This window comes from Neodiprion lecontei, chromosome 7 (assembly GCF_021901455.1).
Source record: "Neodiprion lecontei isolate iyNeoLeco1 chromosome 7, iyNeoLeco1.1, whole genome shotgun sequence".
Lineage (NCBI taxonomy): Eukaryota > Metazoa > Arthropoda > Insecta > Hymenoptera > Diprionidae > Neodiprion > Neodiprion lecontei.
This window is the reverse complement of record NC_060266.1, coordinates 17,058,127-17,113,629: the sequence shown is the minus strand read 5'-3', so window position 1 is coordinate 17,113,629 and position 55,503 is coordinate 17,058,127. Positions and strand designations below refer to the sequence as shown.

At 34.7% G+C, this 55,503-nt stretch overlaps 7 protein-coding genes across 15 annotated transcripts; 3 read left to right on the top strand and 4 right to left on the bottom strand.

Annotated features, from left to right (window-relative positions):
- Positions 1-3,978: 3,978 nt before the first annotated feature.
- LOC107222904 lies at positions 3,979-7,604 on the bottom strand. Of its 2 annotated transcripts, none has more exons than XM_046745123.1 (4): positions 7,094-7,604; positions 5,794-6,997; positions 5,548-5,712; positions 3,979-5,453 (listed from the first exon to the last, which is right to left on the bottom strand). In XM_046745123.1, exons 1-2 carry the CDS (start codon positions 7,325-7,327, stop codon positions 5,981-5,983), a joined length of 1,251 nt encoding a protein of 416 aa, XP_046601079.1. In that variant the 5' UTR covers positions 7,328-7,604; the 3' UTR covers positions 3,979-5,453; positions 5,548-5,712; positions 5,794-5,980. The 2 variants fall into 2 exon arrangements, with proteins under 2 accessions (XP_046601079.1, XP_046601080.1); XM_046745124.1 differs by having other exon boundaries at positions 3,979-5,445.
- Positions 7,605-10,025: 2,421 nt separating this feature from the next.
- Positions 10,026-21,015, top strand: LOC107222928 (WD repeat-containing protein CG11141). 4 transcript variants are annotated; one of them, XR_001525648.2, is made up of 11 exons: positions 10,026-10,282; positions 11,300-11,556; positions 12,340-12,495; positions 13,055-13,186; positions 13,301-13,461; positions 13,536-13,671; positions 15,182-15,485; positions 17,557-17,722; positions 19,237-20,084; positions 20,191-20,326; positions 20,433-21,015. XR_001525648.2 is itself a non-coding variant. In XM_015662471.2 (10 exons), exons 2-10 carry the CDS (start codon positions 11,332-11,334, stop codon positions 20,492-20,494), a joined length of 2,190 nt encoding a protein of 729 aa, XP_015517957.2. In that variant the 5' UTR covers positions 10,026-10,282; positions 11,300-11,331; the 3' UTR covers positions 20,495-21,015. The 4 variants fall into 4 exon arrangements, 3 of the variants coding, with proteins under 3 accessions (XP_015517957.2, XP_046600843.1, XP_046600844.1); XM_015662471.2 differs by lacking the exon at positions 20,191-20,326; XM_046744887.1 differs by lacking the exons at positions 10,026-10,282; positions 20,191-20,326 and adding an exon at positions 10,456-10,524.
- Positions 21,016-21,151: 136 nt separating this feature from the next.
- LOC124295312 (galactokinase-like) lies at positions 21,152-22,626 on the bottom strand. Of its 2 annotated transcripts, none has more exons than XR_006905212.1 (2): positions 21,698-22,626; positions 21,152-21,545 (listed from the first exon to the last, which is right to left on the bottom strand). XR_006905212.1 is itself a non-coding variant. In XM_046744890.1 (2 exons), the coding sequence occupies exons 1-2, from the start codon at positions 21,842-21,844 to the stop codon at positions 21,269-21,271; spliced, it is 432 nt and encodes a 143-aa protein (XP_046600846.1). In that variant the 5' UTR covers positions 21,845-22,626; the 3' UTR covers positions 21,152-21,268. The 2 variants fall into 2 exon arrangements, 1 of the variants encoding a protein (XP_046600846.1); XM_046744890.1 differs by having other exon boundaries at positions 21,152-21,553.
- A 4-nt stretch (positions 22,627-22,630) lies between these two features.
- On the bottom strand, positions 22,631-24,605 carry LOC107222896 (galactokinase-like). The gene is made up of 4 exons (XM_015662431.2): positions 24,531-24,605; positions 23,772-23,993; positions 23,462-23,660; positions 22,631-23,202 (listed from the first exon to the last, which is right to left on the bottom strand). The coding sequence occupies exons 1-4, from the start codon at positions 24,603-24,605 to the stop codon at positions 22,631-22,633; spliced, it is 1,068 nt and encodes a 355-aa protein (XP_015517917.2).
- Positions 23,708-28,273, bottom strand: LOC107222901 (protein IMPACT-A). Of its 3 annotated transcripts, XM_015662437.2 has the most exons (6): positions 28,158-28,273; positions 27,493-27,725; positions 26,515-26,775; positions 26,124-26,127; positions 25,968-26,024; positions 23,708-25,514 (listed from the first exon to the last, which is right to left on the bottom strand). In XM_015662437.2, exons 1-6 carry the CDS (start codon positions 28,176-28,178, stop codon positions 25,362-25,364), a joined length of 729 nt encoding a protein of 242 aa, XP_015517923.2. In that variant the 5' UTR covers positions 28,179-28,273; the 3' UTR covers positions 23,708-25,361. The 3 variants fall into 3 exon arrangements, with proteins under 3 accessions (XP_015517923.2, XP_015517922.2, XP_015517924.2); XM_015662436.2 differs by having other exon boundaries at positions 25,968-26,127; XM_015662438.2 differs by lacking the exon at positions 23,708-25,514 and adding an exon at positions 25,522-25,870 and having other exon boundaries at positions 25,968-26,127.
- A 983-nt stretch (positions 28,274-29,256) lies between these two features.
- On the top strand, positions 29,257-34,903 carry LOC107222936 (protein misato). Of its 2 annotated transcripts, XM_015662482.2 has the most exons (6): positions 29,257-29,496; positions 29,769-30,375; positions 30,603-30,683; positions 32,782-33,231; positions 33,591-34,395; positions 34,507-34,903. In XM_015662482.2, the coding sequence occupies exons 2-6, from the start codon at positions 30,298-30,300 to the stop codon at positions 34,713-34,715; spliced, it is 1,623 nt and encodes a 540-aa protein (XP_015517968.2). In that variant the 5' UTR covers positions 29,257-29,496; positions 29,769-30,297; the 3' UTR covers positions 34,716-34,903. The 2 variants fall into 2 exon arrangements, with proteins under 2 accessions (XP_015517968.2, XP_015517969.2); XM_015662483.2 differs by lacking the exons at positions 29,257-29,496; positions 29,769-30,375 and adding an exon at positions 30,972-31,061 and having other exon boundaries at positions 30,665-30,683; positions 32,771-33,231.
- A 110-nt stretch (positions 34,904-35,013) lies between these two features.
- On the top strand, positions 35,014-42,065 carry LOC107222910 (calcium and integrin-binding family member 3). The gene is made up of 4 exons (XM_015662447.2): positions 35,014-36,515; positions 38,185-38,305; positions 40,056-40,221; positions 40,442-42,065. Exons 1-4 carry the CDS (start codon positions 36,430-36,432, stop codon positions 40,657-40,659), a joined length of 591 nt encoding a protein of 196 aa, XP_015517933.1. The 5' UTR covers positions 35,014-36,429; the 3' UTR covers positions 40,660-42,065.
- The last annotated feature ends 13,438 nt before the right edge of the window (positions 42,066-55,503 follow it).

The following is a 55,503-nucleotide window of genomic DNA, read 5'->3' as shown; positions in this document are numbered from 1 at the left end:
GATCTAATTCTGTGCAAAAGTGCCGATTTGAAGCACCATTCATGCCTTGTAAATCTACAATGATTTTAATACCGATGGAAAAAACGAATCCACTTTACAAAGAACACTTGAAAAGATATAATGAAATTAGAATTAACTTAGAAAGTAATGACTATGACAGTATTGATGATTATTATGAAAGTAATAATATCAGATCAGATGAAGAATACAAAGATATACTAAGATCTGGTATTAGTAGACCAAGAATATTCTATAAACGACATCCGTCCGAAAAATGGCACAATACTTTCAATCCATTTGTTTTTAATGTCTTAAAGTTAAATAAGGATTCTCAGATAATTACTGAAAAATATTCTTGCGCGGCATATGTCGTCGAATATGTAAATAAGACCAACAGAGGCATTAGCAATTTACAACGTAAAATAATAGAAGTTATGAATGAGGATCGAGAATTCGATATTGTTGAAATAACTCGTAAAATGAGCGTTGCCATGCTAAATATTATTGAGATGAGTAGTCAAGAAGCTGCTTGGTATCTTTTAAGGTTACCAATGTCTAAATCATCAGTAGCGGTTCAGTATATTAACACTTGTTGGCCTATTGAACGACAGAGGATAAGAAAAACACAAAAACAAATTGATGAACTTGATAACGACTCTACTGATATTTAGAAGGAAGATTGGCATGACAAGTGTCAAAAACGGCCAGAAGAATTGGAAGCAATTTCTTTAGCACAATTTTTTTCAAAATATACTAAAAATAGAAAGGGAGAGTATGTCAGAAAGAAGCAGCCTCAAGTTATTCATTACAGAAATTATGATATGACTCAGGATTACAACGAGTACAGAAGAGAAATGGTGACCTTACATATACCATTTAGAAATGAAGACACAGAAATATTAACAGATATGAAATTCACAACTATATATGATGAACACGAAAATGAAGTTATAGAAAAAAGCAAAGAATTTGAGTCAAATATTGATATTCAAAAGACAATTGACATATGCCGACAATTATGTCATGAAGGTGAGCTAATAGATGACGGATCAGATATTCGAGACATTGCTACAAGATTTCCAGAGCCAAACCCCTTTGAGGAATTGTACAGAAATCCAAATGCTGCTGTTAATGAAGATTTAATGATAAGAGTTAATGATTAATTGAATAATCAAGCTCCTACCTAACGAGAATGAATAAAAATTAAATCTAAGAAAGACCTACCTTTCGATAAGCCGGTAATTTGTAGGATCGTGTTGCTATAGTCCTGTACAGGTCTGTAAGGTTTGTTTAAATTGTTGAGGCAATTTTATGATAATGAAAATAGGAAAAAGGTCGTTCAAAATAAATGGTTTAATATGGTTTAACTGGTAAAAGATAAAGTATATTCTGCACGATTTGGTGATTGAAATGTCTGATAACAATGAATAGTGATAATAACATAAAAGCCGAAAGTAACAATTTATAAAGTGTTTGAGTTTATATAACAATCCGCGCCGACCGACGAATTTATATTCAAATGCAGAGAAGCTGCAGAATCACTAAATTTGACTGTTTGCGTGTTTGAGCAAATCGTGTGTTATTTTATTCTAAATGATATTATTGTTTGATACCAAGAACATCTATCCTGAACGATGGTTATAACTAGCTGGTCGTGATTATTGTATTGTATCTCTCCTTTTAGATTATCTTAAATTAATTATATTTCCTGTTGTTAATTCTTGTTGGTTAAATCTTGGAAACAATACGTATGATTTAATTGGGGGTAGTGAAGCTAGCCACCAATTCTAGACTTGCTTTTAAACGGATATTACAGAAGTAAATTTTTATTATAAAGGTGAAAACAAGAATTCGTTCAATGTTGAAGATTAGCACTCGGATTGACTTATCTTTAGATGTGTAGTTCGAGCGAGATTGAGAGCCGTCGGATCGTATCAGTCTGCGTCAGTAGAATTCTGGACCAGGGCCTCACCTCGAGTTCGGAAGAGTTGATGAATCGAACGATGTTGAACGTCGGGCACTTAGTCTTTGTGGATTTAGAATGATACTTTACTATCGAAAGCTATGGTTGAAAGTGTCAATTTGTTGATTTTGATATATGTTAAAAATGATTCCAAAGATTATTTATTAAAAATGATAATGAAGTTATTATTATAAGCACTTAAAATTACCTGATTCGGTTGAATCAGGGCCGAACTCAATTTAATTACGAAAAACGGAATGGCATAAAAATGTCTATTCTCTAAATGATGAGATTTAGTAAAGCACAGAAAAGATGGAAACGTAGAAGATAGTGAGTCTTTTCAAATCACAGGATAATATGAATACTCGAATTTAACGGATTAGCAAGATGCTTTAGGCCGGTCATAACTAACATTTTCCGCACGCTACTATTACTCAAGAAGGGCTAATACGGGTTGACGTCCACGCACCTTGCGACTTAACAGACGAAAGACGCGGCTTCTTGGGCCTGAGGGTCCAAGGAGCTGCAGTTGTAATAGGTTACAATAGTAATTAGCGAATGAGGTGCGAGGGCAACCTCCCGGTGCCCGAATCCACATGGTGAGCGTTACTTCACGCTCTTCGACGGTGTTCCGACGATTCTCAATCTCGTCGGTGACATATTAAAAATATGAACAAGAGATATTTACATACAATGTTCATACATTCATCCATACATCTTAATAAGTAATCTATTTTAATTTAGTTCACAATGAATGAATAGAGTAATGATCGTTTTTGCGAACTCATGAGAAGCGCTAATGAACAACAAGAAGATTTGCTTTTACACGTCATTCATCACAATTTATCTGCAGAGAAGTCACCTTTACAATTATTTTACTGGGCCAGCTGGATGTGGAAAAACCTTTGTAATAAAATTGATAATGGAAATATATAACAGATTTTCTGATAATGATGGGTTCTGCAATTGATACATTACGTGTGGTTTGACTGGTACAGCTGCAAGTAGCTATTAACGGAACCACTGTTCATACTGCATTGAAAATATCATTGTCAAAACTAATTCCGTTGTCAATAGAAACAGCACAACAATATCGATGCTTATTTAAATATGTCAAAGTTCCAATAATTGACGAAATTAGTATGATTGGTGCCGAGCTCTTAAACCAAATAGACGCAAGACTAAAGCAAATAACCGGAAATTTTGATGAAAATTTTGGTGGGCTAGACATTATTTTTATTGGAGATTTGCGACAATTACCTCCAGTCCGTGCAACTCCAATCTATAAGCAGTCTAAACAACGGATGTTTGGACCCTTACTTTAGCGAGGATTAAAATTCTACGAATTAACTCAAATAATGCGTCAAAATAACGAAATGTTTGCTTCTATTCTCACAAAAAATGACAGTGGTATTATTTTAAATGATGATGAATTAGCCGTTATCGAGCCTCGATTTTTTACGAATGAGGAAGCCTTGCGCCGTTGTCCAAGTGGTGTACAATTATTTCATGATAATGCATCAGTTAACGCATATAACATACTAGCTTTACAAACTGAAAATAAAATAGATTCAATTGCAATGGACATTATTTGTGGTTGTACTAATCTTGAGCAGAAAGCAAATATGAGACAAAAATTACACAAGGTGTCAGTGATTGATACAGGAGGTTTGCCATACGAAATCATTTTTGTTATTGGAAAACCTTATATTATTACAACTAACATAGACGTGGTAGACGGTTTAGTTAACGGCGCCATTGGAAAGCTGGTTCATATAGAACAAAATTATGAAAATCAAGTAACTCGCATATGGCTCGTTTTTCCAAATAAAAACGAGCACGAGCAAGAAAAGCACGATAGACGTGCTGTACCTATTGTACGTCGAACTTCAAGTATATCACTCAATAATAATAAAACCATTGTGGTCAAAAGAAATCATTTTCCATTGATATCAGGATGTGCTATGACTATTCATAAGTCTCAAGGAGGTACATATGACAAGGTGGTCTATGAGTATAGTAAAAGTCGTTGTATTCCATTACTTTACGTAGCTTTAACACGAATAACAAGTATTGAAAGGTTGTTTATATGTAACAGTCAGGTTAATTTAAGATTTTATCATGGAAGAAGAGTAGATTCATCAGTTTCAAGTTTACAGCAAGAATTTAAAAGATTATCTTTAAATAAACTTACTACATTGCAAGGACTGATCACTGATTTTACGAACTCCAGAAATAAATTAAACAACTATACTTTAAACTGCCAAAGTCTCAGAAAACATACTACTGATTTACAAGATTCTATTTGTCAAAGTAGTAACTTTTTATTACTAACTGAAACATGGCTTCCTGCTGATGAATCAGTCGACTTACCTAATTTTCATTGTATAGCTAAATTTAAACGACAAAATGTTAGAGCCGCTGGAGTTGCCATTTATAAAAACAACAATACTTCACATATTACTACATTCAACATGGATCTAGTAGTTCAAAATGCTACAGAAGTTCATGTCTCCCAAACATCTATTGGCGATATGTGTGCTTCGCATGTTAAACTAGAAGATGGGAGTGAATTAATTATGATTGTTATGTACATTTCACCTAATAAAAAAATGAATGACATCATTTCATTTTTACACGAGAGATTATTTCCGTACAGTCACAGAGGTTCAATAATTTTCAAAACCAATAAAGATAAACTACCATTGATTTTAGCTGAGGATTTCAATGTAAATTTTGCAAAACATGAATCAACGCCATTAATTACGTTCCTCCAAGAAGAATTTCAATTGCAAATTAACAACAATTCAAGAGAACCTATTACCAGATATGGAACAACAATAGATGCTGTATTTATTAAATATCTTGATAATGTTATGTCCAATACTTTTGTAACATACTTCAGTTACCATCGACCAATTGTCACAGTAATACCGTCGTCAGAGGCAACATCGAATATAACTATTACCGAAGTCACTGATTAAACGAATTAAGTTGTCACGATTTGAAATAAAGTCTTAAATTTTTGTATTTAATGAAAATAAATGTTTATTAAATAAACAGTCATCATTTTCTGGAAAAAAATCGTAATATTTTATTTTATCATTATGCCATATTTTTTCCTATCGCAATCTGTTCTTTTCTGCATATTACTTTTTTACAAAATAATGCCGATGTTTCACATCTGCCAGGTATCCCGTGACGGCTCACATTTTTTGTCGTTTAATTGTTAATTGATACATTTGTTTATTTATTACAGTTGTTATTGTAATTATTGTTGAATCATTATATATTACTATTAAATTATTGGTTGGGTCACCTTCAAATCGACATTGCCTGGCTGAACTCCGTCGAAAGGGTTCTTCTAATTGAGAGCATCGAACATTCCATTCATCCACGCGCAAAACGATGTTGTGGCTTCGCAACCTTGCAATTCCGGTACATATTTCTCGAAAAATCGTAGCCCGGCTGAAACTGAATTGCTGAAGACCTGTTTAGTTAATGGTTTTTAAAATTATTAATCGTCTCATTATCAAAAAAAATTTTAAATTAAGACCTTCGAATTTGAAAATGAAATGACTTACTTGAATCGCTAATCACACGCGCATCTTGAGAGAATTATTTAAAAAGACGTGACTCGCTGTTAACTGTGGACAGATCAAAGTTTGTCCGGGACCCGCATGTTCTCGGTCCTTTTCGTACAGAAGTTTGATGTACTCCCATTTCATTTCTTGCTTCAAAGGATCCATCTGGAAAATAATTACCGGCTCTGAAGATAACGGAAATAGCAGCAACGATGTTGGCTTTTAACGCAATTTATATTTACGAACCTGTAAAACTCCGTTGTTGTACAGACGAACCCCATAATGCTATGAAAGAATATCATCATGAAAAACAAAATATCTTCGAACAGTTCTCACACACGGGAGAGGTAGAATATCGTTGGATCGCAGGAACTCATAGCCTGATGGAGATCTCATATGAAGGAGCATGCATAAAAGCATCCACTGTTTGGAGTTATTTCGTCCTTTCGAGTTTCTGTGCTTCGCGGCTTCGAGGTATATTTCCATCCTTCACATGACGCTTAAGATGTTGATTACTGCACCGTGCCAATTGTCGACGAATTTCGAAAACCTTCGATTTCAGCGTTTTAATTTTTTCTTGCGCGAGTCGTTTGGCTCGTAGCGCAGAGCGATATTTCTTCTGCAACACTGACAACTGCTTTTTTTTTTGTGGATTCACTTCGTCTCGAGCATGTCTTCGACAGCTTTTTTTAAAAGTATTCTTTGCTGACCTACAATGGGCACAAATTTTGTCATTGAAAAGTAGCAGAGCACACTGATTGTGACGCCAAGTATTGCCGATATCTTTTCGTAATGCGTTGGAGCTTGCTTCCAATCCAGATGTGACCGATGACTGTATGGCACCAGAACACACAGTGAGACGATGAATCTTCAACAACAAATCCTGTAATTGTTCGATGCTAGTAATGTAGCGAGGCATGTCAAACTTACTCGCATCGAGCAAAATACCGACAATCTTCAACTGAATGGACATATTCTCCTCCACCGCTACATTTTTAAATGGAAACATGTGATACGTCTTCTCGATCTCCAGGGTTTTATTGGTATAAAAGAAAACCAACTTTTTTCCTCCGCAGCCAGTGTTATATTTTATCCACCCTGAAGGAAGACTCACTTCTGCTGTCAGGAGTTCTGTAAATTCCAAGCTTACACTTGAAGCACTCTTAACACTGATACTTTGAATTGCTGGAGATACATGGCCTCGCTCCATTGGAATTTTACTGGCTAAATTGCTCGGTATACTTTTATCTTGAATAAGATCGGCTTTAGATGAAGAAATAATATTCTCTTCGATATTCGACGTTAAAGTCTCGGTCTGCTCTAGAGATCCCAGTGAAGAAAATTGAGAGGGAAACATATCAATAGACTTATCGATCACATTCTCTGATATCGTCCATGAAAACTGCGATGGCACACATCCTTTTCTCAATCGAGGTATTTTGTATTGTCCCTAAAATTGTGAATTGTAAACAGAATTTTAAAAAATTGAGTACAATTTTTTGGATAATGCTATAAATAATAAAATCAATCTCTAAATGAAACTCACTATTCCAACTACCTGTCCACTAGGACCGAGCAATTGACGCTGCCAAAGAATTTCGTCCTTCAAAAAGTGTTTTTCACACACCGCTCTTCCTGCTTTAACAGAACTATTGGGTCGATGCACTGCATCTTTCCACAACTTTTCACTCGTGGGATCTCTCGGTATTGTAAAAAAATGCACTTTTTCCGGATTCGAAGAATATCCCGAAGTACAGCCGGGCACAATGCACGTCGGCATGACAAAACGAACGAAACGCGTAAAAAAAACGAAACTCGTTAAAAAAAATAATTAGCTAAAAAAATATTTAAATAATGTCGATTTTCCAAAACTATCGGAACAATTGTAACAAATACAACACCAATCTCGCAATTTTCTTGTACACAGAATGAATAGAATTATAACCTTAACGGCATCAGTCAGTAGCGTCAGCAGCGTCAGCAGCGTTAGCAGCGAGCGTGTCAGAAGTCTACTAGCGCCACGTAGAACTAAAAAACGGGGACAAAACACGTACAATTCGGCGATCGGAACCGTACGATAATTATCGTACATATGCGATAATTTCATGCCTACATACGATGAACGATAGCACATTGGGAGCTTTCCAGCAACGACACAGAGCCACACAGAGCGACACTGTTGTGACGTCGGAACGGTACCTAGTGGAAATCTCCAGATGCTAGACACCGAAAACATTCACACGCAGCTACAGCTAGACTCACATCAGTAGTTTGGGTCACCAATTACCGATTAAGTATTGAAATACACCGGACAACGGGCATTCAGTCGAATCGTACCATTTACACTTTTTACACTTTCTACACTTGGTCTAGACCGAGTGTAAAAAGTGTACACTAAGGCCGTGTTCGAAAATTGACTGGTAGTACTGTCAGCAATTTTTTATCTCTTTTGCGCTGCCGAGTTCATGGACAGCTCTGTCTCTGACCTAGGGAATTTTTAGTACTGACAGTCAATTTACGAACACGGCCAAAGTGTAACGAAAGTCTAGTGACATTTGTAAAACGCACATCGCCATCCGACGTGACGTCCGCTAAAACGAACGCGCAAGTGTACACTTCCCACGAAAGTGTAGAAAGTGTAGCTAGCACGAACAAACCTCGTGGTACTGACCAAATGGAAGAGTGTGGACCCTAACCCGTAAATATCGTGACAAAAATTTAATTTTATAGTAAAACGGTTTCATTAACTGTACAACTAGTATCCAAAGAATGTAACAACGTGATTCACGTAATAGCATCTGTAATACATGCAAGGATGTTGAGGACTGCTGTTGTCGCTTTAAAACACGTCGATTAGCTGGTGACTCCAAAACCACATACACCGATACATTGATTAATCGCTCCAGAATGAGAACAATTATTATTCTTCTTATGTCGTGCAAGGAGCATGCTTTGACGTTACAGCCTTAAGCAGCACTTATACTCTGGTCCCGTTTTTATTCCTACAGTCTCCTACTCCATGCTATTGTGTCTTGTATCTCGATACATATACATCTATAACCAGGATTATTATTTCCCTCGTAATACCAATACCCAAAATATTGTCCATCCATGTATTAATACTTTAAACACTCATAATTAGAATATTGTTATAATACGCTCATAACTATATATTCAATATATTCATACTACTAACCAGAATATCATTCACATCATAATACTTGAATTTCTATGTATTCCGAACATTGTTTATTCACATTATTATCCACATTATAATATCCAAATACCTGTAAACTAGAATATTGTCGCATATATTTCAATACAAAATACATAAACCTAAACTTTGTTTAAACGATCAGAATTACATTAAAACGAATGTAATCATGATCCTTACAATGGGTGAATCTAGTTCTCTATCGATGTTCTGCCACTGTCAATACCATGGTATAATATGCCTCTGGAGGCCGAAGTTTGAAAAATGGTGCGCAGCAGCGAACAGCGTTGCGAAGCTTTGAGGTATACATTCGATCATAGACGAATATTCAAAATAGTCAACATTATTTTTTTTCAATGTCAAATTTTAAACCCATAACCCCTGAATTTTCCGAAAGTGTCGGAAGTCTTACGATTTCAACATCGTCCCTGCACTGTGCCGGAGTGTGTTTGGCCCTGTCGCTCTATATCAACTCGTAGGAAAGCGCCCATTTTGAGCGACTTGTGAGCGCTAAGGCCAGTCGGTAAATGTAGTGCACTACCATACCTCCCTGCCTACGGTTCCCTTCAGCCACGGTCTTTTACATACAGGTCTGGAAACTCCATTGGAGGGGGTAGGTCGCTTATTGAAGCCATTTTTGTGTTCACTAGTCGCCACTAGGTTCGTTGCGATCTTATCAACGGCGACGGCGGGGCTGGGGGGGTCCAAACAAGCCGTGGTATTCGCATATACCACGGTCTTACATACAGGTCTTGCGACTCAATAGAATTCCAATGGTAGAGAGTGGCTCCTCTGTTGAAGAAAAATCCAGATGGAGCTGCGATCGAGGGATGCATCAACATAACCTACAATCTTTGAATAAGCCTTTGACGTTAGGATTCCACGCCCATGTGACGCGCGAGCGCGACTATCGTCATCCTTGTCGCACCGGGCATCCCTCGATCGCAGCGACGCTAGCGGCTTGACACGTTAAGAGGCCCACGTCGAAACTCAGAGTCGCAAGACCTGTATGTAAGACCGTGGCATATACATATATGGGTATTCGCTCACTCACGCTCACTCATCGTATTTATTGAGGTTATGTATTGTTATCCTGGTAACTAAACCGCAGCGACAACTGGTGGTGCCGCTAGAATCGAAATTTGCCCTCGCTGAGCGACGCGAATAATCGTGGTTCCCAGCATACGAGTTTCCAGACCTGTATGTAAGACCGTGCCTTTAGCTTGCTTCCTTTCAAAAGAATACCCATGACTGGCTGTCTTTACTATTTAGTAATTTTCAGACAACGCTTGTGAGTAGGCAACCTCAAAATTGGTTGTAAGAAAAGGGGGAAGGCTTGGAAACCGGAATGCTGAAATTTCCGACCCTATTGTAACGCATCAGAAAATTATTATCCAAACTTGCAGAATTACATTTATGGATTTTATGATCCAAAAATGATGCTCTAAACCCTAACAGTGTAGAACAGCTCATGGACCTGCGATTAAAAATGTTCTCGGCAAATTGAAGTATTTGCAGTAGGTACGTCAACTTATGAGTAATCTACCTGTCAACTACTTGTAACGAGCAAACGAAGGAAAACAAACGGATGTTTCAATCAGTTTTTACTTAACTACCCGTATATATCTAAATAATTCAACTTCTTAAATCACACTTCTTGTTTAGCGAAATTTTTTAACTGGTCAACAGTTTTCTTCTCTACTAGTACAAGCTATTGGAATTTGTAATTTAAATTGTGCAACGCAGTCTAATAAAGTAATGTGGTATAACAATTCAACTTTTTCATTCATATTTACAGTATTTCCGCAAACAGCCGATGTATTGGAAAATTCAGGGAATTATATGCAATCTCTAGAATTTCACTGTTTGTTGCCTCATTTTTTTGCCACGATTGTTGACTATTATTGGGTCGTAATGATGTATTGGAAATATTTTATCAGACGTGTGTTATTTTACAAGTGACTTTAATGCTTAGATGTACTGTTTGAAATCGATCACATTACAGAGCACAGCAGATTTCCTGCGTCTTGTGCGAGTTTGGCTCACTATTTTATGATATACACATTCCACTTGTTCCTGGGAACAGCTACCCTAATTATATATTCCAGTGACTATTTCAGTAGTTTTTGGGCATTTTATTGAATAAGACACTACTTCGTGATTGGAGAATTGTACACGTCTCTATGTTCGTCTGTGTACCAGCAGAATAATTATTGTTTCAACTCAATTTTGTTGTAAATGCTTTCATAAAGGTTTTCTATTATAGTAAAACTAATGCTGTGGCACACTTAGCCTTCTGGGTCATAATGAGGCCATAGAGCTAGATGCTAGATTCTGTATTGATTCACTTATAATTGATTGCCAATTTTTTGTTAAAATTAAGATTTTTACCGGCCAAAAATGGTACGGATGGAGAATTAAGTTAATAGGTTCTCAGGTTCATTCCTACTACTCCAACAACCATGAAATTTTATTTAGATTTATTTATTTTGTTATAAAAACTGATGTTGACCGCAAACTTTTCTCACGTTCAAACAGCTCTAGTTGACTTGGTATATATACAACGCATCATGACAACACCCATGTGCGAAGATGGCGGGTTGCTCAGGGAATGGGTACCGCTAACCAAACTTCTCCAACAAATACCACTGAAGTCTCAAAACGGTCTGTTTACACAGGATGTTAATTTCACATGCATTGATGCTGTAACAGAATTCATTGCTATTGGCACTAACCATGGCTTGGTTTATTGGTACGACAGGGAGAAAGGAGACCTTCAAAGGCTACGTTGCGAAGTATGAAAATTTTTTCTATTATAATAATTCTAGTATATAACGCTGCGATGGTGAAATTGAAGTAATTGTTCCGATCTGATTAGAAGTTTTTTTTCAATATGATTCACTGTATTATAAGTAAAGCAAAAAACCGAAACCAGAAATAATAATATTTAAGCAAAATAATTAAGTTAAATTTTGTTATGTTAATGTAACTACGCATTTCTAAAAGAATTCGTGGTTTCGCGACTGCAGGATTGTCTGAAATTTAATAAACCACAATACAATCTACATGATACTCATATATGTTGCAAATTCAACTGTTTAACTGCAAGATATTCTGAAGTTGACGAACAGTTATTTTTCTCTCAATGTTTTACTACGCTAATGTTACCAACTCCGGTGCCGTGTAAAATATTGTTATACTCATGATGTCTAGCAATCCTGAATTTTTTTATTTTCTTTCTCACATTTATATTTACATGAGTTGTGCAGCTCACATAAATAAATATCTTATCCAAATTTTATGTGTTGCTGTGTAATGACCAGAACAGTTTTTACTAATTTAATTCAGCTATCAAATTGGAGAAAAATCATATGCTTATGTTAAGCATCTCATTATTTCAATCTAAAAATTGGGGGCTGGGTAGAAACTAGAAAATACGATGGTCGCGATATCTGATTTCAAAAGATTTAGAAATTTTCTGCCCTTTATTCATTTTTGCTTCCACATGTTTCATTTTTTAAATCAGAGTCTCTGCTGACGTTGCACATTAATAATTTTAAAAAATAATATATTTTCAGAATACAAATACATCAATTACGTGTGTAAGGGTGATATCGACAGTGGACTACATGGTAGCGGCAGGAAATGATCAAGGCATAGTAACAGTTTTTCAAATTCCAAAAAACCCTCCAGACTCATTACCGGATAGTCTTAAACCAAAACAGAAAAAGCAAGTGAGCATAATCTTCTTTTACTTTTTTACAAATTTAAATTTATGATTCGTCACTTACAAAACAAAAAAAAACTAGTTCATCCCGATTCACTTTCAAAAACGTTATGCTGTATTTGGTGGTTCCTTCATCAGCTAAGCTACTTTGCCACATTGCCCTTTGACTTTAAGATGGAAAAAATCTTTGTATTCAGTCTAATCAAGTAGCCTCGATTTTTACTGGAATTCTCTATTAATGCAGTACAGTACACTACCGTGAACTTGCAATCCATCAAGCTTGGTTGAAAGCTCACGTTGTCCCCATTACTGTGTTTTGAAAAAAATGTCTTCCAAGGTAAATGAATAAACCTTAGTAATTCTACTTGAGCCCTAATATTGCACTGATCTAAATTTTTTTTTTATTAAAGCTTACTATTAGCATCATCTTGAGTTTCTGATCAAGCTTAATCGATCAGAAATTCAGGTACATTACAGTCTAAGAAAAGTATAAACATGCGAGAGGTCATTGTATAATTTGGCCCATTTGCTAGAGAAAGCCCTATTCACTTTTACCTCTGATGCAGGTTGAACGCTACAACATCGGTGGTCTCCATAAAAAAGCTGTAACCACTGTTGAATGGTCAAAAAATGGAATGAAACTGTTCAGTGGAGATCAAGATGGTCTTGTAGTGATAACAGAAATTGATTTCTACATGGTAAACAATTTTGTACATTTCGATTTCTTTTTTCAATCATTCATTCGAAAGCCTTTTAGCGGTCGATAACAGATAGTCTGCGTAATAACTTGTTTATTTTATTTTTCTTTAAAGCACTTGTCCAAGTCATCGGAATTACTCAATGAAAAATACCCAGTAGTCCAGTTGAGTTATCAACAAGGCCTTTTACTAGTTTCGACAGTCTTTCGCACAATTCTTGTGAACCGAAACCAAAATGACAAGGTGTCTCAGGTTGGCCAGAAAGAACGTAAAATGTTAGTAAAACGGTAAATTTTACATACATTTTTCAAAGATGCTAATTGTGATAAATTTATTTACAACATTTCAGGTTGGGAAAATTAGGGGCATGCTTTGGTCCTCGTCAAAGCCCATTTCAAGAACCTGTCATTTACTGTAGCAGGCCTGGTGTCAGACTGTGGCAAGCCGATAAACACGGAACTGTTCTGAAAACACTGATCTTCAAGGTAAATCACGTAATATTATAATATTTTATGAGTTACAACGAATCCAGTTACTTATACAACAACACAATATTTGTTTCCATATTTTCCAAGAATTGTGGATCCATGATTAAATCTCATAATTATAAATTTTCATTATTTTGTCAAAGTCTGTATAACCGAATTTTTGTGCAGTTAACAATTAATGGAAAATTTTTTAGTCGACTCCGTCTTTATTTTATTTATAGCATAAAAGAAATTTGCGAATAATCGCAAAGAATTTGTTCTGGTCGTAAAACTATATTGTACAAATTATAGCTTTGCCACAATGATTTTGGCTTTTAAAAAACTCACTGTTGAAGGATTGAATCATAATTTAAGGTGCCGCGATGTCTTGGAATGCAAAAAAGGAATATCGTATTCCAAGTATTCGGAACCATTCAAAATGCCATGTTTAATGGAGCATATCCAAGAAGACTGCTGAAAATTTGCAGTACCCACGATATCTCGAAAAACGGCTCAGTAATTCAGTTCAAATATGAGACAGTATTCTTGGATATTTTATTCTGTGCCACAATCTCACTTTTTCTTTGGAAACTTGTTTTTTTTGTAAAATTAAATAAAAAAGTTGTAAATTTTTTCACGAAAAATCTAAAGTGCACTCCAAACGGTCATGTTGTTGGTAATTTTTTTTTTAAAATTAGTATTGCAATATAAGATAAACTATTCAAAAATATTCAGGGTGTCTAGCGACCTGAAAATACCTAAAAAATTTTAAATGTCATAAAATTCAATGCAACCCTTAAAAAGTCATGAAATGTCATGAAATTTTATTAATGCACCTGAAAATTTTACTTTTAGCTTAATTAATAACTCAGATTTCACTAATATACGGAATATTGATACTCATTTAAATTTTTTTGCTAATTTTGAGTCTCTTGTATACATAGATCAATTTAAAGAAAATGTGTTTTTTTTTCTTCCTATGTATGGAACATATTGTTATATTTATTGCGTGTATTGGTAAGGTTTGCAATGTAGTTCTGGATCATCAAAAAAATCATGAAAGAATGCTTATTTTGTTCCTGAAAAAACCTTAAATGTCATGATTTTCTGGTCGTTGAAAGAAGTAGATACCCTGATATTGTCTCCAAATTTGCAGTAAAGTGGTTGAGCCATTTTTGAGATATCATGGGCACCGCAAAACATGTCACCAAGTGTAATGGTTGATGCTATTGTCAATAACAATCCTTTCTGTCGATTGATTTTTATGAAGAGATATATGTCAATGAAGGTCAATCTACTTTGTTTTCAATTAAACAAATTCCAATTGAATTGTATAATTGGTGGTCGAGATGCAAATTCTCAAATTTCTCCCACTCTTTCAGCCATCTACTCTATGTGCCCCCTTGAAAACCATCGCTTCTACTTGTTTAGGAATTATAGTCCTGAATTTTGTTCGATACTCGTTCCCCTAATTACACAGTAATGGTGATAAATCCATACTATTTCATCAATGTTTATTATTTTGAAGGATGCTCTCCAGACTGGATATACGGAAGTTGAGTTATTGAATCCAGTTTCAGAGAATACTAAAAAAAGCCGCGGTGAACCAACACTTGGTATTATATTGCCATTTTGTGAGGATTTGTTGGTGACGTACAGCGATGATGTTGTCTATGTAATAAACCCTATCAATGTTGGAATAACGTCGGCTGTCACAGATCTAAGGCGGGTCACAAGCGTTGCTTGTAATAAAGATGAGTTATTCATATTGGAGGGAGATAGGAATATTATTCGCGTTGCTTATCATCCAGAAACAGATACTCTTTTATCTGGTAAGTATACTCGCATGGAATTTAAAGAGCTCATCGATAGAATGTGATAAATAACCTATTCATTCTTCAGGGTATCAACAAACTAATTAAAAATACAATTCCCTGTCTTCTTCTCGACTTTTCTCAGCCAACTTTAGATTTTCACTGACCTTTTGCAATAAACTAAGTTAAATGTCAGCCAACCTCTACCTGAACAAATAAAAAAGTTAGGTACATTTGAAATCCATCCTCAATTTAAATGCAGTAATCTACCATTCCTTCCTGACACATAATACAGCATTATATCGAATTAAAAAGAAAAAATATATCGAATTTTTGAGTTCGACAAGAACCGATTGAAGAAAATGAGTTTTTTTTTTTTTTCATTTATTATTAGAGAATCCTTAACTATTTCTAGTTTTCATAGTCGCCGTCACTCTGTTTTAAGAATTGCGATGCATAGTTAAGCCTAGAACACTGGTTTTGAGGAAACCGAAAGTATACCGTATTGAACTTAATTGTTTTGTCTCTCCTCATATACAGTGTAGTATGTTTACTTCACTTTTAATTTTTCATTGAAATTGTGAATTATTGATATGTATAACAAAAACGTAAATTCATGTAAATTTTTTTTTATCATGCTTAGAGGAAATATGGCGTTATTTGTTCGTTTTTTAAATCTGAAATGATATCATTCAAAAGTTATAACAGATTTTTGTGGGGTCTCGTTATAGCAAGACTGTATGGGTGTACACATTTTAGCAAATTTCCTCGTAATCTTCGATAATTGTGTGGACTCGCACAGCGAAAAAGCATATTACACCAGAAGGTTTTATAAAAAGACCGTACTGTACATAATAAAGTTAACATTAGTTAGTGTCAGTGGAAACTTGTAAGATTCTAACTATGTCTATACATTAACATTAGAATTTTATTTGAAATTCCGTTAATGTCGAAAAAGAAACAAATGAGCCAAACTATGATCATTCTCCATTTCCATGATTATAATATGATTAAAAGTATAAACAGTACTTCCGTAATCATGTCGTGTATTCTCAAGTAAATATAATCTGTTTCAGAGCATTTTATATCAGATGTAACGAAACAAAATCCAACTGACATTTTTATCGACGTAATGACCTCACCAGGAATTCAGGCATCTCTCAAATCGTCAAAATTGACTAAGAAACACATTTGGTTGGACGTTGTTTGGCACTGTAGTCAAAAAGGTCTTGATTTTGGTGAAAATGCTACTGAAAAAGCTCGGTTGAAGTGGCTCTATCTTTGCAAAGCTTTAAAAAATTGGAAAAGGCGAGAATCGCATGGAAAAAAAACTCTTAAAACGACTCAAATGAAACACCTTGACCGTCTAGCACGATTTATGGAATCTGACGATCATAATTTAAATCTGTTAGATGGTAGTGCGAAAGATGAGACTGAAGATACTGACGACCCTTTGTTGGTAGAATTAAAACATCAAAATATTTTTGAACTGGAACCAGTTTTGTTTGTTAAAAATCTCTTAATGAATGAACAAAGTCAGATAGAATTTAACGATGCTAGATATGAGCAGAGAGAAAAGAAAATGGAAGAGCTTGAGGCGTTATTCGAACAAAAATCTTTGAACTGGAACCTTGTCGCTAATCTTTTAATATCCAAACAAAGTACATGAATAGAATGGGAAATTTTCATATTTGAAACTTCCTCTACACGCATTTAAAATCTAATTTTCGTGTACCTAAAAACTTTGAAAATAAAAGTCTTTCGTTTTCACACATGATCCTCTCTTTATGCTAGTTATTATTCCCGTCACAAGTATCCTTGAATCAATTTTAGTTGAGATTGATAATGTACATGGTGCTGAGAGAGTGTTGGGTGACATTCGCTGACTGTAACTTCAGAATTTGTCAAATAGGCCTGAAGAAGATGCTATGATTCGTGTTTCAAGTACTTTTTGACCATGAATACACTGTACTCATACTTAATCCGCCGCGCATAACCCAGTAATAAATTTTTGATATGAGATGCAATTTGTAAATGATACATTTGTAATTTGAAACATTATCACTAAGTATTTCACTTAAATTTGTAGTTCCAGAGGTGGAAACTACAACAGATCCATTACCGTCGCTGGCAGAAATCAGTAAGCCAATAGCTGCTGGAATTATGGAATTGACATCTAAATTTAAAGAAAGTTCTATTGTACCAGCAATTCCACTTCTCAAAATTAACCCCAGCAACCTAATCCAGTCCATAAGGTAAAAATTTATGTATTAAAAATTTATGTACAAGCACATTAAATTGTGACCAACTAAACTGAGGAGTTGAATACAATCCTGTTTAGCTTTTACGATTTTTTGTCAAAACATTATGAATTCTTTAATAACCCCTCACAACACTGGCATTGCCTAAAAATATGGATAGCTGGTTCACGAATCTGTGAATGATACAGGGTCAAAAGCTAGATTTTTCTGCCATTTTGATATCTTCTAGTACATACTAAGATACAAAAAGTTGATCAATTTCTTTTATCTTTAAGGAGAATTATTTTCACATTTGAATTTTTATTGTATTCCAAGGTGGTTCCAGTGTAGTAACGTCTGATCTCTATGATCATGGAATTCGTTTTAGGCTTGATCCTTATGGGCCGTATAAAAAAATCATTTTTTCACCAAAAATCTTTACTTTGTGTTCCCTAACCTTTATCTCAAATTTGATATTTCTGTGTAAAATCTCGCAGTTTTTATATGTGAAAAGGTCAGTATTTTTTGAAAAGGTGCGGGAAATGGAATAAAAAGGATTTTATGTAGCATAACATTTTGGTGGCTCAATAAAAGATTTTCATTTTATTTATATTTGTTGCAAACTTTAATTCTAAAAATGCAAGGAACAAAGAAATATTCTGCCAAAAATGTAAACAAATTAAAAATATTTTACTGAAACAAAAAGCGGTTGTGCTTCATAGAATCAATTGTAACTCTCGTCACGAACTCATATCTGGCACTTTGAATGAGTCCTTCATCTAAAAAAATTGCTAGATTTTAAATAAAGACGTTAAATTATAGCTGAGAAAAAACGGTTTCTTTAATGACAAAATGTTCTTGAAGGTCCAGCCTGATACGAATTCCTAGGGTTCCATTCTTAGTAAATACCTTAGATCATATTCTCTTTTCGCAATAAGGCAATGATATAAATTTGAATGTAAGAATAAAATTGTTAAAAGTGAAAGTTTAAAAACTGATCAATTTATTTTTTCCAGACCATAAACTGCTAGAGGTCTGAAACTTTCAGAATTTTTGCCTTTTGGTATGTCCTGCAGGATATCTAGATTGCAAAAAAATCAAATTTCGGCTGCAGATTGTTTGCAGATAATTGATGAAGCTGCCCATGCACTGCCATATACCTTAACCCTGGCAAGTCTGCGAAACTGATCTGGTGACGTTGAGTGTGCCAAAGATAATTCGACTTTCTTGTACTTGATAACTCCTTTAAAGAGTTCATAATGTGAATGATGTTAAAACTTGTAGAACAATGCGATTTCTCTCATGCTCATTAACTCTTCTTGCTCATCAAGAACTTGCTACTCTGGATAAGAGTTATTTACATCGAATTTACATACTTCACATGCTTTAAATCAGTGGTTTTATAATTAGGTTACACTGAGAATTACCCAAACTTTTTTATCAAACTAATAATCTGCGTGATTAGGTAGTAGTGGATTTCTTCGTTTATCGTGAATATTGCAATAAATAACGTTTGGATCATTTTACAGCATCATGCCTACAATTACAGTCGGGACAGATACTACAACAGTAACAAAAGGGGAAGAAGCTATAGAAATTCCGCATATTCCTCCGTTAGGCGTTGAAATGAATTTGATAACTGAGGTGACTGAAGAGCCTGCTACCACGGATTTCGAATCTGGGAATCGGAACGATATTATTCAGAAGAAAACACAAGATGAGCGCTGGCGAATATTCCAAAAGATCGGTGAACAGGAATTTGAGGATATTGTATTCACTCCTGAACGGAAAAACAAAAAATTCATACGTAGCTGCTTGAATGGAAATGAGAATAGAGTAACAACTACTGATTGCATGAATTCGTCCACTGAACCAACAGTTTTTGATAAAATGCCGCTGAAGAGCAATCAAGTAGAGCCAATTAAGTCGTCCCCCTTTACCGTATACCACGACATCAACTTGGAACTAGGAACCAAGAATTTGTTGTGCGATACTATAGCTATCCCAGGTACAGAACAACCTCCAGCAGCTTTCCATTGCGATGATGAGAATGCAAGTCCTTTAGAAAACCTCGCTGACTCAGAAAACTTCAATGGCATACGAGTTGAAATTGATTGTACTGTCAGTTCAAACGAATCATTGAACCATATAATCACAGACTATAACGATAATCCAGATACTGAATCAATTGATGAGGAAGATGAAAGTTATACAACAGAATTGAAAAAGTTGCAAGACCTTGGAGAATGTACCAAACAATTATTACAACAAAAATCTAACCAGAGTCATAAAACACATGGAATAGACGAAGTTGACTTCAACTCTGGATCATCTGCGCATAAAGAAAGAAATCACGAGTTGGAAAGTCAATTTAATGGTGAGTATAAGAATATTGTCAAACATACATGTGAATTACTTTCAAATTTCCAACATGGAATTCATATGTACAAGTTTGATTTGCCTGTAATTTTTACCTGTTATAGTGTGCAACGAGATATGAAAATCTGCAGTCTTTCAAATCTGTAAATTCTATTGTTCTCGAGATACCTGCATTATTATGATATTTAATACTTTGATCAGACGGAATTTTACATTCGTATGTTGCATCCCATTGTGATAGTATGTAAAAAATTATGAATATCCAATACAAATATTTTTTGTCTATAACGCCATCCAATATTTAGCATTATATTGTTCCACTATATTCTACAATCAATGTTTTCAGCTCTCTCAAAAGAATTTATTACACTGTCAAGCATAGAGGAAGAGGATTGGGTCCTAGTTTAACTAACGGTAATTCCAATATTTACTTATGACAAGTAGTGAATAAAAAAAGAAGCTTAATAAGAAAAGAAGAATAGCTCTGAATGGACAACTATGGAAGAAAATGTTTTTCACGAGTACGTTTGATGGGCGCTGTAGTATTTGTCACAGGATAATGGTGAATAATAATTTTATGTATAGTTTTTTAGGTTTTAAGTTATCTGAGTAAGCACCACACGAATTTTAAATACTTCTTTTTAGTTATTTATAATTATTTGTAATTTTATTTGCTATATATTCTGATATAAGGGCCATGGATAGATTGATTATGGTAATTATATTAGTACCATTTTAATAAGAATGATTCCATATTATGTGGTGGGGAGAGCGCTGTAAAAGTATTCCATAATCAGTACTTAAATTACACCTATTTAGAAGTTACAAACATTATCCATAATATATCATTGTTCACATACGATTTTTTTTATATCTATTCAATTGATATGTATGTATGAGATGTATATATTTTAAGTATCGAATTTGTGTTTTAATACGTTGTTTATTTAAAAAATTTTTTTTACAATTTCTAGTCAAATATCATTATTGACATTGTTTTTATTGTATCGTATGCCTATAAAATGTATACTTTTATAGGTAATCAAATACAAATAAACTAACATGTATACAGATTACGTCGTGTTCTATTTTTACCTGTTATGATATCTGTATTTGTTGGAACAGGTAATTTTGGCACAAAAATATCATGCGACGAAAATTTTGTTTCAACCACATTTGATATTAATATTTTGTGTAAATTTCTTTCACAGGTGTAAAAGTTTTCTCATCTCTGACACCGTAAATAGTATCATACTGTTGGTGATAATCATTATAATCCCCTACAAATAAATTGTTTCTATGAGATTTTCTGAGTCGCTTCTTGTTGCTTACAATTGGCAAAAGCTGTTCGTTTGTGTCTGCGTATAAAATTCCGGAACCGGACGACGGTTTTACAACTTGATACTCTTGACATTGGTCACCACTGCGCAAAGCATTCACCATCGTTCTTACAGCGTGCCTGTGTACCTTAGAGGGCAATGATAATCCGATATTGGATTGTAAAGTACAGAATTATTATTATCATTCCTATCATTGTTATTATTCTTATGAGGAGTGGAATGGCAATACTGTCCCTTTCTTCAATTGTAGGTGTTTTTGGACAAGACTCACCAAGGCAAGAACAATGGTGCCAAAATCTCTACCGACAATTCTGGCTCCGTAAACGCCGGGAATATTTTGTATCATACTCATTATGCGTTCAATTTGAGAACAAGATGATCCAAAGTTATCCCTCATCGAACAGTGACTCTCCCACATTACATTTCCTAAGAACCATACAAAAATTAATCACTATAAGTACCACAGTGAAGATTGAGGTGAGATTCTCTGGAAACATTAACATTTTCTATAAACATTCCGTGTCTAAAATCTGGTCCATTTGTCTGCATGCAGGATTTCTCTGTAGGAGTTCTCTTCACGTTACTTGTGGTAAATTCTCAGATGATTAGTGCTCGTGAAGATATTGCCTAACTTAGATTGAGATCTTCCTGATGAAAATAATTTTGCAATATTCTATGAAAACGCGCACAAATAAAAAATCCTAAATAATCGTTGTTTTTCGGAGGAAATCGTTGTTCTTCTTTACACAGTTTTGGTAGTTCAAAACATTGAACAATGAAATATGAAAAATTACAACCATCTACAAAAAATAATAAATCAACTTCTTAGAAAAATTGAAATGAAACTCGATGAATAGTTTTTCACAGAATTTCACAAACATATACTAATTTTTAGTAATGCTTCTCTGTAAGATTATAAATATTGAAGGGGGTGCCCTGGTCGATTTGGAGACTGACGTATAATTCTCCAAATATCGAAGTCCACGTATCTCAAACGTAAAAAAGAGCTAAACAAAAATTCCATAAAAATACCATACTTGAACTACCGGTAGATGTATCTTTCTCGCTAGGAAAACTTACTCAAGATATGGATCTAGCATATAGTAGGTCTGCAATCAAGCCGGGTTTAGGAAATCTTTTTTGTATTTTTAAATCCAAATTGTCTCGATAGGTAGCTTATAAAAAAAAAGCATTTAAATGTTTCTCATAAGCTGATTACGAAACCTAGTTTTTTCCAATGGCAATGGTCGATTAGTTGCCCTGCTGTGGTCACTCTATCAGTTTCATTAATAACGTGGCATGCCGCTTTTAGCGATGAAGATGAGAATAGTTGTCCGACTGTTGCAAGCTTAGGGATAGTGGCATCCCTCAGGCTTATTAGATTTAGTGCAAAGGCAACTTCTCTACACTGATTCAAATACTTCTGATATACCAAGGTGTCGATAACATCCTCAGTGGAATTTATGAAAATCAGATCGATATCCAATGGGCTCCAAACGTGCTCTTGGATTTCAAGCAATCTTGAGTCAAATTCCATTATTTTTCCTTCGATACCGACAATAGGGAGCAAAGTTTTCCAAATACCGCAAGAAACCGACATAGCGATTTTTTCTGCCTGTTGGCATGCGATTGATTTCTCTAATGTGTTCGTCGTGTACACTTTGGTAATCGCTTCTAGCAACGTGTACATAGCAACTATTAAGGCTGAACTGCTCCCTAGCCCACGTTTTATTGGTATGCTGGATACTATCAGTGCTTTAAATCCAGGAATATATTCTGAAAAAGTTGTTAATCATGCGCATGTGACTTTTTATGAATAGCAGCAGTCCAAAAATTATTAATAAAGAATTATTATGCAAATTTGTTCAAATTGTCATCGTTGCTTGTGCTTCCAAACAGCGCACATAAAGAAAGAGAAATAATAACTTGTAAAAATGAATTTGACTTTTTTTCATGATTGTGTTTGAAACCAGATCGAAGATTCAGAATGTGAGATAAGAATGTATCAATTGATGAACTTCTGATATTTTCGAACCTTTGGAAACTCTGAAATTGCGTATAACAGCTTTTACGTAATTCACCCATGTAACTTGACTACTTGTATCAAGACCGCTTGTGTTTATAGAAAATTTGGCATAATTTTCTTCACCTTTTTCTCTTAACAATGTCTTTATTTTGCACACCCTACTCGTAGCCCTTCGAGTCCCGACTATCACAGTTACAAGCTGAGTGGCCTGTTTTTGAAATGGTATATTTTGAATAAATTATTTAACAATTCAAATTCTGATTGTGTAAAATAAGATAATTTTATATGAAAGTTACTTTACAAATACAGCATTTCGTACCATAGATAGAATTTTTCCATCGTTAAAATCTTCGCTTTCGCCACATAAATTAACACAGCCCGGTGCATAAACGGCGTATGTTGGCGGCTTGGAGAATTCTCTGTGAAACTCTTTCTCAGCGAATGAGACTAACATTTTTAACGATGGGCTCTGATGAACCTCTTTTGTATAAACAAAATCATCCATATACAAGCTAATTTCATTTGCGTAGTCCTGGGCAAACTAAAATTATTTCATCACAGATTATAGCTAATTAAACAGGTTTTAATCTAAATAAATTTAAAGTATTTTAAATTTACATAATAAATTGGTGGATATCTTCGATCAAATTTCAAAAATTATAATTAAGGTTTTGGGCATAAGAATGAAATTGGTTACACGAAGTATGAAATTCTCTGATGACCGAATGCTATTGCACCAAGTGAAATATCTCATCTACTGTTCAATTAAAACAAAATCTGTATCATAGAAAACTAGACTTCAGTTAGAAAAGCAGATCTGCGGTAGCTGCGAGATGAAAGAATGCTTCCATTGGAAGAAACATATCGATTGCATATTATTCATAAAACAAGAGATAGTAATTCACTATATCAGTCAAAGAAAATGTATTGAAATTTTAGAAATCACACAAAATTTTCGGAATTTTCTAGGTATTTCAAATTCCCTATGTGCATTTTCTATTTCCAGGTTTTTTTTGAGTGTTAGACACTCAGTAAAGACTAGGAAGATGAAATTCAATATTGTTAGATAAACATGTACTTGTTTGATCGATGTAACATCGTTCAACGTATAAGGACCGCAGTAATTAGATTTTTCTTCTAAATTGTTGCACATAATTGGGTAACCTGTATTGAAAAAGGATTGGAATTGAGTAACTAAAGTGACGAATAGAATAAGAATAAAAAACATGTTAGATTCGAATAGGGAAAATCACTTTCAGTGTTCGTATGCCATTGACGGAAGAATTAAACCCAAGATTGAACCTTAAAGGCTTGTCTATGATAGGTAAAATGGAATAAAGGAATTTCATATGGATTGTCACTACAGTTTCACAAGGATTTATTAAAAAGTGACCATCTTTGATGTACTTTTTCGTCAACGTTTCAAACCATACTGTACAATCCACGATGTGCAACAGGGTTTTTTCCCTAAAAGGTTGCGTACCAATATAAATAATTAAACCTTTAAAACATCACATAAGTTATCAATTTTTTTTTTAATTCAAGCAATCATGTAGTAGTCAGGGTATCACAGGCTACTATAATTCAGCCTTATAATTTTCAAATGTTCTGTCATCCATTGCTTGATTCTCAAGAAAAATGTCCACAAAGATAGTTCAAAATGACAGTTTCATTGATCACCATTACTTCACAAGTTGTTGAAACATGGTTAAAATTGTCGTTGAATATGAGCAGGACGATTAATCAATAAAAAAATATAGGAATGCTGTGTAAGTTCAAGACATATATTATGAGTATGGATATCTATTTACATATTTGCGGGAAATAATATCAACATCGTTGACTGTAAGTATTCTTCTTATAACATGTACAACATGGATGTAATACTCAATGAAAAAACATATGCCTGCTACGCTTTCTTTCTAGCTTTGTCTGGTATTAAATTGCCAGTCGCAAGAACTTGCCTGGCAGCATTATTGATGTGGCGAAAGCGATCTGGTCCAAGTTGTATGCCACCGTACCACCGTGACACGATAACGACCACATCTTTTACACCCATGACCTATAAATTTGTTTTTCAGATAAATAAATGAGATCAAAATTACTGATCCTGGAGTTTTTGAAAAATTTTACGAAAATTTCAAGACATCAAACTGAAGTGTTTGAAGCTCAAGAGACAAAATGTTACAGAACAACTTTAATATACTTAATTTTACAGATATTGGCATTGAGTGCACAACATTTGCTAAGTTTTTAATATTGCCAGGATTACAGGAACGCCAAGTATAAGCAATACAAATTTTAAGCTTTTCACTGTTAGATTTGTGCAAGTGGAAACTTCAGTTTCTCCTAACGAAACTGAGCAGAAGATTGGCAGATTCATGAAATACTTGATTGGAATGTCTTTGTCACTGGATACTGTTAACAGAATTCGTCGAAAATACATTAATGGTAATGCTAAGCGGACCATCGACTATTAAATATTGAATAAATTTTTAAAACAAGCTTATATTACCTGTAGCAAATGCAGTAGTCTACTTCCGGCTTGTGTTTCCCCGTCATCCTCACAGTCCTGAAGAAAACAATTTACATCCTGTCGATAAATTCTGTAGGCATACACGTTATGCGTCGCTTGTTGTATTTTCTTAGCTTCAAGTAGTTTGTGTATTACCTGTCTATAAACGAGGAAAACAATACTTGAGAAGTAGTAACAGAACTATGCTTATTAGACTGACATTTTTGGTTCGTTTAGGACTATCGTATCTTAGCAAGAAAATAAATAAGTGACTCGACGTTATTAAATTCAAATGTAACATATATTAAACAAATGATATTGGGAGAAAACTGTGTTCAATCTTTGTTTTGACAGTTTGCTTTTTATAACATAATCTGCTTTCACTCGAAATGAACGTGCATTAATGTAATGGAATTGATTTCACTTTCACACAACAGAAAGTTTACAATTTTCGTACATATTACTTTACCATACTTTTAACTTCAAGCAATTACAAGGAACATGCATAATTTGTAAAAAGTGCAGCTAATAATCTATAGTAACATACTCGACTTGTTTTACTGAGTGAACAATTGCTGCATGTCCTTGAAAAGAACTTTTTCTGTCCATAATAACACCTCCGTGTAGAATATCTGGACATTCATATTCCGCATTATTCGGTCTCATTTTTTGTGGTTCAACTATGTTGATTTCTTCAGATTCTGGCCAGCTTTCAAGCTCCGACCAAGCTGAGCCTTCGAAATTAAACTGCAAAACTTCTCGAACTTTTTCAACCAGTTGAAATATTACATTTTGCCCGAGATTTGTTCTGGAACATAGAATTAAATTACAAATAAGTCAAATTATGACATGATTTGGGTGAAGCCCTAAATTTTTGGAATTCATGATTTCACACATTTTTATGTTTGATATGATTTCACCTTTACAGGTCCTATTGCAAACAACATATCTCGCTGAATTCTTAGAGATTCTAAGAGGATTCTATAATCAGAATTTAAACATCAAATAAAATTTTACTTATTATGACGATTCATACACTGATATAAAAATATCAAAGCGCAATTCTACTTGCAAAATGAAACAAAAATATCTAAAACAAACATTCAATTACAGGTATACAGGTATACAAAGTACAGGTTCTTTGGTATTATTGTTGTGTAAAATAAAACCATGTTTTAGATATTAGTCATTGGCGTTGCATGTAAAATTGCACTGACTGTGAAATTTTTACATCAGTCATGCTTAGGTCTTGATAATAGTCAAAATAAGCAAATTCTCAATGGGCAACGCTTAATGAGAATTCAAAGAATAGAGGAAAAAAAATAAATTCGAAAAGAACAAGTCATTGAAAAAAGATTGTAAGTATAAAAACTTTCAGGACACATAGAGTGCCATAGTATGGCTAGGACTGTTTAAAGAATTTATAAATTCAAGCAGAATTCCGGGACTTTTAAAATTTCCAAGACTGCTGGATGTCCGGTACAAGCATTTTCCCATATATTTATATGAATATGCAGAAACCTACAAGCATACCTCGTCCAAGAGGCGATGAATGTGATTCTTTTGAGACTCACTGAGGTGTGGAGCAGAGATTTCGTAAGTTGGTGAAACGGAGGATGGGTAATTACTAGGCAACTTTATATAGAGCCTCACCACACTGTCTCCATTTCTAATGTTGATACAGTATGCTCTGTTCTCTTCGTCAGTAGTCTGCCATTCTTTGTCGTATATGGCGACGAGTGCCTCAATTTCATCAACCTGTGATAAAAATTTATTTTACATGAGAGAATTAAAATATTAAACACATAATAATTTAGGTATTTTGAAGTTTGTTGGATAGTTCCTCTTAAACATAGCTAGAAGTATGTGAAGTTATTCGTTATGATGATAATGCTTGTTATATTAATATTTATGTAATCAATAATGTATACAAATGTTTGGGGGGCTCATTACGGCACAATGAAAGCAAATTTTTCTTATTTACTTTCGAACATTCAAATTGTAGATATATAAAAAACGTCAGCGGGCTTAACCGATACAAAAAATTGGCTTTGGAATGATTTGAATTCGGTATCTAATTTTGTGATTAGGATTTATGGATCAGTTCAGTCATAGCATCATAGGTATAAAACGGGTCTCCGCTATTTAGAATTAATCAGTATTATCATCGAACCAATTTTGTGTACACACTTGTAGAGATAAATCGTCCATTTCTGCATTTATCGTGACAGCAGGTTGACAAGGTTACAAAAAGGAGTCAGGTGCACTAGAGCATGGCTACAACGCAGCTTTTTCGACGAACCAATAGAAAAGTTCAACCAGTAACGTCACAAAAAGCGGTCAATTCAAAATTATTGAAAAGATTTCAAGGCCGTGTTCGTAAATTGATTGACAGTAGTGAAAATTCCCTAGGACAGAGTCAGAGCTATTCACGAACTTGGAAGCGCAAAAGAGATGAAAGATTGCTAACAGTATTGGGAGCTTTCCAGTAACGACACAGAGCGACACAGAGCGACACAGAGCGACACTGTGTCGAACATGGTGCTTTCCAACAACGACACACAACGACACAGTCGGACACAGCTGCGGAGCATCGTTGGACACTGTGTCGGATTCATTGCTGCCAATTTTTTAGTTAGAGATTTTATTTTCGACGCATGGTATTGTTTATATTTATTTATTAAATGCAATGATAATCTACACGCGTTTCACAAACGTTTTTTTTTCCTGGAGCGCTCAGTGTTTCTAGATTTTTCGTATAATGCATGAGCGGACTCTAGTGACTAAATTAAGAACCTCAAAGCGTTCCAACAAGCACCAAGGCACAATGTTCGACCGTGTAACACAGTGTCACACTGTGTCTCCGTGCTGGAAAGCTCCCACTGTCAGTCAATTTTTTAACACGGCCTAAATGTCACACATGAAACGTTGACTAAATTTTTTAGTCCACGCATAGTGAAAATGCGAATACTTTTACCCACGGTCTTACATACGGGTCTGGAAACTCGGTCAAAATTTCAGTGGTGAGGGTGTCCTCTTATTGAAGCACCAATCGTTTCGCCTAGTGACCACGAGCGTCGCTGCGATAGAGGGATGCAGGCCACGATGCAGGCTGTGTGAGAGAGACGGAAGGCCTGCATCCCTCTATCGCAGCGACACTCGTGGTCACTAGGCGAAACGATCGGTGCTTCGATAATAGCGTTTTCCACTGGTTGCACTTGAGTGTGAACTGAGAGCGCACTAGCGGTAGATTTGTATTTCCAGCATGTTCCACTGGTAGCTCGGGTGTGTGAATTTAGCACTGAGTGCGTAAAATATTGTCCTGAAATCGGGAGTCGGTGTCAAAGCAGTGCAATTATGGCTGCCGATCGTGAAAGAGTCTAAGTAGATGCTGTGACAGCAACTCTTTTATTAGATCTAATTTCATCTTCGTCTAGCAGTGATGATGACTTGCTGGAGCCGAAAGATAGAGGAGATTCCCAAAATTTTAAATTTCATAGAAGTAATCCACAGCATGTCCGATATCGAAGTATGGATACACATTTTTTCAGTTTTTAGAGGTTAACTGCTAGGTATATTTCAGGAGATTGGGACAACTTGACTTGCTACTTATTAATTCTTATCTTTTCAGTAGAATTGTCAATTTTTTTTGCCCTTGTATGCTCGTGCCTAACATTTGTGACATTTATTTACAGACAAAAAATTACCGTTGCGTTTGTTCAATTGGCTTCTTTATCACTTGCTTGAAAAAACTGACAGTCGCGCAGTCGGTTAAGTAACGTCACATTATTTCTGATTTAGGAGAAATTATGATCCAGTCTGCCTTTATACGTTTTACGGCGTGTTTCACTCGGAAGATTTGCCGCGATGCCGGGCGACGCATGCACGGAACGAGTGCTCCCTGTTCGAGCCAGTGCGCACGACCTGTATGTAAGACCGTGCTTTTACCTCTGCAGGTCCCACCATGATTCTTACAGCTCTCGACCTAACATTTGACCATTTTATTGAAATCGTGTAATGATGCGAGTCAACCCGATGCGTGATCGTATATGCATTTAGTAACGTGGAATTGAGGTTATGTTGTATTTGTACGAATGCATGCGCCTACGCTGTAGGTTTACTGACTTGCGTGACGTCACTGATCTCAGTAGAGATCAGCGCGTAACGTCAATTGGCCGAAGGTCCGACCTTGTACGAAAATTGGTCGTATCTGATTTGTCAGTACCGGCATTTTGCAAGTGCTCTTCATGAAAAGCATACAATTTCGAATCACAACGTTGGATTATTATTACACTTTAGATTTAGTAAGGTGTAACACACCATAGCAGATATGCCGACTAGAGAAGTATTGACTCTCCAATTCGGACATTACTCGAATTTCATTGGAACCCATTGGTGGAACATTCAGGTTAGTTTTTAATATCTTACTGTTTTTTTTAACAATTTTTTGATTTTATGATACTTTTGAATTTTGTTTTCATCTAACAAAACTAGCAATGTACCAACTACACGATTGATTTTTATTCACCTATGCCTTGAACAATATTCAATAACAAAAACACTATTGAGAAAAATGTTTTATCGTCATTTAAAACTGTAATGATCAACCGTTTTTTTTTTTTATTCTTTCCACAGGAATCGTCTTTTTCCTACGAGCCCAAACAACCTTCGGAAATAAATCATGATGTTTTATATAGAGAAGGTGAAACGCCAAGGGTAAGTCATTGAATTACTGCAATGTATTGATATTTGTTTGTCTCATACGATTCATATCTAACTAACTTTTACAATTAATTTGGAAAAAAAAGTTATTGACTTGAGGATATTTTGTGCCTAAAATTTTTTGCAAAAGAGTTGAATTGGTTCTTGACAAACGGTGCTTAAAAACTGCCCGATAAACAGTTTAAAACCTCAACAGGTAAACTAACTAGTTACTGAATTGGTTAAACAGAATTCCTGCCAACTGTCGTAGCTTGTAATACGTTTTTTTGGTAACAATTACAGGATAACTTGCCTTGTGACGATCTTGGTATGGCAATCATTACTTAATTCAAAGCTTGGCGATAGCTGCAATTTTTGTTTTTATGTTACGTAGTAAGTAAAAAGTGCTATTTTTTTATTATTTTGATGTGTCAGAAAAATAACATGCAATCTGAATATGTGATGGGAAAACACGTTATTCCAAATTGTGACCGGATAAACCAAATCGTCATTCCGATAATTAGCTGTATAACAATAACTGTATAAATTATACTTAGTATCGAAATCTTTTTTAATTACAAATTACAATTCTCGAATGATATCACAGACTTTTTTCAAGTTAAATACAATTTACAAATGTAATTACACTTGTGTGCAAATCAACATAATCAAAGAGCATATATGGGTTGATTAAAGTACATACATACATTAATTTTCCCACTTTAAAGTCCTGAGGTTAAAATTTGTAATGTTAAGAGAATGTCAGTTTTTACCGACCATGTTAAATGTCACTTGTTTTCAATATTATCATACCCATTGCACTATTATGTACATGCAATACTGTGTAAATTTTCAAAATAAGTTTGTTTTATACAACAACAATGCCAAGAAATTCGTGTAATTGAATTACTACTTATTACTGGAACAAATTACCTGGCATTATTCTTTCATGAAATAGAAACGTTTTTAAACATTTTTTTGGTATTGCATGCAGAATTGTGTTGACTGTAGCATTTCCACATCAATAATGTATTAATAATAGTAAAAGTCAGTGATATTCTAATGATTCCGTAAAGACGTCTTAATACGGTGTGCCACTCATGAGAACAAAATAAGAACACGTTTTGAAATATTTTTTTGAACCGATAAATAAAAATGGAGACTTGATTATTTATTTATTCGAATCGTGAATTCATCAACTTTATTATCATTTTAAAACATCCATTTAGCTCTAAAAATTGTATAATCATCAAAAATAAGTTGGAGCAATTTTTGCGGTGCACTACTTAGCAGTGAACACGATTTCGGATACACGACTCATCTGGAACAGAAAAGAAAACGGTATTATAATTTGCAACATGTTTTTTACAAATTGCTGCAATCAGTTCTTACGAAAAGAAGAAAAAATTTATGTTGCCAGAAATAAATGCAATTTTCTTTTTTCGCGAAGATCCGATTGTGCTGTACAAGCTAGATATCAACAATCTGAAGAAAGGTTTTATAATTAGAACAATCAAAATTCTTTAAATCTACCACTTTTTATACGATTCCAATGGTTGAGGCTCACTTTGCTCGCTGACAAGGTCCGCACAAATTATCTGAAAACCACTCAATAAATCTTATTATTATAGTATAATTTTGATGCAAAGAGGTAATTGTTGATGAACATTGGTTATACCGTATTCACAACTATACAAATTTATTTTTATCCATTTCGGAAACAACTTCTGGTGTAATCTTCTTAGGCAGTCTCTGCAGATCCCCATAGGTATGGTCAACAAAATAAAATAAGCCCAAAAGCACTAGAAATGGATGAAAAACACCAGAGTTTAAACATTTTGTATTTTGTAATTTTAAAAACTTTTCTTCACTGTTCATATCTTCCCTTGTAGTTGTGTGATTCGAAGTTGTTCGGAATCATTTTTATTTCATAGGCACAAATGAAACTGCTGGAGACTTTTTGAATGGTTTTTTTTCTCTTTTCCTAACTTTCGATTCAACCAATCTTAACAGTTTAACAATTCAATTATGCGAATATTCACAATTCTACTTCATCAAGTTTTCCATTCTATTGTTTAATGAATAATTACAATCGTGTGTAGTTTTGTTACAGAAAGAGACGACGTTTACACCGAGGCTTCTGCTAGTTGATCTAAAAGGTAGTGTCGGTCATTTGACTGAACAAGGAAATTTATACAAAGCAGTAGAAAAATCTTTACCTCTGCACAGTGACTTGTGGGATTCCGAAAATATTCAAGTTACAACTGAGCCAGTAGTGAATAAAGCCCCATTCATTCAGAATTTGGAGAAAGGGCCTGCAGATGGAGAAGATGCAGTCGTTAACTTCGAAGATGATGTTACAGTGTGGGCTGATTATCTGGTCCCACGTTTCCATCCAAGGACTGTGAACATTGTTCGCGAGTACGAACACCAGTCCTTGGATCAGCCTTTCAACGTGTTTCACTATGGTCATCATCTGTGGAAGACTGAACAGTTCCAAGAGGAATTTTCAAACAAAATAAGAGCCTATGCCGAAGAATGCGATTTCATGCAGGGCTTTCAGGTAATTATTTCCAAAATATTAGCCAGTACATACTGTAACAAAAGTTCATTTCTATGAAAATCAGAGGGAAAAGTATAAAACTAGGAGAAAGTAAAACCTTGAAGATAATGACTTGATACGAACCTGTAGCAAATAATCCTGACGTATTCACAGGTTCTGTTATCGTATTAAACGTTTTCAATCAATTGTTAATTTGTTTTTTTCCGATTTTGATACTACCGTGACAATTAAACATCTAACTTGTTCGATATTTCAACTTTGTTTTCTGATAGCTACATAATTGATACTATACGTAATTGTGATATGGAATTAGAATCTCTATTTATTGCATGATTCATTCGATCTTTTATTTCGTACAGGTTATTCTAGATTCTACAAACGGTTTCTCTGGCCTTGGTTCATCCTGCATCCAGCACTTACAGGATGAATATGGGAAAAGTATATTAGCATTTCCTGTTATCGATGGAAAGAATTTTAATAAGTCGCTTAATGACTTGTTCAAAGTATTGAACACAGCTTTGTGCTACCAAAGTATAGGAGAACATTGCTCTTTATTCAGCCCACTTTGTGTTGGACAAAATGGTTGGCCTCAGGCGGGTGCTTGTCGTCAATTTAATCATCTAACGTACAATTCAGAATTGGATTATCACACCAGCTCGCTACTTGCAACTGCATTAGATACAATCAGTCTGAGATACCGGCAGAAAGAATTCTCTACTTCAGCACTGTCAGACCTGTGTGCGGATCTGAACAAACTTGGTAGAAGAGCAGCAGCTACCAGTTTAAGTCTGCCATTTCCCATGACTGCTGGTCAAGATCTAATCGACGTTTTAGATGATCATGAAGGTCCTCTGTGGACTAGTTTAACTCCTAGTTGTGACATATCAATGGATAAGAGTATGCAGAGTCTCGTACTCAGAGGGATACACCATGAAAGGCTAAAGAGACCGCCACATGAAGCAAAACTGCAGCAGAGGAAAGCTGCTTACAGTTGTTCAAGCGTACACGAAATGATGACACTTTATCTAGCTTGTTCATGTCACGCTACTGCTACTCATTTGACCAATCTCAAAGCACCTTTGACCATCAAAGAACCGTATCCTAATATTTTTAACAACAATATTCATCAGAATGGGGACTTCTCACCTTGGCCAGTTGGAGAAGGCAAGTGATTCAGTTTTTTTTGCAATTTTGATTAATTTCTATTTTGCATTTTGATATTAAGAAAAGAAAAAAATATAATGTCAAATAAATAAAAATTCTATTTCTTTGCAGAAGTTAAATCCGTTCCGGTATTGGCTGGGCTGCACAGCGGACCCAGTCTTTCACATATGTTCGATTCCCTTCACTCTCAAGCGAGTCGCATAAAAAGTATAAGCAAACTTCGGGGTTTCAAAGATTCGGGACTTGAACAAGATGAACTTATCGAATGTCTTGACCAACTGCTCACTTACAAAGAAGCCTACGAAGATCATTACGAATGAGTTGTACTCTCTATTTTTATTAATCAACTGGTTCGAAGTTACCAAAAAATTGAAATTTCGAGGTCATTAATTCCACCTAAATGTTCAATAAACCGTCGTTCGTATTTATTAAATAATTATATTTTCAACTTACATTACTTTTTTTACTCGTTGCTAGACGCTTACCGACAATAAAAAAGTACGTTTTATAAAGACGCTTCCATTATTACCTTGTTTAACCATTTCATACGTCTTTTTTTCTTTTAATAATGGTCTGGTCGGAGGTTGTGTAGGTGATGAGAATTGTTTTAGGCTAAGTGTAGATCTCAAATAATTGATGAATTCTAGGCAAACTTTTAACCTTCTGCCTGTAGTCGTACAACATCAGATTATTCTTTACAACTGTTCATGATTATAATCAAGTAGTTTCGTGAAATAGTTTCACAGAGCAGTGATGATGTTACAGGACGCATAGTGCGTAAATTTTGTCTCTTCAAGTCAGTTTTTGTTGAAACTCGCTTTTTTGTCACCTTTCCAACAAAAAGTCACCTGTTCCAACTATTTTGTGATAATATGGATTAATTTTTCGGAAAACCCTCTATAATGACAATTTACTAAACCATCCAAAATATTGAACTTTCGCAAAGCCCAGGTCCACAGTTTCGATTGAAGCCGATCTCTGTGCCAAAGATGCGCAATTTTTTTTTTTAAGCATGTTTTGGATGATTGGAATTTCGTGTTTTAGATTTGCTCCCAAACTTGTTATATGAATGCACTTATCGAAAAATAAACCTATAATTTCTTAACAAGTTTTTCAGCCCATCTCGTCTCATAATATGAATTAATTTTTCAGCACATCTGAAACCTGACCTTCCAATTTTTACAAGCTTTGGTGCTCGTATGCTTTATTTTATTGTAATTTAATGACCTGGATATAGCTGTACCGATATAATTGAGGAATTGATGATTTTTTTTAATTAGAAATTTTGGCTATTCTAATAATCTCATTAGTGCAGGATCTGAGAATAACACATTATACACGCCTAGAGCTGAACCGACATTAAACCTAAGATTCTATACCTCAAAATTAAGTGTCTCATCTTGCAGAAATATCTAATTTTTTAAACACTTTTTGTCACTAATTAGTCACTTTCCTAATAATTATAGTCACTTTTCTTACTTTTGTTGCGCAAGTAGACCGCTGTGAATTCTAGTATTATGAAAACCTAGAAATAGGGACATTATAAGCAGCTGAAGCTTGAGTAATTATTATCCAAAATATTGCATCTGATACCGTTAATTTTTGTGCGTTGGCATAATTCATCATAGAAAACAAATAATATTAAATCAAGCCGTAATAAATATTCCTGCGTTGATTCAGGCAAGGATCGCGTGTAACTGAAGAATAATATGTGACGAGAAAAAAAGTAAGGGTGTGGGTGTGGTTAAATATCGATGTTATCATTAGCTTAAAGGGTGAGGCAGAGCATCCGCCAAAAATGGGAGCGCCGTTCGGCTCACCTTCAGAATCACAATCAGACGGTATTCGGAATTTGACACAGTCACAGACCGTTGCGGTACTTATTGTTAGATTCATTTATCGAATTGACGTTATTCCTCAAATAATTTTGAGTGAAATAATATCATTTAAATAAGTTTTACTACAAGTATAATTTAAAATAGCTACACACTTAGTCAACTATCTAGTCCGCTGCAGTGTTGGGTTTCGTTAAGCATGGGGAATAAAGTAGCTACTTTTACCGAAGAACAACTCGAGGATTATCAAGATTGTACTTTTTTTACTCGTAAAGAAATATTGAGGTTTGTCAATTTGATAGTAAACATTCTCATGTGCTTTAACATTATCATTTCAAATATAAAGTCTGTGCTCTTTACCAAATAAAGTTGCGTGTAAAATTTTGGTAATGATTGTGATAATAGATATTATCGGCATATTTGAAAAAAATCGAGTTTTCTTGTACGAGCTAGAATACTTAAAAACGTTGTCCTTCTTTTCGACGGCTATACATTTTTAAAAAAAGTTTCTTTTCGTAATTCTATTTGTATTGAATCATTTTATTTATTTGAGATGTTAAATGTTTCGGCTATGACAGTGCCAGTTAAAAAGAAGTTTCTATTGATACTAAGAAAAATGGAAGGTTCAAATTTAAAACATCCTATTTAATAATTTCTATTTTAAAATTATATACTTTCCGGTAATCTGTGATTAAGTAAAAAGACGTTCGTAAGTTAGGGAAGTATTCGTCTGCAGTGGCGAGTTGAATTCATCTGGAATGCTTAGCGTATATTATATCGTAACGCATACTACACGGAGGGAAAGGATTGAATGATCAATCTGACTATCAATTTGTTCAAGATAAAACGGCGCCAGATCCTTGTAATAATGTGAATTTTGTGTCAAGAAAATGTGTGATTGGAATGACCAAACATTTGATTGAACCGTACCTTGTCCGTTTTGTTCGAAAAATATGAATTTGTTATAGCAAAACTCCTTGAGCTTGCTTTGATTCATGTTTTGTTGAGTCAAAAGGTGAACGGTTGAAACAGGTAACGTAATTTATTCTTACATAAATCTTTTGCATTGACTGAATATCGAAGATATTCAAGCGCATAAAATCGTATTTTTCGAATCACATTGATCATAATTTCGTTGCCTCATATTTAATGGGTAAGCCCCGTAAACTTATTGATGTATACCGTTGAAGTCTTAATTGAACACGGGTCAATAGCCTTTGTTTAATTGTAGCCAATATCACAATGTTGACGAACCTTGATGTCACACTTTTTTTGTTAGTAACAGGTTCAATTAAAATCTTGTACTAGATTATCCGTATCTGACGTCTTGCACGACTACCCGGTTTCATAACTATCTCTGAAGCTACTTCTGTAGCGAGAAAGTTGACCCCCTAGCGATCGATTATCGTACTAATAGACCGATGCCTACGATGAATATATTCTCAATTTGTTTCAAAGCATGGTGTGTTTCTTTTACCTCGTAAACAAATTAGTGCATCCTATTCAACCAGTCACGTCAAACTTAGCTCCGGTTGTATCAACGAAGTATGGCATTCAATCGAAGTAAATTTTTTGTTGGTTAGATTCATGTACTCATTTTATTTGAAGTACCTAATGCTTTCTGTCATCGAACGTCCGACTTGGAGGAACAATACATAAACTTCAAATGATATGATATTTAGTTGACTTAATTTCGGAAATACATGAAAAGGTTCGCTCGAATAAATATTTCATTCGATCGCGATGAGAAATGTTTTTGTTGAATCAAGGAATTCGCTTGACTAAAAAATTTTGTCAGACCAATTGAATCGAAATTGTTGAATTGAAGTCATCGTATTTAGAACAAATAAGGGATACTGGATTGAGGCGAATGGACTCCAACAAAATCTATTTTGTTAGTTGACGAATTCCTTCCCATCCGTGTAGCTGTAGTGATATTTCTGCCCGCTTTTAGAATTCATAAAAGGTTTCGTGATATGGGTGACCCAGGAACTGTACCGCGAGTGATGTCAGCCCAAGACGCAGCAAATTTACGTCTGCCCTTATCGTGCGTTACGCGTCTCCCGGAGCTGAGGGTGAGATAGACTAATTGATATCGTCAAATTTTAGAAACCCATTCTCACATTGTTTTTCATTTAAGGCTCATATTTTGGCATCATTGTAACATATTGTATTATATATTTCTTAGTGAAAACCGTTACGTAAATTTCTTTTATACGAATGTTTCTATTTATACATATTTAGCACTACATAGTTACTTAAATGAATAACATTATATATCAATATCCGGCCCTAAAGTTCAACTTTACGAACACGTGTTCAACTGAGCTTAAATTCAACTTTACGACCGGAAAACGTGACTGTAACGGTGTACTTTACGACTTCTATATCGAAATAGTACTTTAATATACCAGTGCAAGAAAGCGGATATCTTACGAAGACTACGAAGTTGGCTGCACAAGCCAAAGCCGAGTGCTACCGACTTCACAACTTTCATCAAGAATCCGCTTCTTTGCGCGAGTGTCACATACTATTTTTGTGAAGAGTGTAGAAAAAATCCCCTTCATGCCTGACAAGCGTGCAAAAAAAGCAAATACATAAGAGTATCAAAAAAGTATGCGGAAAGTCACTAGAGTATCAAAATAGCGCTGACAAAGTAACTAGTGGATATAAAAGAGACTATAGTCTATCTACGCATGCGCAGTTCATACCATTGCAAAAAGAGCCATTTCTCACACGCATTACAGGCACCGAAAAAGGGACTCTTGATACATGTGTTGCAAAAAATAATGTTCGCACAACGGCCGTACAGTTTTCCGACTTTGCGTGGATTTGTTGTTGAATTTCACCGCTTTGGTACGAAAACTACTATTTATTTATTACTTTCATAATTACTATCGTTCTTATCACTATTGTTATGATTTTTATTTGTATTGTTGCTTCCTTTGTCGATATTTCTATAAATTTTATAACAGTATTACCATTGCAGTTTTACTGTCATTGTTACGAAAAATTATATCAGTATGGTTCAACTCTTTAGTTTATTGTATTGTTTGTTCTTGTTGTATAGGTTGCTTATCGCGCTTGGGAAAATCTCAAAAAAATAGTCAGGAAGGGTGCTTCAAATTTATAGGTGGCTTCATTAGGTGTGAGAGATAAAATTGATCACAGGGGTTTTATTAACTTATTTATTTGACTGAATATGAAATTTTTTTTCTCTTCAAGTCATCAACTGCTTATCCATCGGGTTGAGGAGTATCAAAAAATTCGCGGTTAATGCTGAAAAATTGACATAGATTGTGTGACGTTGTCAGATTTTCCGTATCAGTGGATGTCTCGGAAAAGAATGTCGAAGAGATTGTGTAACCTGAGTGTGCGTTCCAACCAAAGGAATACTTTTCTTCCAGCATGACTTAGTTTTTCCAACTATTGCGTCCAGCTACACGAGAAATGCAAAGGACATGTTTTTTTATTGGCTGATTAATTTTTCTTATTTTGTAGTGGCAAAATGTTATGGATTCAACTTCATTTCAAACTCAGGATAGGTTTTTATGACGCTTCTTAGTATAGCTATCTGCTATGCGATTAAGAAATACACCAACATAAATCAGCAAAAACAATTGAAAACGAGAAAAAGGGCTCAAATAGAGTTACCTCTCTATATAATATTAATAAACTGTGTATTATGACACTTGCTTAAAACGTGGAAAGCAAATACCAGACAGCAAATATTTCCACAAATGTCATTTTTTATCATACTTACTGCTTCTTTACATAATAGTATCCACCACACTGTTTAGTTGTCTTTTTTTTTAAATACTTCAGGAAAATCCGTTTATGGAACGGATTGCCGAAGTTTTCACCAAGTGTCGAGATCCCGGCTGGAGTTTGGACGAAGGTATATGCTTTGAGGAATTCTTGGAAATGATGTCCGTATTTTCAGAACACGCGTCGCGCGATTTGAAAGTGTTCTATGCGTTTAAAATTTATGGTAAGTGGCAAGAAGTTTTTTGTTCAAAATATTACCAAACTAATAAATAATTCACATTGATTTTAAGAATTGTTGTTTTCAAATTAAATACATTTTAGTCATTGAGTCATGTTGCCAATTCGATTATACTGAGGAAACTGACTATTTGTTCAAAACTACGGTAAAATAAAATAGTAATCCCTTCATTATACTACACTGTTAGGCGTACACGTAATTACAGATTTTGACGAAGACGGAGTGCTGGGACTCGGTGACTTAGAACGCACTTGTCGACAATTAGTCAGAGGAGCTCTCAGTGCTGAGGAAGTAGCCACAATCTGTCGCAAGGTATTGGAGGAAAGTGACATCGATGGAGACGGTTCTCTATCCTATTTAGAGTTCGAGCACGTCATCACAAGGGCCCCAGATTTTCTGGCGACGTTTCACATACGAATTTAATATAGATAACAAATTCCTAAACGGAATAATAGAAAATTTAGAACGGAATCAAGTATGAAAAAAAAAAATATATATATGGGTACGTCCAATACTTTTCGACCGCAGCCTGCGGGCTTGGGTCAGCGATTCGGCTTCTGATTTTTTTCAAGAGAGCAGGTTATAAAAAAAGACGATTCTCCAAATTTGAGCTTAATATAAGAAAATCTGGTGGCTATAGAAATTTTGGAAATTTTTAATAATTCAATTTTTTAGTTATTTTCACGATTTTTTCATGAGAGCTCTATGGGACTTAAAGACTCGAATCAAACGGCATTCCCTTTCTCTGACTTTGTATTTTGAGGAAAAAAATAGTTTTTTACTCCAAAGCAAAATCCAGTTTAATTAGGACTCTTTTCATGAACTGCTATTTTAGCAAAATTTCGCATAACTTTGAAACGCTGCCAAGTCAAGAATTTTCCAAGTAGACGGCCAATCGACGGTTCAAATTTTTCGTCTTGGTATACTTTATCACTACCTACAAGAATTACTATTAATTACCACGTTCCTTTTTATATACGGCCTCGCAAAACCAACTGATTTCTGAAAAATTGCTGTTTTCAGATAGCTGTAACTTTTTTCTATCAACTCGAAATCGCTTGAAATTTTCAGGGAAAATACTTCATTCTATCCCCAAACAACGCTGAAAATTTCCAGCTGGGAGTCAAAGTTGTTAGCGAGCTGTGAATTTTCAAACTGTTCAAGTTTCCCACATAATATTTCATAATTCATAAAATCAGAAAAAAATTGAAAACTAAAAGAGAAACAAATCGAAATATATATAAAACTCTGATTAAAGATATACAGATCAACCTGTAAAAAACAGAAATACTATTATTATTAACGCAAAGGCCGTTAGTAAAGTTTGCTTGTGTTAATACGAGTAAGAAATGAATCTTCTTGTAAGACTCGTAATGAAAGGATGTGTTCCATCATGCGCGACCGCAGAGTGTTTACAATCCGTAACAGTGCGTATAAAGTGAGAGTGGGTGAGAAGTGCGATAAATCTCACTATTGGGTTTGTTACTTTACAATGCGTCATCTGGTGGAAAAAAAATCAAACTAATGCAACCAGGCTGACAGCTGATCGTTGACCGTGTTTTTTTCGCGCGTGGATGGTAGAACAGGTATATTATTGATCACCTTTCATTAATTTATGTGACATGAGTAATTTGAAACGCCAAAATTTACGATTTGTCTCCATTGAAATCAAAAACTCAGGTTATGATGTGGTGGTAAATTGGCGCTGATAACCAGGCTCTGACGTTATGAGGACATTTTCCAATATGGACAATTAATACAAGTCCACATAGAGCAGACGAGCGCTGCTCAAATCTAGAATCCCTGGTATAACTTATAGTTGCTGCGATATTCTAAGTAAAAATCCCACAAAAATTTTATTTAAATTCACGTAGAATTTTTAAAAATGTTTTCGTAGAATAACGCAGTTTTTTTTTTTTTTTTGTAGATTATGGTAGTTTTTCATAATTCTGTATACTGTGTAATTTCCTTAGTGGGAATAATTTCTACGCCTAACTGCAAATTTCATTTTACGATTGAATATAGAAATTCGGATACGTGCATAATTTTGGCAGAGAATTGAATTGCAGATTATCGTACTTTTCCGTGGAACATCGGACTCTTACGTAGATGGTCGTGGCTTTTAGTGACAATTGTAGAATGGCTTGCAATTTCGCGATGTGTCGTAGAATTTTGTGAATTCCTAATTTAGAGAAATCACAAATATTGGTTTCTTATAAGCCTGATCTATTGAGACAAGATGAGTTGAAAAATATTCGACAGATTCTCTAAATCCGTCCACATTATACTCAAAAGAACAGACTAGTACACGAATGTAGAGCCAAATTCTGCTAGGTACTTATAAGTTGTCTGCAACATGTTTTCCGTGTGAGAGAGATACGACATCTAGCGGTGGTTCAAAAATAGTATATCATATTTTCTTGTGCATATTCGTAATCTTATCGACAATCATTTATAGAAATTCATATTTTTCTGCGAAATTCTATGGAAAACAATTTTTTCATTTTGAAGCTGTAGATTTCGTGATACTTGCAAAAATTCTCAGTTTTTATTCGAAGCTATAGATTCGCGAGAATTCATGGAGTGTTATTTAAATTTTTATGACTTCATTTTGTCATCTGTAATATTTCATAGTTGTTTATAAGTAAAACATACAAAAAAAAAAACTATTTTCTGTAATGTTTAACACTCTGCACTTTATTGTAGTTTGGCGTAGATATTATTTTCACCAGGGTATCCCAATAAATATTTAAGTATACATCAGTGTATCAAAAAAAAAAAAAAATTAGTATTCTTTTCAACGCTACCCGATAAAATGCCTGTTGGGGACCTAAAAAATAACATCTTAAAATTTGAGTCACGTAGCCTATGCGTAAGAACTGGCGCAATTGATTTTTCGTTTTTTTTTCTCACTTTTTCCTAAAAATCTCCCTGAAAAATTAAACTCGTAGTTTATTCGACTGTTTTTGTAACATTTAATCACAGATATGCAAAGAGCATGAAGAAAGCTTTGATTTGACAAAAAGTTTGTTGAGATTCGTTGGAAATCAAAGGAGCTTACAGGCTGTCAAACTTATCGGCCTGTTGTTCGATAATTTAAACGAGTAGCGCAAAAAATATGATCAAAATTGGAATACGGCGTACTTTCATTGTACAAAATATTAAATGTTCGGGAAAAAGGTAAGTGAGCGAAAAAAATTTTGTAAAGTCAGCGGAGCGCTCGGGCAGGGTGGGGGTAGCTAACTCGAAGCGGAAAATATTGCGATACGGGCGTTCAATTCAACGGCGCGACTTGAGTCTTACTTTTCTCGGGAACTGTTTGCGATAAATGGTCATTTTTTTTTTTAAATCTGATTCTAACGCGAAAATTTTCAGTCACAAATTTATTTGTAGTGTTCAGCTACGGCGAAGCAAACTGCTTGACAGCCAAGCCACGACTGCCTGGGCATCTGTTCTTTTGGGCCTGAGGCCCGACCCTCGACCGTATTCAAAATCGTGTACCTGCGTCCTTCTTTCGACTTCGTTAGCCGACAAAGAAAGTGGCTGCTACGTTCTTTCTTAAACAATTTGGTATTTTTATTCTAAGGCAAATATGCAATAATAAGAAATAAATGTGTTAAATAATGGTTGTTTTTTCTTGTAGTAATTGTGTATTTATATACAATCAACGCATGATACGACAATTACTGTAATTTTTTTGATCGTAAGTGTGAATATAACTGGGAACATCGAAAGATAATCTTTTCTGTTTGTTCAGAAAATAGATTAAACTTGCTTTTAATTAAAAAAAATGGTTGATGTCTTGATAGAAAAACATAACTAAATATGTACATTTAATTAATGTGCTCATGACGGCTTTGCCTTATAAATTTTACAATTTTGGGTTAGGGAATTCGATTCTCCTCGTTGCGCGGTATCAGATTAAAAATAAAAAAAGATTCTCAACAAACTTTTTTTCAAATTAAAGCTTTTTTCATTCTCTTTTCATATCTGTAATTAAATGTTACAAAAACAGTCGAATAAACGGTTAGTTTCATTTTTCAACTAAGGGCGTATAAGAAAAAAATTCACTTCTTTGTAGGATTGCATTTAAAAAAAAAAAAATAATTACCGATTCCAATATTATTACTGTGCAGCCTAACATTACAAAGATCAGCGTAACGTCGGATAACCCTCAGAATTGTACAGGTCGATGGCTAATTTGTTTATAAGGCCATAAGTCTAGAACCATTTCTATTATAGATTCCAGCTTCCGTACGAATTGTTTGACAGTGGCAAAGAATGGTTAAATGTGATGCGAAGACGTTATTGTAATAAATACTCGCTTTGTTATTATGTATTTAAAACGACGGAATTAGTGGATTTTTGCCAATAACTTTTGATCTGATCAATATTTTTCAACTCGCGGTGTGCAGTTGTGTAGACCTTTCATAGATGAAAAAAACCTATCGAACTTTTTTTCTGTACACTTGAAAGGAAACAAGATATACGTGAAAAACGTTAAAATTGTAGTTTTGATCGATTTTTGAACAATGTTCCTACCCGGTTTCAGAGAGCGGATGATACATGTTCCTGTACATCAGTTTCATTACACCCACGCTCATAAAATCAACCTGCTCCAAGAAAATATATTAAAATATTGAAATAAGGGAAATAATCGCTATAAAATGTAAAAAAAGAAGGGCGGTGTGCCATAAAAATACTTCGTAAATTCGTGAAATATACATTTCAAGTGAGTGAAAACTTAGTAGTTGCTTTTGCAACCCGAACCGAAATTAAATCCGTAGAAAACGTGGCAAACGGCAAATCAAATATTCAATTCTATCTGGACAAAAACTTCCTTTTCTCAGCTACGGATAATAGCTACTATAATACCAACACCAAAGCCAACGAAAAATCGTACAAACGCCACAATTAACGGTCCGACAGCACTTGCTTACAATCTTTGAAAAATCCTCGAAAAAATGTTAAGCCGACGATTCAAATAGATGCTAGAACACAAAAATTATATAATTCCCTCCAAAATGGATTTCGGGAATTTCACTCTAGAATGGACCACCTTGTCCAGTTACAAACCTGTAATTGCTTTGCCAGCAAATCCTACGTCACGGCAAAGCTTATGAGATGGTATGGCGGCACAGAATAGTAGACTTACTTATTACAAAAGGATTCCAACCGTTTCTTGCTGTGTAGATGATAAATAAACATATGCCCGGAGGAGGGCCCACGATAAGGGATGTATCTCTGCTCTACGGAGTATCGACTTCTAATCTTTAGAGACGGTGGTCTTCTATGTCAAGGAGACTGTGAAGATTGAAGAATCAAAAAATCGTCTTACTAACAAGTAAGACATTAGATCTATCACCCATACACCTGATGTTCTTTAAATTAAATCCTAATCGGTAATGTTTCAATTCGTCTGCATATAAGCATAAATTCAGACACAATTTGTACAAGTTTTAATGTAGCATTTTAAATTTATAAATTAGTAATGCACATGCAGCACTCATATTCGAAAGTAAATTTTGGAAAACTAAGTTTGCTAACTGGAAAAAAACCGATAATCTTTTAACCTCTGAAAAGAAAAGGATGGTTATACATCCAGACAAATTTAATTGATTGGTCATCTTAACTGATACTCCAATCCCAAAAGATGTGACAGAGCTTTTACATTTAGATCCACGTTACGGGGTCTCTTTTAAGAAAGATCTTATTCCGACGGCTAAATTAATTGCGGATTTTTAATCAAATATCAGATTGTTGCTCCTAGAAGTACGTATTGCTGTGAAAGCTCTGGACTCTCTTAATGACGTATAGAATTTTTAGACAAATCTGTTAAATAAATCCTGTGGAAAAAATTATTTAAAAGTTTTTAGTTTTCTTTATTTTTATCGAAAACCAATTGAGATTGAGGTCTGATACTTTCAGGACCTTAATATTTTAAGAGTACCTACTTACCCATAAAATATCATTACTATATTCGCAAAAGGCATATTTACCTTGCCTATCTCACTATGGCTTTTCCCCAGTTCTTTGACTGCTGTAAAGTTAGATGAACAAAATTGATCTGGATCGGGCAGTTGATAAAAATTAAACGCAAAATTTTGTGTCGCACCAATAACAGTTTAATGACTTTGGATAACAAATATACCGATATCATTCAAATGTTAATACTGTGCGTAAGTATAATGTACAATGAGTCTTTAGTCAGTAGCATAACTTTCACTTTTTAGCCGCTCCACATTTACATGATAGAATGTGCCTTAAAGATATATTGAAGGGCCAAGTTTGGCTTGAAAAGCAACTCATAAGACCACCTATAGAACGTCCTCTGATCTTTGAACATCGTTTAGTTACATCTTTCTTGCCATCTAGGTATTTTACAGCACAATATATGTGACCAATCCGGTGATACAAGTTTCCCCTTCCACTTTCTTATTTCAGAACTTGTCACATTTTATTACCACAGCAACGAGAACAAATGTTGAAAAAAAAAAATTGACTAGCAAGAGTGGTAGCATTGCGATTATAATAATAACACACAATGGAGATTAGTTTGATTTTCTACCTCGAGAGTGCGCTGCAAGAAAACTGTGTTACCAACAAACGTGGGGGAAAACTGAAAAGTTTTGCTAACCTTTGGTTACTTCTTCACCCAGCTCGATTCAGGCGGTAATGTTTTGCAATAGATTGTCGCTAATAAGGGTTCTATACTAACTAGCATTCAGTGTCACCACGCTGCATGTGACGTATAAACAGTAATACGACAAGACACATACGAACGTGAGTTCTTTCTGCACGCATTACCGCGCTGCAGGAAATGATCACGCATGTGAATAAACCTGGATCTAACTGCTTCTTGACCCGAAGAAGGCTGAAGCGTAAACTGGTTTCTCAGGCTCTCGGATGCCCTGAACTCGTACGCATATTTATGAAAGTACTTATACTCAAATCGCGTTGAACGCAAGGTACAAATCTAAACAGCCCAGAAGATATTACGGAAATGAATGAACAGTTCATTAATTTCTTAGCGAACTGCCGGAGAAACTATGGTCCATATTCTTTTACAAGCCTATATTTCGAAAGTTATAACTTCTCTTAAAGTTGTGCTTAACAACTGTACCAAAATTTCCACAAAAGTACTTGGGTACAAAATAATACAAGTAGCCGTTATACATTCCAGTATTGAAAACTACTATTTTGCGTAATTGTTATATTTCTCAGTGGTTTCTATTTTATATGAAATGCCAAAATGATACGTATCACCGGTTTTCTAAGAAAGTCTTCTGTGAAATTGTTAACTACAGGCAGGAAATCACCGACCACGTTTATTTCGTTCGCAGATTGATAAGTCAAGTGTTATCTTAGATGAAGTAATACTTCCAAAAACAAATAGATCAGCGAACTCTAACGGTAGAAATGATTTGTGACAGAAAGTGTTTTGAATATGACGCGATTTTGAGTACATGCTCAGAAATGTGATGCAGAGGCTGCCCTGGCGAAAATTTTCTACGTCAAACTATGAAAGTGTTCCGAATAACGTAGAAAAGGAGTAGATCTTGTAAGTCGAAGGAGTTGGCAAGAAAAAGAAAACAGAAAAAAATGGTAATGTTTCAGGGGTGATATACTATCACTTGATGATGTTTTAATCAACTTTGAAGTGATGAGGTGCAAAGTTTTATAACTGCTCAACAAGAGACTACGCCGCTCAAGTGATTATTGCCTTTGACGCACAAAAACTGAAATTGCACAGTGAGATGTTTTTGGAAATCATAACTCAAATAAAATTACGATAATAGATTACGAGTCCACCGTTTAGAAGACATAGTTACATTTCTTAGAGTGAATCCAGAGAACGTCAATCTTGTACATAAGTAGGTACAAAAAGCTGATAAAAATTCTTCTAACGATACATACTTCATTCTGTTCGAACAAATGAACTTTCTCGGCTATGCGGTGCTTGAAAAATTAGCCCAGATTGATAATACTGCAACCTTGTTTAAATAATATCGCAATATTACATGTGTATCAAGGCCTGATCGAAGTTCTAATGGGTCATCTTGTGAACGATTTTGTAAATAAAAATAGTTTTAGGACGGCTACTTCTGTAATAAAAAATAAAGAGAAATAAATATGTGAGAAAATTTTTCAAGCACCACTCTCCCCTTCCTTCTGTAGCCATTAGCTCTCAATACCTTAAAAAATTTTACTTCGTCGGCTCTGAATTGACGGCAAAAACGGCTTCGTTGGATCCCTGTGTGGGTAGTGTGCATTACAGGAGCTGTTTTATTCGAGATGCAGATCCGTCTGACGGTGAGAATGATAAACTAGCTATAGCACTCCGAAGAATAATTTTAATGATAATTTACTCGGTATACTGACTATTCGATAAATTTAATATTTATAGATTTTGCAAATTTAACCTTTAATAATTTTTTAAATAATAACCTTTCAAAATCTTAGTAAGAGTGAGATGAGCCCAATAAAGTTATTCTAATTGAAACGGCTATCGTTACCGATGATACAGAAAGGTGGGATTTATCAACAAAATTAAACATCGAAAACTTTTCGATTTATTTGGGAGAACAGTCAAGAAATGATGAATAATCTTACACAGCATAAAGAGGAGTTTGTCATTAAATCATTTCAATACTCTTGGCACAGCTTGGTAGCATGCAAAGAGACCTGGTTCCACTTGATAGAACTTCAAAAGTGACGAGTAGACCGTAAATTGAATGAATAACGAGCAACGCTGTGAAAAGTATTCGGAAAGACATTAAACACTGAAATTCGATGAATCAAAGGTTTTGTTTTTGTTGGTTAAAAAACATTCGCCTCAATCATCATTTTGTTCGAATGAATAAACCGTAATCTCTATAACAAATGCGACCACTTTGAATCAAATAAATGAGTTATTTCAAGTATTTGGTTCATCTGACTCCATTTCTACTTGTAACATTTATTACTCAGAGTTGAGTTGACTAAATACATTTGGTTAAAGTAGGTTGGCGGTATATCTGAATGTATATCATTGAATGGACTGAACGTGTCATTGATCCAAATAAATATAGTGATCATATCAATCAAATTTCAACTGGTCGAAATGATTGGCTTATTATATCGTTCAGTGAAATAAATAGTTGAATCGAATCAGGTCAATTTATTTAATCAATTTCAAACTTCCAAGTGGACTTTATAAATTATACACTGTTAAATTGATTATATATTTATTTTATTGCAAACATCCGATGATAATCCGAGTTATTGAGAATACCGCACATTTGATTGGTTCGAATCGACCATGATTGCTAAGACCAAATTGAATCGTTTCGCCGAACTGCTGGTGCATTTAAAGTAACGAATCGATATTTTTGTGGATAACACATATTTGTCCTTTAGTTCAGTTGAAACAACATTTAATACAATAAACTTGTTCTTTGGCCGACAAGAAATTATTTATTAGAATATTCGGACCAACTGAATCACGCAACAAACAGTAGGTACTTGTTTTTGACAATGTGCCATTTATTTGATTGAATAGAATGTACTGATCTAGAATCCGATGCTTTTCGAAATTGATGTTTAGTTGACAAATAGTCATTTTTTTATATCAATCAAATATGACGGATGCCATACTTTATTTACTCAAAGCAAGTACACTTGTACAGTTGTCTTTGTTTAACCACAAACATTAGACATAAACGAGATATTTATGTCGAATACGTATTTTGTTTATTGAAAGTATTTCATTCGTTAACTAAAGTATTTCATCTGCTTTGAAATTGTTGAAATACTGATAAAATCCTGGAATTTCTCCACAAAATCTGTTAATACCACGTTACAATAAATGTGCGTTTTCTTCTTGCCTTGCGATCAATTATAGGTAGTTTGCATGCTTAAAATATGTAACAATTGCCGGAATTAGGCTAATATATTTATTTCATTTTCGATTAGAACCACTCCAAATAATTTTCTGAGTTTTCTTCAATACTTCATTCAGTCCCGTTAACCAACATTTGGTAATTCCAACAAAAAATTTAGTCCCATCAACCGAAATTGTAGTAATTCCAACAAAACATTAACTTACTTGACCTGAGCATTTCTTCATCCGAACGGTACGAGACGTCAGTCAACAAAAGGGTTGTTCCACGAATGATTGAACTGTATATTCAGTTGATTATACCTAGCTGTGATTGTTCCAACTAAACATTCATTTTCATTAACTGAGATTTTTTGAAAGCAACAGCACATGATCTTGTATTGAACAGCCATTTGTTGTGTCAAAAAGTAAGATATTCAGATCAACAAAATGATTGTTCAATCAACTAAGTAATACAGGTCGTTGAAATAAATGCTTTGTCATCTCAACATCCTTGCATTCGATTCAACTAGTTATTAATTTGAGAGAATTATTTTTTATTTAATTCCTGTAATTCATAATATTGTTAGATTTACCTAATATTCACCTCGCCGCTCCTAACTACCAGATTGAGTTGACTGAAACCGATTTTGTTTGATTCAACAAATTTTTTCTTTCTCAGTGAGTGAAGATACCCAGCAGTCTGGAATAATACTTCCCAATTACACACGTCTGCGAAAAGATATTTTATTTCAATTGCATGGAATATTTTTGGTAAATGTTATGTTTTCGAGTGTGCTGAATCGAAAAATGATTTCCATTTGCCTCCATCACGTACAGTAATTTTGTAAAATACAAGGTGTTTGCTGCATAAAAAAAGCTTATCAATAATGAAAAAACCACCATTTCATTACAATGAACTAAACAATATTTCGTATAAAATTAAACTAACAATTTCTTCGTGAAATGTACTTAACATTCCATGTTCATCCTTTTTGCCTACAATGAAACTTTTTCTTCTTCTCTTTGGTGCTTCTCCGAAGACGCTTCCGCTTTTCATTTTATGTTCCCCTGTTTGTATTTATTCTTGAGTCTAATTGTAATACATATTAAATGAAAGTAAGAAATCACTTTTGCACAGGATTTTCAGAATCAAGAATAGAATATCAGATTCCGAGTGAAACGGGTGTTTCACTCTAAATGAAACTACAAACATAAGTTCGATAAAAAAACCTGACGTGATAGAATTTTTGGAGTTTTTTTCCCGGTTTCGGTAAGTAAAAATTCATAAAAAAAACAGTATAAAAAACCTGTGCAGTTTTTTGGTCGCAGGCCGGTAATATTGGAATAATTGTTCCTATAGTCACATTTTAAGCACGTTTTCTAATCGAATCGGTAATCACCACTGATCTCCGCAGAGACCAGTGCACCAGAGATTCTTTGTAGGACACACCGTTTACTGGCTAGAAACGTAGAATTGTCATACTTAACAAATTGTGAAGTCCACTTTCGAACTACAGATCTAATTGTAAGCATGATTGCACAAACGATAACAGAGTGAGTGGCACAGAACCGCGGTTGAAGTGTTCGAAGACAGCGCCAACATCTACAATGTGAAGCGCCGGTCCCTTCACCTTACGATTAGTATTCGTTGGAGCAAGCTGGCGAGTGAAACGGGCAGGGATGAAGTCTGGTATAATTCACATAAAAGTAATTTTACCCGAGCATATGCATACGGGGCATTCCATGACATCTCGATCAAGATTCTACGTCGATGTTTCAGATTGGCTTTATAATTTTTTCTATGAAAGTACACGACGAAAAACGCAATCGCACTTTCTTGGGGAATTTTTCGACCCAGAGTATCTGAAGTACGATTTAAAAACTTGAAAAAAAAAGCTCACTTTGTAAAGTCTGAAAAAATGCCGAAAAATCTAATAAAATGTAACAAAATTTTTTACACCTATTAGAAGATGGAGATTTCACAACCTCAAAAGACGAAGAAGAAAGATATTATTATTGGATTACATTTTTGACATAAAAATGAACATAAAAGCTCTCCATCTTATAATAGGTGTCAAAAATTTTGTTACATTTCGTAAGATTTTTCTGAATATTTGCAAATTTTAGAAAGTGTGTGTTTTTTTTTTTTCAAGTTTTTAAATCGTACTTCAGATACGCTAGGTTGAAAATTTCTGAAAAATTTGCGCTTGCGTTCTTCGTTATGTACTTTCATACAAAAAATCATAAAGCGAATCTGAGACTTCGACGTAGAATCTTGATCGAGTTGTCATCGAATGCCCTATACGTATCACAGACTGCTTGCGATCTTGAAGAGAAGAAGATATTGGTGATTTTTACTGCAACTGGATTTAAATAACAGCGACGGAGTGAGAAAATCGTATTGTATACTTTTTTTTCTTTCCATAGTCTTGAAATCGGTTCAAACATTTGCAAATGATAGTGTGTAGAATTGTATTTGTGTGATACTTGAGACAATTTTGGAAAATTGATGAAAAACACGACAAACATGAGACTCAGATATCAGTAGCGTACCATAATGTCGAAGTGAATGCGAATTTGTTGTACGTATGTCACCTCAGTATTTTCGTGAATTTTGCGAACTTCCTTAAACCAACGCACAAGCACAATTGCAAGCACTATCATATCCCAAATTCTAAAATGAAACGACTTCGAATCTGTGGCGAGAAGAAAACTGTAAAATAAAATTTGCTCACTGCTACAGTACGCAAAATCAACATGGCCGCTATTGAGATGCCTGTGATTTCATTTTCGCTCGACGATGATATTCAAATTTCAGCACTCGATAGCTGGATACTGACAGCTAGAGAGCAGTATCTCAGGCGGAGCAAAATGATGTCTAGTGTGTCTAAAATATAATTTTACAGACATAAAAGTAAGGAATTTATTCCGAGAAATTTATTTGTATGTGGGAACTTGAAGTATCACTGTGAAAAAAACAAATTGCCTACGTAGTTCACTTTTAAAAACATAAATCTCATACATGAGGCGTTCTCCACCAATCCAGCCACTTTTTTATCCTCTCGGATCTGTTTCATAATTGGTCATATAGTAGTACTACTTAAAGGTACTCTCTGCGAATTTTTAAAGATTTTTTAATTTACTCGTCTCGGAAATGTTTTTTTTTTTCTTTTAAACCCGTACTATAATCCTAAGATTCGAATAAAATATCATTATATAATGTATCACTGTCGTCAACACTTAACCCCTTCGTGTATACATCACTGATTACGGATTTGAATTCGAAATTCGAAAATTCCAAATGGCGGATCCGATATAACGAATAAACAAAAACACCGAAATGAAAAATTTTCAGAAAATTGTGTGCAATTTTTTGCTCTGTATTAAGTTTGTGTAAAAATTGACGTTTGGATTTTCATGGTAAATTGGCAGAAAATTTTTTTCTTCAGTGAAACGGTACGAATTTTTGACAAATTGTTTAGATGTGCTATTTTTGCAATAAATAAATAAATGAATTTCATCTTTCCTTAGACTTAAAAATATTTCAGGGACCATGTGGAACCAAAAAACTTGGCAGTTGTTACCGAAAAAATAGTTTAATAGATAAAGAGCTGCAAAAAAAAAGCTGTTTAGATTCGTTCCGCCACTATCACAAGTCCTGGTAGTCCGAGGTTAATTAAAGCCTCTTCGAAGTGATATTCCACTATTTCTATGTATTGTTACACATTCGCCTGATTGAATTAATTGTTCATGCATCGAGGGGGAGAGCCGTTGGACGCGGCAGAAGAAAGCGGCCGTAAGGAAGAGGTCAGAAGAGAATTGTGCGCGGAGTCTCGAGATGGAAATAGAGATGAAGGTGAAGATGAAGATAAAAATGAGGTTGAACCACGTTGCATGGCGGCGGAGAACGAGGAGGGGTTATACAGCTAACGATCATTCCGTCGCGGGAATTTCAACCCGGCTTCATCGGAGTGGTGTGGGCGAACAGTATATACGCACACTTATGAAAATATATGCCTGTCGTACACACATGCAGACCCTGAGACTTCGGTGAAGCAGGTCGGGCCGAGACAGTCGATGTGACTCTTACTTGCACGAACCGTTGTGGGCTGATCCCCACCGTGACTGTCAGGGGACCAGTTCACCAAATTTTCACGGCACATACAAGCGTACATCCCCACCTATAAAAAATTGACATGAAGAAGGTTGCCCCGAAGCGTCCGGAAAGTTCGCGAGAACCGATTCTCTTTATGGTTTATTATACCGTGTTCCATTACATTCGTGGATAAAATTTTTACCAAAATTTATTCCGAGTATGAACGTCGGATGCTTGTGATACGTCAAGCGTACGATATATTTTTCTTTACGTACAGAACTTTTTCAATAATTTTATTTCACAGTAATTTTACCTGCGAATTTAAATTTCCAGCCTTTCCTAAAGCCCAAGGTGGGAAAAGTTACGGGATCATAATGCTGCTTGGGTACTTTCGGTAGGGTAGAGGCATAGCGTTTGATCACTGGTACCAATCTTTCTGTATCTACCTTTATATGACAGTACTCTGGAAACGAACCCTCAATTTTATAAGCAAAAGAATACAGATGAAAAAAAAAATTGAAATGATTCTAATTGTAATAATTATGGCCCAAATTAGTAACAGGCTAGCAAAAACGGTAGTTTTACTCTACCGAAAGTATAGGAATATAAAAGTAACGGTTAAATATTTGCTAATTTAGTCCAGTTATTCTATTTCGATACCTTGCCCTGATTCGGATGACGTGATTCAAATTTAAGGAGGTTCACGCGTAATTTATAATTCAAAAAAGTGACTCAACTTTTCTGTTTTTCTGATCGTCAGAACGTGACGAAAATTATTTATTTGAATAATTAAAATGATGGGTTATTTGTTTGTTTAGATCAATTGACGTTTAAAACATTGAAAGTATTTAGAATACTTCCCTAGTAGAATTGGAAAATAAAATGTGGTAACAGCGCTCTTCCATCTACATGTGTTAGTGCGTATGGAACGACAATAGTCGCCGATATTTCTGCAATATACTGATGCAGCGTTGCCAAACCTCCGACCGTCTATGTCGCCATTACTTGTCAACCTCAAGGAGGAAATTTTTTATATTTATTTTCAAGTTACTTTTAACGTTAACAAGGGAAATATCGATAGAAATTATTATATTCGTTTCTAATTATTCAAAGTTGGAAAGATCAATGTTAAAAGAATACGAATCTTCGCCACTGGAGTGTTTCTGCCATATGAACCTATGTATAAGGATTTTTAAAAATTAGATTCTTATTAATATTGTTCTCAATAACTGGATAGTGGATTCATAAATAATTTCGCTGATGGATAGATGTGTGGTATATTTTTCTATAAAATTCTGAAATTTCAAGC

Coding starts and splice junctions, on each gene's coding strand:
- LOC107222904 (XM_046745123.1), bottom strand. CDS start 7,327: ATGCCGACGTGCATTGTGCCCGGCTGTACTTCGGGATATTCTTCGAAT. Junction 6,998..7,093: donor GTGGACAGGTAGTTGGAATA/GTGAGTTTCATT, acceptor TCACAATTTTAG/GGACAATACAAAATACCTCG.
- LOC107222928 (XM_015662471.2), top strand. CDS start 11,332: ATGACAACACCCATGTGCGAAGATGGCGGGTTGCTCAGGGAATGGGTA. Junction 11,557..12,339: donor TTCAAAGGCTACGTTGCGAA/GTATGAAAATTT, acceptor ATATATTTTCAG/AATACAAATACATCAATTAC. Junction 13,187..13,300: donor CAGAAATTGATTTCTACATG/GTAAACAATTTT, acceptor TTTTCTTTAAAG/CACTTGTCCAAGTCATCGGA.
- LOC124295312 (XM_046744890.1), bottom strand. CDS start 21,844: ATGTGGGAGAGTCACTGTTCGATGAGGGATAACTTTGGATCATCTTGT. Junction 21,554..21,697: donor GCACCATTGTTCTTGCCTTG/GTGAGTCTTGTC, acceptor TTGCCCTCTAAG/GTACACAGGCACGCTGTAAG.
- LOC107222896 (XM_015662431.2), bottom strand. CDS start 24,605: ATGTGCAACAATTTAGAAGAAAAATCTAATTACTGCGGTCCTTATACG. Junction 23,661..23,771: donor ATGGAAAAATTCTATCTATG/GTACGAAATGCT, acceptor TTTCAAAAACAG/GCCACTCAGCTTGTAACTGT. Junction 23,203..23,461: donor CAATTTCAGAGTTTCCAAAG/GTTCGAAAATAT, acceptor CAACTTTTTCAG/AATATATTCCTGGATTTAAA.
- LOC107222901 (XM_015662436.2), bottom strand. CDS start 28,178: ATGGACGATTTATCTCTACAA. Junction 26,776..27,492: donor CTCTTGGACGAGGTATGCTT/GTAGGTTTCTGC, acceptor TCTATGTTCCAG/AACAAATCTCGGGCAAAATG. Junction 26,128..26,514: donor CACTCAGTAAAACAAGTCGA/GTATGTTACTAT, acceptor CCTCGTTTATAG/ACAGGTAATACACAAACTAC.
- LOC107222936 (XM_015662482.2), top strand. CDS start 30,298: ATGCCGACTAGAGAAGTATTGACTCTCCAATTCGGACATTACTCGAAT. Junction 33,232..33,590: donor ATTTCATGCAGGGCTTTCAG/GTAATTATTTCC, acceptor TATTTCGTACAG/GTTATTCTAGATTCTACAAA. Junction 34,396..34,506: donor ACCTTGGCCAGTTGGAGAAG/GCAAGTGATTCA, acceptor ATTTCTTTGCAG/AAGTTAAATCCGTTCCGGTA.
- LOC107222910 (XM_015662447.2), top strand. CDS start 36,430: ATGGGGAATAAAGTAGCTACTTTTACCGAAGAACAACTCGAGGATTAT. Junction 36,516..38,184: donor ACTCGTAAAGAAATATTGAG/GTTTGTCAATTT, acceptor GCCCGCTTTTAG/AATTCATAAAAGGTTTCGTG. Junction 38,306..40,055: donor CGCGTCTCCCGGAGCTGAGG/GTGAGATAGACT, acceptor TAAATACTTCAG/GAAAATCCGTTTATGGAACG.